Source organism: Camellia sinensis, chromosome 15 (genome assembly GCF_055761805.1).
Source record: "Camellia sinensis isolate YWXY chromosome 15, ASM5576180v1, whole genome shotgun sequence".
NCBI classification, from domain to species: domain Eukaryota; kingdom Viridiplantae; phylum Streptophyta; class Magnoliopsida; order Ericales; family Theaceae; genus Camellia; species Camellia sinensis.
The window spans coordinates 12,962,097-13,034,185 of record NC_138975.1 but is presented as its reverse complement, the minus strand read 5'-3'; the positions used below and the strand labels follow the sequence as shown (position 1 = coordinate 13,034,185).

The 72,089-nt window shown below is 36.7% G+C and overlaps 2 protein-coding genes and 1 pseudogene across 3 annotated transcripts in view; 2 read left to right on the top strand and 1 right to left on the bottom strand.

Annotated features, from left to right (window-relative positions):
* The first annotated feature begins 19,322 nt into the window (after positions 1-19,322).
* LOC114283689 (B-block binding subunit of TFIIIC) lies at positions 19,323-54,345 on the top strand. Its single transcript, XM_028226566.2, has 18 exons — positions 19,323-19,914; positions 21,287-21,686; positions 21,776-21,847; positions 21,939-22,001; positions 22,638-22,850; positions 23,134-23,491; positions 23,575-23,741; positions 23,838-24,590; positions 25,244-25,528; positions 31,002-31,157; positions 32,989-33,425; positions 47,130-47,604; positions 48,292-48,618; positions 49,189-49,978; positions 50,110-50,168; positions 50,804-51,190; positions 53,604-53,642; positions 53,851-54,345. Exons 1-18 carry the CDS (start codon positions 19,541-19,543, stop codon positions 54,034-54,036), a joined length of 5,541 nt encoding a protein of 1,846 aa, XP_028082367.2. The 5' UTR covers positions 19,323-19,540; the 3' UTR covers positions 54,037-54,345.
* A 16,227-nt stretch (positions 54,346-70,572) lies between these two features.
* Positions 70,573-71,953, top strand: LOC114283681 (uncharacterized). The gene is given in 4 exon segments (XM_028226559.2): positions 70,573-70,948; positions 70,951-70,994; positions 70,997-71,077; positions 71,446-71,953. Coding segments are annotated over 4 exon segments (591 nt in total). The 5' UTR covers positions 70,573-70,713; the 3' UTR covers positions 71,677-71,953.
* Positions 71,786-72,089, bottom strand: part of LOC145813942 (heat shock cognate 70 kDa protein 2 pseudogene) — a 1,361-nt pseudogene continuing 1,057 nt past the window's right edge. The window contains exon 1 of the transcript XR_014357404.1: positions 71,786-72,089. This exon is cut by the window's right edge and continues 1,057 nt beyond it. The product of XR_014357404.1 is annotated as a heat shock cognate 70 kDa protein 2 pseudogene (transcript).

Sequence of the window (72,089 nt, the reverse complement as noted above, 5' to 3'; positions counted from 1 at the left end):
TAACTTATTCCCTGCAGTGTGAGATAAAATTGACATGAGATCTGGGGAAAAGGTATAGATTTTCTTTTCTGCTATATATTTTTCTGGAAAAGTAGTATATGACCCCGATATGTGACATAGAACAAATAATTTTCCTAGCCGTTTAGTTGTGTTTCTGTTTTTAGTTTTTTTGAAAAACGAAGACAATGAAAATTTCTAAAAATGGCCATCACTTTAATATTTATGATTATATATATGAATACTCGAAAATAAGTACTTGTTTAGTTGTGTTTTCATTTTCTGTCATCTGTTTTTCATTTTTGGAAAAATACCCAGAAATGTGACATAAAACTGGATAATTTTCCTACATAGCCCTGTTTGGTTATGAAAAATACCCAGAAATATACAAATAAAAATATAGATAAATCTAATGTGTTCATCATACTACATCTATTTTGACATTTTCTACAAACAGAAAGTAGATGACAATAACACAAATGCACATCAACCACCCGCAAGTAACAACAATCTGCATAACCATGAATATATATCGAATAATGAGACATTCAACACAAGCATAACCATTAATCCAAAATTATCTCAAAACCATAGAGACATCAAACTTAATATTTCAAGGACATAAGAAAATAGTTGTAGTCCAAATCCTCTAAGACTTTCAATGTTATTTTGGATTGAAGTACCCCATATGACAAACCCAGAAAATCTGGGAAAGGAGAGCCATGAAAATCATACACATAAAAACAAATAAAACCCCAAATTCAATCAAACAGATTGACAATTATCTGAACCAAAGGATCATCTGAATAACTACATTGGCAGTGAGAAGACAATTATCTGAACCAAAGCATCACCTACTATTTTCAATGGAGGTTCAGATGATGCTTTTGATGATGATAAACAAAGATGATGATAAACAAAAATGATGACAAACAAAAACATCAATTTAAACCATTATAGACCTTAATTCCACTAACAAACAAACAGCGGTACAGTTCTCAATCGGAAACCCTACCTTGCGAGCAGTGAACACTGAGAAAGAAGGGGGGAGAAGAGAGGGAGAGAGAGATCGAACATAGAGAGAATCTGTGGTGGTGGTGAGTTGGTCGTGGAACAGAGGAGCCAATTCGGTGAGCCAATTCTCAATCGGAAACCCTACCTTGGGAGCAGTGAGCACTGAGAGAGAAGGGAGGAGAGGGGGGAGACAGAAATCGAGGCTGAGTTGGAGAGAGAGGGTAGGAAATAAGAACAGAGAGGGAGATAGAGATAAAAGGAGGAGACGTGCAACAGAAAAGGAGAGAGAGATAAATAGGGAATGGGGAATGAGACGTGGGTAGGTGGGAGAGGGAGACATCACAGGGTGTTTGGGCGGGAATAAATCATCATCTGAAACATTGATGTTTATCAAAATTGATTTGAGCCTTTGAAACTAAATGTATCTCTGATACATTTTATATATTTTCAAAAATCCTTCTCCCTTATTATATATATATATATATATTCAAGGGAACAACTCCTTTTTCCTAGATACATACACACGTATTTAAATAAGAACTTTTTCTTTTGATTTACATGTTGATTTTCAACCAACTTCGTAAAACAATCTGTATTTTCAAATCTCATATGCACAAAAGCATATATATATATATATATATATTATTACACAAATGAGACTTGCCTACATACATACACAAGTGCAACAAAGTCCCTGGTGAAGGTGGTTCAATGGTATGGATGCCAATTGACAAGGGGTGATAGTGGTATTTCAAATATTAAGGAGGTGGTGGTGATATTTCAAAAAAATTGGAGGCGATGTTACTGATTTTACCTACATTTTTATTTTATTTTTTTCAATTTTAATGACGTATGAAAAATATTGTAGTTAATATAGTTATATTAAGGGTAAAACACTAATAAATCTCAAAATGTGATCTTGTGAACTATTTAGTTCTCCATTTTTTCTTATGAACCCAAAGGTTCTATTAAAGTAGAAATTACATAAAATGGTAGTCACTTACATGTTTGGATTTAATTTTTTAGGGATAAAAGTGGATTTTTCAAAATGTAAAATTACACATTTGGGCAATTTGCAATATAAAAGTTTTGGATTTTTTCTCATTTTAGAACGAACAAAAACCTAACACTCTAATGTACACTCTAATAACGTAACACTTCAATGTAACACACTAAAAAACTCATTGGTGTATTTTTTTCAAATATAACGTTCCAATGTAACCAAAAAAAAAAAAAAAAAAATTCCTTAGTGCACTTTTTCCAAACGTAACACTCCAATCAGTGTAATCGCAAACGTAACACTCCAATATCACATACTTCAATGTAACACACAAAAACATTAAAAAAATTTCTTAGTATACTTTATCCAAATGTAATACTCACAGTTTGAAATTATATATTTGCCAAAAACTTACTAAGGAATATTTATATTCCTTTTGGAATGGTTTGAAGAATCTCACATTTTTTCTTTTTTAATGTTACATTGAAGTGTTACGTTTAGGAAAAATACACTAAGAAGTTTTTTTTTTTTCGGTTACATTGGAGCGTTACGTTTGCAAAAAGTACACCAAAGAGTTTTTTTTGTGTGTTACATTGAAGTGCTACACTAAGGAATTGTTTTAGAGTGTTATATTGAAGTGTTACGTCTGGAAAAAAGTATACTACGAAGTTTTTTTTGTGTGTTACATTAAAATGTTACACTAAGGAGTTTTTGTGTGTTACATTAGAGTGTTACACTAAAGAGTTTTTTTAGAGTATTATATTAGAGTGTTACATTTAGGAAAAGTACACGAAGAAGTTTTTTTTTTTTTTGTATTACATTCAAGTGTTACACTATGGAGTTTTTGCGTATGTTACATTAGAGTATTATACTAAGGAATTTTTTTGGAGTGTTATATTACAGTGTTACGTTTGGAAAAAATACATTAAGGAGTTTTTTTTTTTTTTTTGGTATTTCATTAAAGTGTTACAATAAAAAAAAAATGTGTTACATTAGAGTGTTACACTAAGGAGTTTTTTTAGAGTGTTATATTAAAGTGTTACGTTTTTTTGGAGTGGTATTGATAATGTAGATGCTTAGGATGTTTAATGGAAGCCTTCGGAAATGTGTTATGTTTCAGTGGGAGTTTGTTGTATTGGTGGTGAAAGATTTTGTTGACTTTTGTGTAATATTTGATTGCGATTGTCCACGTAAATGTTAGGACGTGTGACTTCCATGTTAGTAAAAATTAACCAATTTCAATGGAAGCAATGAATCCATTATGTCAGTGTGTGTAGGTATGTTGGAGTTTTTATCAAATGTTGATGACTTGCATGTTATTGGTGATGATTTGTTGGAGGTATACATGTTACTGAAGTGCATGGTAATGAATGTGCATTTGTCATAATCATGTATGCAGTAGGTCTTGTGTGGGTGGTAGTGTTAAATTAAACAATAAATAAATAAATAACAACCAACAACAATACTATGATTCCACATCAGTCCCTCCACATCAAATGGCTAAACATCACTAACCCACAAATCACTCCACACAATCCTGCACAAAAATTTCAAAAATTAACACCGTACCATAACCAACCCACCCAAACATGGAAAAAATCACAATCAAAATAACACTCAATGATAAACAAGTAAACTTCAGAATATACCATAAATAAAAGGACTAATTGGTTTGAAAGAAAACGTCCAGGACTAAATGGAGCAATATTTTTCCGAATGGGATTTTTGGGTAATTTTCCCTTATATTAATTTAATTATCTTTTTAATAAATAATTTATATAAATAATTGGGCACTTTTTTATAAGGAAAATGCTATAGACCCCAATTTTTCTATCAAATAAATGATCAAATGTCTCATATGGATATGAGGTACGCAATTTGGTATCCCTAGCATTACCCTTTCCATAAATCCTTTTTCATCTACTTATGTTCTATTTAATCCACATTATTTTCTTATATTCCAATAAGTCCTACGAATGATATAGTTACCAAAATACCCTTAATAATATTCACATTTACATTGCAAATGTTTGGTGATGTGAATGCTCACATCGTCAATAGGAATATTTGTATCGTCAATGTGAATGTTCACATCGTCAATGTGAATGTTAACATGTCAATATGAATATGCATATTGTCAATGTGAATGTTCACACTATCAATGTGAATATTCTGTAACAACCCTTGTCACTATTTACCGATTAACCACTGATTACTGCTGAACTGAGACTGATTATGATTGGTAACTGAATTGATTGAAGTACTGAACTGACTGACTAAAATCTGGAACTGAATTGATTAAGTATATCTGTTTAATTGTATGTCTATCTGTTGACTGTTTGATTATCTGTTCATGCCTTTGTGTTTAACTACAAATTGAAGGCCTTATCGATGGCCGAACCAGAAATTGATTAGTGTTTCATGATCAGTAGAATTTATGTGATTTAATGGTGTAATTATCTGAAAATCGATTCGGTATGATTAAATTAGGCTAAATGGTGTTAAATTGCATAGTTTGACTTAATTACATTAGTGCCACTTAGTGGCCACTACCTTATACATTTTGAGACTTGCCTTCATTTTATTTTGTACATTTCATCAGCCTTGTTGAGTGTATAACTGGCTAGAGAGTGAGGGAGAGTGAGAGAAGTGAGTTCAACTTGTTTTCATCTTGATTTTGCTTGGAGGCTTAGGGAAATTGAAAGCTTAAGTGCATAATTGAGCCTCTAGACTTGTAATTGAGGAACCTAGGTATGAATTTCATCCTCCTTATTGTGTATTTAAGTTCCTTCTAGCATGGATCATGGTAGTTTAAAGAGTTAAGTCAAGAATTGGTTCAATAGTGTTGAATTGAAGCTTAATTATTGCATGCATGGCATACTCTTGCATTTTAGAGCTTGTTCTTCATGAATTTGCCACATGCATGTCCATGTTTTGATCATAAACCATGTTTTCACCTTGTCTTTGAAAGAATTGGCTCATTAGAGCATGAAATTGAAGCTTTGAAATGGTTTAAATTCATGCATGTTATGTTTGAATTATATTCTTGAAAATTGGTTTGAAATTGAGTTGTTTGAAACACCCTTGGGCTTTGATTTTACAATTGAGCTTTGGAATCATGTTAAACTATGAGTTTTGGGATGTTTTCTAGAAAATTGGCCCAAGAGGATCGAAATTTATGTTTTAAAAGTTGAATTTGAGCTTGAGGTTCAAATCTAGGAATTCCAGATTTTGAACTCACACTCGAGCGGGGTGACTGGCGCTCGAGCGTGAAATTCGTGCTCCCAGTACTTCGCACTGTTTTGATGTCCGCTCGAGCGGGATAATTGACGCTCGAGCGGGACATTGTGTCTTATGCTCGAGCGGGTATCGAGCGCCCAATCGAGCGTGATTTTTACTTATCCAGCACTTTTGACTGTTTTGCTGAACGCTCGAGCGGGTAATTCTACGCTCGAGCGGAAACCTTTGTCTGCATGTCCGCTCGAGCGGAGTAACATACGCTCAAGCGTGAACCCTGTTTTCTAAAAATTCTAAAAATGCTTTTAAAGTGCATCTTTGCATCCTCATCCCATCCTAGGCATTCTTAGGCCTAGTTTAAGACATCTTAATGAGAATATAGATGTAGAACACATCGAGGCAATTTAGGAATTAAGCTATTATCTTTCCCAACTGTGTAGCTTAGTGTGTGTTCAATCTGTAAACTATGTAGGGTTGGCGACTGGGGACGCGCTCTAGCTTTACTGTAGCCCAGAACTCTATGAGTAACAACTGTGTAAAGATATGTTCAAAATGATTATCTTCTTAACAATTGAATTGTACTGCTTTCTGAACTGTTACTGTTAATTGAATGAATGTATGTCCTATATTCTGAACTGTATTGTGGCATCCTTAGCAACTACTGTTTACTGTTACTGTTACAGAGATCTCTGTCGGTTCCTTTGTTGGAACCACTACTGTTCACTGATTGATGGCCATCATTTACTGTTCGGTCTTTCAAGACCTACTGTTTACTGTACTATTATGTTAATGGATGTACCACATATGACTGTACTGACTGAACGACTGAAATACTGATTTAATGAACTATTTTCATTACTGTAAGGACATTCATTCTAAACCCCTTTACGTATTATGTTATTCACTAGGCTTTAGCTCACTGCTCATATATATATGTAGGTGTACAGGCACCAGACCGCAGCTAGAAGCGTCGGGGTAAACTCCAGTTTTGTTAAGCCAACCTATGTGCCTCACTGCGAGATTCCGAGCCTATCAAGCTAAGGCTATGAGGTGTTTTAGTTTTCCCCCTCCTGTTCTGTCTTGTGAACTGTAAACTGTTACCGTACTGTTTAACAGGGATTAGGTCCCTGAACTGAATGATTGTATATATGTACATACTGTTCTGTACTGTTCATGTATATGTATATGAAAAGTCTTTTTGGCATACAAACTGTCACAGCTCATTGGACATTGTTTATTTACTGTTTTGGCTTCCGCCATGCCCCTGTACTCTGTTTTACTGTATTACTGTTAAGCAGGCCTTCGGTAATCTTGGATTACTGGCCGGTTACGGTGCTAAACCCATAGGGGCGGGTTTGGGTCGTGACATATTCACATTGTAAAATATAAATGTTCACATCACCAAATTGCTAACAGTTCAAAAAATATTTATAATGGTAGAAATGTCTATAAAATACCTTAAATATAAAAATTAGAATTTGATAGATTAAATGTTCAAATAATATGATTTATTGAAAAATAAAAATATCATATAAACTAATTAAGATACAAACACTTAAAAAAAATATTTTGTAATAACTTTTCCATAAACAATAACTTTGATGATAAACACGTCAGATATTAGAAATGCCCCCAAGGTAAATTTACAAGTCTAATCTAAATTGAGAAAGGAATAAAAGAGAGAAAGAGATGCGGCAACTAGGGGTGAGTATGGTTCGGATTAGTTTGGATTGGGATAAAATTAGTACTAATTTGTTATCTACGATTCCTGAAAAATTGGAATCAATCTAATCCGTTTAAATCGTGGAACCAAACCAAACCAACCCATTTAAACACGAATTGGATAGGTTTAGGACCACAGATTCACATAATTAAATAACAAAAAAAATATATAACATTTTAATTTTATAAAAACATAAACATAGTATCAAACAAAAGCAATAAACAAAAGTAACAAACAAAAGCAATAAAATTGGATACACATTACACAAAGTAGAGTTTTTCTCGGTATTAAAATTAAACATAGTATCAAACAAAAGCAATAAGAAAACTGGTTTAGCTTTTATATGAAATCAGAAATGATATTATGTGAGAGGGTCTATAATATAAATATAGACTATTTGTATACGGTCCGGATCGGTTTCAATCTGGAACCGTGGAGTTCAATCCAAAACCAATCTGTGGTCTATGGATTTTTAAATTTTCAATCCAGAACCGAACAATGGATTCAAAAAAATTAATCCAAACTTATCAGATTGGACTGGACTGGATCGAATTATGAATTATACAAATTTTTTGCTCTGCCCTAGCGGAAAGGGTGGGACTAACCATATATTTGTAAATTATTATCATTATTTTTTTATACATACACATATATATATATAGAGAGAGAGAGTTTGGAGTGGCTGTTGTACGGCGATGCACAACAGCCATTATTGTACAGCAAAATGGGTTCATTTTGGGGCTCATTTTGATAATTCAAACCGTTCATATTTTAGAATATATCAAGTAGAACATACCTGCAAAAAAACAAGTTAATCGGATATCGTTTACGCTTTCCTCCACTCACATTTGTATCTACAAAAATAAATAACAATTATGATTTAAAGTATTAAAATGAATACAAATGTGAGTGAATGAAAGGGTAAACGATATTCGATTAACTTTATTTTTTACAGGTATGTTCTACTTAATGTATTATTGTTGGCTACATATTTTGTACAAGCCAGTTACAATTCGACGCGTGGCAAAGTAAGGGTAGTACGGGAAGACTATTCAAATCTTCGATCCTGATCGTACACGTGGCAGTTAGTATTGGTTGTTATGAGATCTGAGTAGCAGTGGATCAACAAAGAGATACAAGGTGATGTGGCATCAACGGTTACTCACATTTAAATTCAAATTTATGAAGGAAGCCTAACTGCAAGTAATGGCGTATAGAGCTAATCTTGAGGCAACATGATCAGCGATCATGGAGGAGCAGTTCGACGATTGGAAATACAGTTCGATGGTCATCCTTGAGCAGTATAAATAGCAGAGAAGGCCCCAGAAAAAAGCCTCAGACTCAGATCCAAAAAACTAGTCTTATTCTACTTTACTTAGTTTTACATTCCTGTTATTTACATTCCAGTACTTTAAATTCCTGCACTGCACTTCATTCATAGGAGTAGTTTCAAGTAGATTGTCGCTGTAAACCTCTACGAGGCTGAGTTTGAATCATTTTAAGTTTTTCATTCTAATGAAATGCTTCAGTTGTTCTTTATTTGATTGACATTTTGCTTAATTCTCCTAAATCAAGCCACCAGTAAAAGTCCTCTTCATTGAGGTTGAGAGAACTAAAACACAATCGTCTGATAATTGGTTGGCAATTAAATTTCTGTAAGGACTGATTGATCTTTGCTGGCACGCTCGTAATTACACTAATAACCTTCAAAAGCCAAAAAGTCAACATATATTTTTGGCACGCCCAGTGGGACCAATTGAAATGGCTAGACGTAGGAGATAAGGAGAAAATGAACGCTTGAAAGAAGGCGTGGAAGGAGAGGTAGAGATACCTAATCCAGAGGATGATGTGATAACATATCCTGTGAAAATCTCCATTTTATCAGAACCTATGGTCGAACAGACCAGTACTTCAGAATAAGTACCACATGTTCGTAATGTTGGACGAGACCAAGGAATTGGACCATCCACTGTCCCATCTACTCAGCCAATAAATCCATGGGGTGGCTTAATAGATGCAATGGGACAGCAATTAATGAACACAATGGAAAGGTGGGCAACGTCTTTTTTGGATCGGATGAATAACCACCAATTAACAAACATATGACACATAGAGGAAGTTTCAAATGTCCCTCAGCAAAGATTGGCTAGAGATAAACAGCCTATGCAAGTTAATGGACATTTTAATGGTCAAACTAGTAATCAGAACTGTGAAAGACCATCACCTCAATCTTGGTACGAGCCTATTCCGAGGCCTATAGCAGGTCAAAATGCCTCAGTACTTAACAGTGAAGCCATGCAATTTGGTGGATCTGGCCCAGTACAATAAAATGGCATAAGAATGGTTCAAAATTCCATGTTCGAAGCCATACCTGGCACAAGGGGTTTCACTAATCCCTTATTCGAATTTATACCCGGGGGGTTGGAAGGTTTTCCTACAAATAGAAGAGATACAACACCAGTTCCAGCACCTTTCGCAGGACAGGTTCAAAAGGGTTACCCACACCCCCAACAGCAACCTGCACCGCAGGGACAACTAGTCCCAAATATACCACCTTATGGACCAAGAGGACCACAGGCACAAGTTTACCCACCAAATCCTGTGTTTGCCCCTCCAGTAGTGGTTCAACAAGCACAAAATATAGTCCCTAGGGACCAAATTGCCGACATCGTTAAGAAGATGTGTGGACCGATGGCTCAGGGGGTCCAGACTCTTGTGTACAGAAAACCATACCCAGAATGGGTAGATAGGGTACATGAATACCCAAGAGGTTTCAGGATACCAGATTTAGCCCATTTTTTATGGGAATGAAAACCAATCAACAATAGAGCATATTGCTAGGTTTGTTACTCAATGCGGAGAATTCACTAATAATGACTATATGAAGCTGAGACTGTTCCCAAACTCTCTAACTGGAGGAGCATTTGTATGGTACATTAACCTTACACCTGGCTCAATCCAAACTTGGCAACAAATGGAAGAGGCATTTCATGCCCAATTCTTCTAATCGGAGCTAGAGGTTTCCATGGCAGACCTGGTAAGATTGAGTCAAAGGCCTGAAGAGAAGGCTACTCAGTTTATTGTCAGATTTAAAAGGGCTCGAAATAAATGTAGAGTCATCTTGCTAGAGCCAGAATTCGTAAGATTGGCTCAAAATGGCTTAGAGTTTAGGCTTCGAAAGACGTTTGACTCAACAGAGTTCAGGGACTTAGTGGAACTGACTTATAAGGTATCTAGGTATGAAGCATTACTAGAAGAGGAACAAGATCGAAATAATGTATCATACAAGACATACTACAAAGATCCTAACTATGAGATTGATGCAGCAGAGATTGTGGGGAAAGAACCTGTGATCTGTGAAGCATTAATTCATAAGGATACAACAATTGACCAACAGTTTGGAAAGAAAGACCTTCACAGGAAATACTCTTTCGATTTAACTAAGGCAGATGACATTTTTGATCATTTGTTTGCAGCCAACTTCCTTAAGTTACCAAAAGGGGTTAAAATTTCATCTATTGATGAACTTAAAGGAAAAGTACATTGTAAATGGCATAATTCTTGGTCTCACTTGACTAAAAACTGTATTGTTTTTCGAGACACGATCCAAGAACAAATTCGGAAAAGAATTTTGAAATTCCCAGCCCAAGCTAAAAAGGCCATGGGGATCGACAGTAATCCATTTCCAGAAATTGGAGAGGTGGCTACCAATGTCATTATGCTGGATTTTCAGAACCTATTTTTGAAAGAATTGGAAGAAGTCAATGTGCAGATGCATGTGGCCAACCAGACAACTATCAAGAAAGACACTGGAAATCTACCAACTATTGGACAAGGTTTCTCACACCAGTGGGAAAACTCTGAGGAAGAAGCACTGGATGACGATTCTTTAGAAGCAGCTGTAATGCAAAGGATGTGTCCTAGGTGCAGACTAAGCTACAAATGGTTGAAAGGACTTCCAATTGATGGGAAGCAATATTACAAGGATGCGCAGAGACGTCTTAAACCAACCAATGCTTACAATAAAAGGCCATATCCATCTGGTGTCAGGCAGCAGCCATTGAGGGTTGAACGAACAGTTGATAGGATGCATTCCAAAGGCAAGAGGCCTTTACATGAATCCAGGCCACCTAATTATTACAGAATGGAGAGCAGTCATTCTGAGAGGAGATTGGAGAGAGGTTCAGTTTATGGGATCAAAGCCAGAGATTGACCCCCTAGACCAGCCTCACGCAAGACAGAAAGTGGACACCTTTATCGAAGGCCTGAGTTAGGCTCAAAGCATGAAGTCAGGACCAAACAGTGGCCTTCGCAGCTAGCTTCGAAGATGACTTCGAAAGAGGAAAGAAGCAGTTCAACGACAGGGTCAGTAGGTTCGTGGGTACCTGGGGTCCCAAATTGGTTTGTGATTCAGAATAAACCTAGGGAAGTGTTTATCCAAAGAGATGTAATTGGAAACCAAGGCAGGATGGTTAAGCCTCCTTTGGTGGCTCCAAACAATTGGGTGTTGCTTAAGCACCCAAAAACAAAGGAACCAGATATGGTCCCTGTAATTTTTAGATCATAAAGGAGAAAAATTCAGCGTAGGTACACTCAGTACCAGCGAGACCTGAAAGAGAATGGAGAGAGTTCTTCATTGGTACAGACAGAAGGAAAGAAGAATCCAAAGTCCGACCATACTCCAAAACCAACTCTACAAGGCAAAATGGGTTGCAGCAGAGAATAGTTGGCCAAAGTTCACTTTGAACTAAAAGCCAGAGAGAAGTCCAGTTTAGCGGGATTGGAGAAGGCATCGATGGAGAGTGACAGCGAGGCAGAGACGGAAGTTGGCTTAGGCCAAAAGAAAGAAATGGTTAAGGAAGAAATGTTCGAAGCCTTCATGGCTGAACAAACATTTCTGGTTGAAAAACCAGTCGTGACAGACCATTCGAAGGATGAAGTGCCAAAGAGCAGCATGGAGGATGCTTTTGGAGTAACTGAACAAGGTGGCCAAAAGGAGAAAGAGACACAGCCAGCCATCCAATTTGGCTCAGTGTCAGTGAACATGGTACACATACTACCGCATGAATTCCAAGATGGAGATGAGAATCAAGAGGGGCAAGAAATTGACCCAATTTCAATCTCTAGTGAAGACTCACAAGTGAGTATGGTGCAAGATAATTCCGGAATGGTTACCCCAATGGAAACTAAATATGAGAGTGAAGAAGTGGTGAGTATTAACCTCTCATATCCTTTTGAGTATCCCTCGAATTCTATGACACAGCATGTCAAGCCTTTGTATATTAAGGCCTTCTTCGATGGGATACAATTGAACCGAGTCTTAGTGGATAATGGGGCAGCGGTGAACTTACTACCGAAATCTTCCTTGAAGAAATTAGGAAAGAGGAATCCCAAGTTAATCCCAACCAGTACAACCATTGCTGGTTTCATTGGAGACAAACAGATGGCTCAGGGAATTCTACCCATCAACCTGAGTGTGGGAACTAGGGACTGCATGACAGCATTCTTCGTGATCGACAGTAATGCTAAGTACAATGCTTTACTTGGTAGAGATTGCATCCACACTAACAAATGTGTGCCTTCCTCTTTACATCAGAAAATGATGATGGCCTTGGGCAATGGAGAGACAGAGGAAATTGATACAGATCCTCAACCTTTCATAGCCTGCGCAAACTTCGCAGAGGCCAAGTTGTATATCGAGGGAGTGACACCACTCAATATACTGAGGAAATCTGATGGCTCAACCGAAGTGACGGCTGATGAGGAAGTGACACACCTGAAGCACTTAGTCCAGGAGAGTGCTGATGAAGAGGTTGTTGTTAAAGATGACGATGATGCCTGGTTGTAGGCAAAGAGATGAAGCACCAGAAGCCAAGTCTTTGGCTCTAATTAAGTTTTCAGTATTGGATGTAAAGTCAATAGTCCAGAAAGTGCAGGAGCAAGAGAAAGAAGCCATGATAATTAGCTACAAGCAGGAGCAGCAACAAACCAGAGTTTTGGCCCTTGATAAATACTGTGCATTGGACATTGAAACAAAAGTCCAGGAAATACAGGAAGAAGAAGCCTTGTGGACAGACTTTGTCTATGAGGAGGAAGGTAAAGAGGTTGAATCAAAGAACCTGGGAACAGAACACAACAAGGAGATTGCTTCGAAGCCAGAAGGAATCAAAGAAAGAGCTCCAGTAAGTTCTCAGATACAAGACCCCTTAGAAGAAATAAATTTAGGGGAAGGTTCTGTACAACAACCCATTTATATAAGTGCTTGGTTGAATGCTCTTGACAGGAACTAGTTGTTGGTTATTCTGAGGAGATATAAAGATTGTTTCGCATGGTCTTATAATGAACTACCAGGATTGGATAGGTCATTAGTGGAACATAGGCTCCCTATGAAACCTAACTTCAAGCCATACAAGCAAAAATCAAGAAGAATGGGTCCAGAAGTGGTTTAGAAAGTTAAGGAGGAAATTCTTAGACTACTCACGGCAGGCTTTATTAGGACAGCCAGATATGTTGAATGACTATCTAATATTGTGCCTGTAGTTAAGAAGAATGGTAAAATGAGTGTATGCATTGATTTTAGAAACTTAAATCTAGCAACTCCAAAAGATGAGTATCCTATGCCTATAGTAGATTTGCTGGTAGACAGTTCAGCAGGGCATCAAATTTTATCAATGATGGATGGGCACTCTGGTTATAACCAAATCTGCATTGTAGAGGAGGATGTTCACAAAACAGCATTCAGATGTTCTGGAAATATTGGCACATTCGAATGGGTTAAAATGCCATTTGGTCTGAAGAATGCTGGGGCTACATATCAGAGGGCTATGAACAATATCTTTCACGACCTCATTGGAGGGTATTTAGAGTGTTATATTGATGATATTGTAGTTAAATCCCAATCCATGGAGGAGCATCTGTTTCACTTAGAAACAGCTTTCGAAAGAATGAAAAAGTTCAAGTTGAAACTTAATCCTCTTAAGTGTGCTTTTGGCGTATCATCTGGAAATTTCTTGGGCTATGTAGTACACAAGAAAGGAATACAAATTGACCAGAATAAAGCCAAAGCCATCATTGAAGCCAGACCCCCATCAAGTAAGAAGGAGTTACAAAAGTTCCTTGGACAAGTTAATTTTCTTCGAAGATTCATTTCTAACACTGCAGGGAAAACTAAAGTATTTTCTTCCTTGCAAAGGTTAAGAGATGAAGAGGAATTTGTATGTACAGCAGAGCATCAAATTGCTTTCGAAGAAATCAAAGCCTGCTTGGCCAACCCTCCAGTGCTGATGCCACCAAAGGGCGATAAGCCTTTGAAGTTGTACATAACTGCAACAGAAGATTCATTGGGAGCTTTCTTAGCCCAAGACAATGAAGAAGACAAGGAGCAAGCTGTTTATTACCTTAGTAGGTTTTTAAATTCTTGTGAATGTAAATATTCAGCTATAGAAAAGCTGTGCCTTACATTGTATTTTGCTGCAATGAAATTAAGATATTATCTTTTGCCTACAACTGTCTTAGTAATTGCAACCACATATTTGGTTAAGTATATGTTATCTAGACCTATGTTGAGGGGAAGAATTGGCAAATGGGTATTAGCCTTATCAGAATTTCATTTAGAATATGTTTCTCAAAAGGCAGTGAAAGGACAAGTTTTAGCCAATTTTTTGGCAGACCATCCATCTCAAACAGAAAGCCAAGAGATAATGGAACTTGGTATGGCTAGTGTTGAGCCATGGCAAATGTGGTTCGATGGATCGAAAGCCAATGGCCTAACTGGAAATTGGTATAGTGATTAAGTCACCACAAGGAATAAAAACCACACATGGTTTCAGAGTGGATGAAATTACTTGTTCTAATAATCAAGCTGAATATGAAGCCTTGATAGTGGGATTGGAAATTCTTATTGGATTACAAGTTCATGAAGTTGACATATTTGGAGATTCTCAATTGGTGGTTAACCAAGTGAAAGGGATTTTCAAATGTCAAAGTATAAGCATGTTGCCATACTATGTTGTTGCATTACATCTGCTTTCTCAATTTCATATAGCAAATGTAACTCATGTCCCAAGATTCTTGAATAATAGAGCTAATGATGTGGCTTAGAAAGCTTCGAATTGAATCCCACCATCTCCTCCCCCTCACTGCTGCTTATCGCCATCAACAAATTACCGCCACCCACACCATCGGCAGTCCTCTTCTGCAACCACTAGCTCTCAAGTCCACCTCTCCCGCCACTACTTCTCTCAAATCCACCATGGTTCACCATTACATATCACCGTTTCACTCAAATCCATTGACCTCCGCCCTCAGATCTGTCATTGTCTTTACCACATCGTTTGGAATCGTTACTCACCCATCTCTATTTCCTCAGATATGCCATCCCCCTTTGTATCTCTCTCAGATTCATTACCCTCTTTATCGTCTCAGAAGGTGAGGAGAGAGAGATGATGGTCGAAAGGGTTAGAAGATCCATGGGGGTGAGTGGTGGAGCGGGAGAAAATGGCTTGAAAAAAGAGTGGGAGATAAATATGAGGCCATGGCTGGCTTACGTGTAGATAGAGAAAGTGTAAGTGGTTGAATCTACTGCTAGAGATTGGTATGGTGTTTGGTTTAGTGTTTGTACCCAGTTGAGAGAGAGAGAGAGAGAAACAGAGAGTCTGGTTTGGTGTTTGGAGAGAGACACACGAAGTCTTGGTGTCTGGTATGGTAGACCAATAGATCGGAGGAAGATGAGATTAGGGCCATTCACTAAGGGTAGGAAATTAATGCTGTTGGTGATCATGAATTGCCAGAATTCAAAGAGAGAGAGAGACAGTTGATCCCATGTGTTTAACGTACTGTACCTTTCATGATGGGTGGTCTTGATTTATTTGATGGTTGATAAATCTTGGTACTAATATGGTGTCGGCAAAATCAAAGTTGAGATCAAAATAAAATTAAAAGAACCAGTAAAGTAATGCCATGTGTTCTATTAAATCTTGTTCTGTTAAAAAAGTTAACAGAACTGTACAGAAGATAGGAATTGAAAAATTTTAGGATTTAACTTGATACAATTAAAATTATGGAATTTAATTTGAAAGACACACAAAACCTTGGAATATTTTTTTTTTTAATTTGCCCTAATTTTAAATATCCCATTAGAATGCTCTAAGCTAGGTAATGGTATGGTCCAGTGGAATAGCTTTAAAAGTTTATTTAACCTGTTGATTTGTCTGAAGAGATAGAAAGTGCACCCAAAACACCCACTTTAGAATAATATCTAGAGTTTATAGTTATAATGACTCCTTGACATTTCATGCCATTCAATTTATTATAATGCTGATTAGTACTTGTGAGTTGAGTTAGTGGAACCCCATCAACTATCAAACTTTAAATTTGGCAGGTTAATTTATTTAAAATATTAAAAAGTCATTTAAATTTTTTTTAAAAATTATGAGTCATATAAAAAGGTTATTTTTTTTATTTTCTTTATTTTTTTTGTAAAAAGTAAAAAATATATTATAACGTATTTTAATTTTTTTCACCTCATATTTTAACAAAAAAATAAAATAATAATTACTCCCCAAACAAATTTGAGATTGACTTTGAACAAGCTAAACTCATTTTAAATCAAGCCATGGAAACTCTGGAAGCTTTTCAGGCCATTTTGAACCCAAATTATAGAGGTCCTAAACTAATGATGTGGTCTTGTCCCATTGCAAGTAAGCTTAAATTGAAGACTAATGGTAGGTCTAAAGGAGACCCTAGGCAAACAAGATATGCAGGATTACTCAGAGATGAAGCAGGCACTTGGGTGTGGGGATTCTATGGCTACCTGGGCAATTGCATAGGTCTGGAGGTTTAGCTCTAAGGCATCTATAGAGGCTTAACTATTATCGTGTAGAAAGGAATGGCTAACATTTAAATTGAGATTGACTCCCAGAAGGCTATGGAGCTCATTCGAGATGGAGCTAAAACAAACTCACTAGACAAAACACTTATCGAATATGCAAACTTCCTCCTAAGAAGATGCCAATGCTCAATTAAAGTCATACCCGAGGAACCTAATCAAAGTGCAGATGCTATGGCCAACTTAGGAGTTAATCAACAGGAACATCTCATATTCTTAGACGATCCACCTAGATCCATATCTGCTTTATTAATTGCTGACATGATGAATGTTGGCTCTAGAAGGGATTAAATTATCCCCGGTTTATGTTTTGTTAAACTCTAGCTCTGTTACCTCTTTCTTATGAATATTAATTTAAGATTTAAATATTTTAGTAATGTTTTGTTTTTTTATTATAAAAAGATATGCATAAAATAGAGATAGTGATATGATAACTTATAATAATTTTTTGACTTTTTAACTAAAATTAAAAGTTGCCAAAAGAAGCAAATACACTTGCACCGTTGTAATAGTAAATTTATTTAAAGTTTTTTCATTTAAATATAATTTGTTTACCAACTAAAGCCAACAATTAATTATTAAATTAATACCTAAGAAGAGTTAAACTCTTGTCCTCTCCCTATAACCACTTAGACGTTGCTCTTCTGCTCCACTCTTAAAAGTGGAATCCAAATCCTCCATTTAAAAGAGACTCTGTTACAGTTAGGGGTGGGCAACGGATATACCGATCCACCAAAATCGACCGAACCAAACCGATCCGCCGCATTTTGGACGGATGCGTGATGACGAGCGGACGGTTGCGGATTGATTTTCTCCAATCCGCCAATCTGGCGGACGGATGGCGGATTTGAGATTCCTTTGGCTGCAACCGAACCGCCAAACCGCGAGCACCCCTAGTAATTTATAAGACTTTGTATTTTCAGTTTGTTTAAATATTTTGTTTGTGTTTTCAATTAAAAAAGAGTTTAAATATTCTGTTGAAAAAAAATTTTCAACTTGAATATCTTTTTTGAATTAAAAAAATAAACGTATTATTTATCTATATTTTTTGGTTTTTAAATCTATCTCTAAAAATAATAAATAGAAAATATGATATATGTTGGTTGGTTTTTGTTTTCAAAAACAGATATAGATGCAACAATACAGAGACATACAATCTCTACTACTGTTTTGTTCATGGTTTTGGTGGTTTGAATTATTTTTATATTTTAAGAACCACATATTGTAATACTTTATGTGGATGAGGCATGCAGCGATTGTGATATTCTAAAGTTTCAAACTTTCTCGCTTTGAATGAGGCATGCAGTGATTGTAATATTTTTTTAAGTCATTGACTATAATACTTTTTTCTTCTTTTTTTGAGGAAGTGCATAAGTTGAATTATGTTGAAAATTTATAAAATTTTAAACCACCAAACCGATTCGCATCCATCCGCCAAACCGCCGAACCGCTCAATCCACATCCGTCGGATTGGCGGACGGATGCGGATTGATTTTCTCCAATCCACCAATCTGGCGGACGGATGGTGGATTGAAAGTTTCGTGGCCGCAACCGACCCGCGCCCACCCCTAGTTACAGCCCCTTAGTTTTGTTTAAATATAAACTCACATCGATTTAACTAATAAATATTTATGCAACTTCTCATTCAAACCTTCACATTGTAAAATAATAATTTAAATAAAAAAAATTGATTATCTATACTACTATATATATGAGTATCTAGATTTTATGCGAAGTGTTCAGTTATCTATAAAAAGACGGAGAAGAATAAGTTAGATAACAAGATATATATGTGAGCACCTAGATTAGTGTTTTGAAACTTTTTTTTCTTTATGCCAAATGTCCAGTTATTTATAATAAAAAAAAGAAAAGAAGCAGAAGTCAGAACAAGGCTTGAACTTAAAATCACAAAGTTAACAAAAAAGACTACTACCAAATGAGGTTACAACCAATATATATTAAATATTATATTTTATTTTTATTTACTTAACATTACACATCTTATTTGGTTTCAATTTTTTAAATTTATTTTTTTAGAAAATTATTATTTTTTATTTCTTGTATATATATATATATTTTTTGTTTTCAGTGATTTTTTTTAATATTTTAAGAATTTTTAAAAATTTTTAGCTACACTTAATATAAATACATTTTAAAAGTATAATATTTGTGATTGTTTTTTAAAAATTCACTAAATATTAAAAAAAATACGAAAATAAAAAAATTTAATTTAAAAAAAATTAAAACTATGTTTAATTTTTACTTTTTTGATTAACAACTTAGGTCAAGTTTGGCTATCTTAAATAAGTATACACTTTTTATCTTTTTTTATCACATTATCTCTCTATTTTTTTGTATATTTTTTTATAAAAAGATAAAAAATATATTTATTTAGATTATCCCAAACAACCGATGTGATGGAAATTTACCGGGAAAAGAATAATAATCTCGGCTTTTGACCAAACGCAACGCAGAATTTTCACAAATTGCTTGATTAATAATCACTCTTTTTTCTCTGCAGTACGATTCGAACCCTAAACCTAAAACTCTCTGCAAAAACCTCCAATCCACATCTCTGCTTCACTACTCTCGATCAAACCAAACCCTCTCTCTTGCGCGCCAAAACCCAACCCAATCTCCAACCACCATAACCGTTTCATGCTCTTCTCTTCCTCCTTCACCAATGGACTCAATCGTCCACTCAGCTCTCGAAGAAATCTGCTCTCATGGCGTCAATGGCCTCTCACTCTCAACCCTCTGGCCCAATCTCCTCCATTCTCTCTCCTCCCATGGCCTTCCTCTCTGCCACAACGTGAAAAAAGCAATCTGGACCAACCTCCTCAACCTCCCGGGGCTTCAATTCGAAGCTCAAGGTGTTTTGTATGATTCTCAGGATCCGGAGATTCGGAAGTTGGAGGATTGTGAGAGGTTGGAGTTGAAGATTGTTGCGGCTGAGCATCTTCGCAATAGTTTTGTTGGGATTTATGATATTAAGGCTTCTGATGCTGGTGTTTCGCAGCCCCAGCGTCGCGCGCTTGAGCGTCTCGCCATTGCCAGGTTTGTCTCAGTGATTTATGCTAATGAGTGACTTCGTGTATCGTTTAAATTGGAAATTGTGTAGAAGGGTGCTAATGAGTGACTTGTGCATTGTTTAATATTAGAATTTGTGTAGAAGTGTTTTGAAAAGGGTGAAAATCAATGAATTTGGACATTTTCTTACATGGACAAGAGAGCAGTTATATGGAACTTTGAGAACTGTTTATTGGGTTGGTAAAGAATTCACGGTATGTCAAAGGTAGTTCCTTGTGGGTGAGAGATTGGCTGATTGCCACGTGCAATTGATTGGAATTAGAGGGTGTTTGGGTTTTTTATTTTATTTTTATTTTTATGCTTTTAGAGCTATAAAAGAATGTGTTTGAGAAGTTGTTAAAATTTTTATTTATTTATTTATTTATTTTAATGAAAAAGTTTCTATTTTGGCAGCTAGGGAAAAAGCAGCTTATTGGTTTATTTGGATCAAAAATCCACTTCCCAAAATAGGTAGCTTAGTGGCCTTTAGGCTTTTTTAAAGCCAAAAATTGACCTTTTTAGGTTGTCCCCAAACACCCTTATTTTTTTGTTTGATACATCAGAATAAAAAAAACACCCTTATTGGATAAATACTTTGGTTAGATACTGCTTTAACACAAAGAGGAAGCAGTAGCCCAATTGGTTAGATTTGGTGGTTTCAATTGGGTCTGTTCATTAGACTATTATTAGGTAGTGTTGGTTCATTGGAATGGAATGAAGTGGAATAGAATTGAATTGACTATTCCATCAAAATATCCATTCTCATGTTTGATTGACTAAAAAGTTAATAAATAATACATTGTAAATGGAATCATCATTTAACATTGTAAGGGAATGATCATTCCATTTCATTCCAGTCAACCAAATAGAGCATTCGGGAATGCAGTGAACCTTGAGAATCAGGTCAATATTGGGTTATTGCCTTTCCTCTAATGTTTGTTTTGCAATTTTTGGATATTATATTTTTTACTCAGTTGGTACTAAGGAATGGAGGAAATGAAATTGATGTTTTGATTTTAAGATACTTCATTATAACTGAACTGAGACTAATGTAACCATTCATTCTGCTTTGTTATTCACATTTTCTGGTTCATCTCTTGACTCTTGAGAGAAAAAAAAAGCTCTTGAAAATCAGATGCATGGACATATATACATGTACATATACTTCTTATCAGTAGCGTACACAGGGTTACATAAATTTATGAATCCCTTGCTATGAAGTATGAACTATGTTATTTTTGAATTCACTTGTTAATCTAAACTATCTATAAGATAAGTGAATGTACTCTTTGCCAAGAAACCTATAGAGAAAGTCTAAATATTGTTTTGCATTGTTTGTTGACATATTGGGTTTTTGCAGAACAAATGGTATTACCCAAAGTGAACTTGCTAAGGAATTTGGCATGAAAGGAAACAACATTTTCTATATATTGCGGAATCTAGAGTGCCGAGGGCTGATTGTGAGGCAGTCAACAATTGTGAGGACCAAAGAAAGTAGCAGTGAAGGGGTTCCAAAAAATAGTTCAATTGTGAATACCAATATGCTTCATTTATACCGTTATGCAAAGCATTTGGGTTGTCAACAAAGACTTGAAATTACTAAAGAGGATAAAACCTTGGTGGCTAATGAGAACGCGGATGTAAATGCTGTGAGTGGTGATGGTGCTGCTGAAGAATGCGCTAAAGAGGATGTGTATGTAAAAGATTATCTGCCTGCACTGAAAGCCATCTGCGATAAACTTGACCAAGCTGATGGCAAGGTGACTTGTACTTACATTCTGCAGGCCCATAAGGCTATTTGTGTATCATTATGCTAAACTTGGTTTATGATATGTTTTTTCCTTTGAAGATTCTTGTTGTGGCAGATATTAAGCGGGACCTTGGTTACAGAGGAACTCCTGGACATAGGGCTTGGAGAAATGTAAGTTTATATTCAATTTTTATTCATTTAACTATGGATTGTTTATCCTTTCAATTGTTTTACTGATTTTTCGCAGCAATGTGTTTTTTAGATCATTAACAGGCTGAAAGATGCTCGTGTAGTTGAGGAATTTTGTGCAAAAGTGAACGAGAAAGTAAGTCAAAAGCATTGTTTCTGAATGATGACTCTGTGTTACTTCAAACTCCTAGTTTCTTTTCTCCTTTTATTTCATTTCCATTATTTAAATATAATTAAACTATTGCTTTCATTTTCACTCCCTTACTTTTCTCCCATCTTGTTAAACTAAGGCAGGTATTTTATTTATCCAAAAAAAAAAAAAAAAAAAAACACTAAGACAGGTATTTGCACAATTTTCTTTGATTCGTCATATTATGGTACAAATAGGAGTAGTCAGTTAATACAAACTTTTTTTGTTGATTCATTTGGAGTACCATTGGTTCATTTTTCATCCTCCGCAAGAGTGCATTCGTCCTTGAAATTAGTTTGATGAGATTGAGTCATTTGCTGGGTTGTTCAACCTAATGCTTTTTAAGCTTACGTATTTATAGGATTAAATGTGAAGGTGATTTATAGGTTGACTTGAAAGCAGATTAAATGTGGATGATTTGGTCTTGTTCATCCACACATTATGCACTACACATGCACATTTTTACCTATTGAAATATTATGCATGAATATCTTGTTGTTTCCAACTGAACGAATTTCTGACAGTTTGTGGACAAGAACTCTTCATTTCGTTCACTGCTTGATATCATTGTTCTTTTAACAGGCGGTCAACTGTTTGCGTTTGCTGAAAAGCTTTTCCCCAAAGAATTTTGAGCCTAAAACTACTGGACTTGGAGATGATGATCCTGACACGGAACAACCGGTGAAACTGGGAAAGAGAGGTCAAATCACTGACCAGCTAGTGGAGCTTCCCATCGAACATCAAATCTATGATATGGTTGATGCTGCAGGAGCAAAAGGGATAACTATTACTGAGGTGAGCTCCACTTTGGTGATGGGCTTTTAGATTTTTTTTTTTTTTTGGGTGTGTGTACTTTCTGAGCACGCTCCACCCTTCAGGTGCTTTTTGCTAATAAAATTTACTTACTAAAAGAAGTTTGATTTTGGTGGACTATGGTTCTAGATTATGTTCATGGTATGTATATTTTCTTTTAAGGTGTGTTTTTATGGTTTGGTTTCGTACAATGCCTTCTTGAAAATGCCTTTATATTGCAATGCAGATCACTAATTTTCATGCATGTTTATAACATTATGAACAGGTCTGCAAGAGGCTTGGGATAAACAACAAACGGCATTATACTCGGCTTCTTAATATGTTCTCTAGGTTTGGAATGCATCTGCAGGCAGAAAGCCATAATAGAGGTGTGGCTTATCGAGTTTGGACATATGGGAACTTCAATCCTGAAACATCTAATATTGTTGCGAGTAAGCCAGAAAATGTCTTGAATGAAAATGGTGCTTCTAATCCTTCTGCTGGGGATCTTGTTTGGCAAGAGAAGTCAGCTGAAACCATTCCAGCGTTAGATCTTTGGACTTCTAAAGTTGATGGTAGAGACATCAGGAAATCTCAAGAGAAGGTGATTGAAGCAGAACTTTCTCATGGTTCTCCAGCAGATGGTGAGTGCAACATTATGATGCTTTTGTAGAAGCAATCTACAGAATTTTGGCCAATGAGCTAACTGGTATAGTTTCTCATGCAGAACTTTGTGTGGTGAGTACAGAAGCTGCATCAAATGTTGGTCCACAGGAAACATCACCCCTTCTTGTGTCAACACCTCCTAGACAACGATCATATCAGAGGTATCCATGTCTCACTTTAACTGCAGATAGTGCCCGAAGGGAGCAGTGGATACTTCAAAGGTTGCAGGTTTTTCTCATCATCCAGTAACTCTTGTTTCTTTAATTTACTAGGGCACACATCTACTTATTTAAACCCCTGTATGATTCATTTCTCTTTGAGCAGAAGGAGAAATTCATTATTAGAGCTGAGCTACATAGAGGGCTTGAGAGTCTTGAGAAGGACAAGCATACAATGATGGACAGAAGGACCTTAGATCGTATTCTGAATAAACTTCAAGAAGAAGGACACTGTAAATGCATTCGAGTTAGTGTTCCTGCTGTCTCAAACTGTGGTCGCAGTCGTATAATAGATGTGGTTCTGCAACCATCTGTTCATGTATCCCCTGAAACATTGGGTCAAATTCATGAGAGATTGAGGTCTTTTGATATGGAAATTCGTGCCCAAGGCTCTTCTCGATTAAAGAAGGGTCAATCAGTCCCTATATTGGATGGTGTCCAGAGAATTTTAAAACCTGCAAAATTAGATTTCCAAGCTGAGAGGTCAGAAGCCATGCGCGCTAATGGATTTGTATTGGCAAAGATGGTTCGCACAAAGCTACTGCACATCCATCTATGGGGCTACCTCAGTAGTTCACCTGGTTGGGATGATGCTCTATCATCTGGTAAACATGGGTATGACCTGAAGAATCCTCATAGCACTTGCAAATTGTTTGCACTGGATGCGGCTATTAAGGCCATGCCACTTGAGCTGTTCTTGCAAGTAGTGGGGTCCACTCAAAAGTTTGAAGATATGATTGATAAATGTAGGAGTGGTTTGCAGCTTTCTGATCTTACTGAACAGGAATACAAACTCCTGATGGATACTCAAGCAACTGGACGGCTGTCATGGCTTATTGACATTTTGCGACGTTTGAAGGTCTAACGCTTGATGACATCTATAGAAAAATATTGTTGTAATCAATGTTCTCAGCATTTCTGCTGCTCTATAGTTATTTGATTTTTGCGTTTCCATATGCATTACCTGAAGGATACGGAGTTGCATCTGTTTAGCAATTGGGTTAGGGGCCTTGCACTGTTTCAAAGTAGCATGATCAGCAAACTGATATATGAGGGAGCTAAAATTACAGAAGGCCACATCCTGTTTCTTTCATACAAATGACTTGTTATGATTTATGGTTCCGTGCTGAAAGTTTAGTAAAATATTTATTAATGATTTTATGTTTTACATTCTTTAGACAGTATAAACATGTTGCAGACTGATTGTAGAGAAATTTGCATTGAATACATTTTAATAATAGTTTTGATTTTTTTTTTTTAACTCTTATTAATCATTTTTTGCAGATGGTTTGTTTTATCAAGGACACGTTATCCCATCTCTCTTTCTCTCACACACACACACCCATTAATGGTTTGGTGTTAGAACACAAGTTTCTGTTTTCCCCATCTTTCTCATATATATATATGTCCTCTTTGTAGAGTAGGTCTGTCACTTTTCTGAAGAGTGATTTTGTATCTAGTTGCTTCTCTGCTATTATTTTAATTCCTGACTAGTTGCAGATTCTATGACAGTTGATTCGGCTGGTAAGGGATGGACATTCAGAAGATGCAGCCAATGTCCCACATGCCACTCTTACATACGCATTGGAACTGAAGCCTTACATTGAAGAACCTGTCTCAATAATTATGCCATCTTCTGGTGTCATTTCTTTCGATCTCCGCCCTCAAATCAGACATGATTTTATTCTTTCAAGCAGAAAAGCTGTTGAGGAGTACTGGAACACTTTAGAGTATAGTTATTCTACTGCTGATTCAAAAGCTGCTTTACATGCATTCCCTGGTTCTGTTGTTCATGAGGTATGGACAATGTTTTGTGTTTGTCTCTAATAGTTGATTAAATATGCCTATGATACTAGACAAGTTGCCTGCGAACTGTAGTATACATTCTGCTTTGAAGTTTTTTGTACCAAAAAAAAAAAAAAAATTCAGAATTAAGCATGTTTGTGATTTTTTAGATTGACTGTTTTTTCAAATAACCTATTTGAGAGTGGTAAAAACTGTTGGCTTATGTAGAACATGTATTGCTGGATGCACCCTTTGGATGTATATGTGATGCCCTTTTTCTTTTGTATATGGATGGCACCCCCTTGGTGCCTTTCTGTTTGTTCATATTTACTTATCAAAAAGAAAAGAAAAAAGAAAAGATACAAAAAGTATATACTGTAGGTTTAGAGAAAAGAAAGAGTTAGGGAATGAAGTAGACTTCATTCCCTTTTATATTGATAATACTGAGTAATTATAAGAGTGCCATAAGGCATAATGTAAGGAAACACAATCGCACAATCATGTATTTCCTATTCTAACATTCCCCCTCAAGCTGGTGCAAAAATATCTCTCATTCCTAGCTTGTTGAGAATGCCATGAAATGGTTTGCTCCCTAGCCCCTTGGTGAGAACATCGACTAGTTGGTCTCCAGTTTTCACAAATGAAATACATATGATACTGCTAGTGAGTTTTTCTTTGATGAAGTGCCTATCAATTTTCACATGCTTAGTTCTATCATGTTGAACTGGATTATGAGCTATGTTGATTGCGGCCTTGTTGTCACAGTATAGTCGCATGGAGTCATTCTGATGGATTTCCAAGTCTTCCAACAACAGTTCAATCCATGGTAACTCACATACACCCTGAGCCATAACCCTGAATTCTGCCTCAGTATTAGATCTAGCAACCACATTCTGTTTCTTACTTCGCCATGTGACTAGGTTGCTACCAACAAATGTGCAATACCCCGAAGTTGATCGTCTGTCAGTGACGGATCCAGCCCAATCTGCATCAGTAAATGCCTCCACACTGAGATGGTTATGTTTTGAGAAATAGAGACCCTTTCTCGGAGAAGCTTTCAGGTATCTCAGGATTCTCATAACTGTGAGAAGTTCTTGGAGCAAGCATAAACTGACTCACCATACTCACGGCTATGGCAATGTCTGGACGTGAGTGAGATAAATATATGAACTTTCCCATTAGTCTCTGGTATCTCTCCCTGTCCACTGGATCTCCCTTTTGATCCTTACTCAGTTTCTGGCCAGTTCTAGAGGTGTATAACATGGTCTACCTTCATGTTCCCAATCCGAGTCCTTTTTTTCTGGTTCTCCGCTATCTCCTTAGAGGGAGAGCGGTATTGATGAGATCGCGGATGAGACGGCATCATATTAGCATGAGTTGTCTTTTTTCCTTTCTCATTAGTGGACTGTTATTTGTGGTGAGGGAGAGCCTAGTAGTTCTGTTGATGAGGAGTCGGATATCGGTGGTCGTTTCGATAAAGCTGATCTTAAGACTTATTCACGGCGTCAGAAAGAGCAAGCTTCTCTTGTGCCACCAAGTCAATCATCATCTCCTATGCCAGTTCCACACCCAGTTTCCATTGATTCTACAGGTAATGATCCTCAACCCATTTCTTCACCTGTTGTTGATGGTCCTGTTACTGATGATTTGAGTCTTCCTATTGCTCTCAAAAAAGGGGTTCGAGCCTGTACTCAACACCCTATTTCTAAATTCGTGTCATATGATTCGTTGTCTTCTCCATATCGTGCTTTTGTTTCGTTTCTTTCTTTTGTGTGTATTCTGCAGGATTGGAAAGAAGCCATCAATGATCTTAAGTGGAAGGTAGCCATGGTAAAAGAGATGCAAGCTTTGAGTAAAAATAACACATGGGAGTTAGTGTCTCTTCCTAATGGGAAAAAACCAGTTGGATGTAAGTGAGTGTTCACCATTAAGCACAATGCAGATGGGACGATTGAACGGTACAAAGAAAGACTAGTGGCCAAGGGATTTACCCAGACATATGGAATAGATTATCAAGAAACTTTTGCCCCAGTAACAAAGATGAATTCCATTCGAGCTATTTTGTTGTGTGTTGCTAATTTGGGATGGCCTTTACAGTAACTAGATATGAAGAATGCTTTCTTCATGGGGACTTGGAGGAGGAGGTATATTTGGATGTACCTCTAGGATTCTCATCTCAGTCTATAGTTGGAAAGGTTTGTAGATTGCAGAAGGTTTTGTACGGTTTGAAACAATCTCCTAGAGCCTGGTTTGGTAGATTCCTAAAGGCAATGCTGGGATTTGGGTATTAGCAAAGCAATGTGGATCACACCTTGTTTGTTAAACGCAATGTACATAAGGTAACAGTGCTTATTGTATATGTGGATGACATAGTTGTGACAGGTAATGATGAGGAGGAGGTGACCCATCTCAAGATGCAGTTAGCCAAGGAGTTTGAGATAAAAGATCTTGGTCCATTGAGATACTTTCTTGAGATTGAAGTTGCCAGATTTGATAAAGGCATCTTCATTTCTCAAAGAAAGTACATTCTAGATCTTCTTGAGGAAACGGGCATGTTGGGCTGCAGACCAGCTGATTTACTGATTGAGACTAATCATCGTCTTTGTAGTGGGGTTGGTGAGCCTGTGGAGAAGGAAAGGTACCATAGACTTGTGGGAAGACTGATATCTCTCTCTCATACACGTCCAGATATTGCCTATGTAGTTGGGATAGTGAGTCAGTTTATGTACGATTCTCGTGTAACTCATTTAGATGCAGTCTATCGCATTTTGAGGTACCTTAAATCTGCCCCTGGAAAAGGAATTTTGTTATCTAATCATGGTCACTTGAGGTTGAAAGCGTTCACAGATGCAGATTGGGCAGGCTCTATAGATGACTGACTCTCTACCTCCGGTTATTGTGCTTTTGTAGGAGGAAATCTAGTCACATGGCGTAGTAAGAAGCCCGCGGTAGTTTCCAGATCTAGTGCTGAAGTTGAATACAGGGCTATGGCACATAGAACATGTGAACTAATGTGGCTTCAATCTTTATTGAGTGATATAGGGCTTGATTGGAGTGATCCCATTACTTTGTATTGTGACAATAGGGCTGCTTTTAGTATTGCACACAATCCTGTTCAACATGACCGGACTAAGCATATTGAGATTAACAGACATTTCATTAAGGAGAAGTTGAATAAGGGCGTGGTATGTATGCCTTTTGTTAAGTCTGAAGATCAACTGGCGGATGTTTTTACTGAGAGTCTTAGTAGTAAAGTCTTTCACCCTATTTGTTACAAGTTGGGCATAAGAAACATCTTTGCATCAACTTGAGGGGGAGTGTTAAGTATTAAGGGTAGTTTGGTCTTTATGTCTTATTCTTATTAGTATAAATAGTTCTATGTAAGGGGGAAACCCTATGTTTTTGAATTAAAGAATACAACAACTCTCTCTCTTGTCGTTCTTCTTCTCATCATCTATTCAATAATCCATGGTACAGTCACATGAGAGAGCAATGCATATGGGAAGGAAGCCAAGTTACCTGAATTGGCAAAAGAAGAATAGGGTGCACCTGTAGTAGAAATGGAGGCTCGACGGTCTAGCAAGTAGCGAAGAACAATCTCAAAATACGAGGCAGATAACCCCGAAACATTAGCAACGGAGGAGACAATTGGAGATGAAGATGGTGGCTCAACAGTGTCTGAAAGATGTGCTCGTGCATTGGCCCCTCGGCCTCTAGACTGACCAGACCTACCCCCGTGAGTACCAGGACGGTCTCCTTGGCCACCAGAGGGGGTTCCATGCAGCTTCCAACAAGTCTCTCGTGTGCGGCGAGGTCAACGACGGTGGTCACAGTAAAGATTATCCTTCTCAGAGGAAGGACAAGAACCACGAGTCACACCGTCACCATCACGAGAGGGTGCAGAAACCAAGGCCGAGCGATCAGTAGTAGTAGACGGAAGCATTGCAGAGCAGCGACTCTCCTTATTTTGCACGAAAGCAAAGGCTTCCTGGAGAGAATGAAGCACATCCATACCAAGTACTCTTCTCCGAACTGGATTATACTCCACATTTAAGGCTTCCAAGAACTTGAAGACCCGTTCTTGTACCACAAACTTCTAGAAACCAACAGAATCAGGGGGACTGACAGGCTTGTAGTCCTGAAGGTGATCAAGTCGCTTCCACCCATTATTAAGGAAGGTAAAATATTGAAAAATAGTCATCTCACCTTGGACAGACCTTTCAATGGAGCGACGTAACTCAAAAGCCTAGGAGAAGTTCTCCTTCCTGGAGTAAGTAGTAGTGACAACCTCCCAAATATCTTGGGCAGTGTCCATAGGCACGTAGCCTCGCCTATCTCCGGAACCGTAGAATGGATCAACTAACCCATAATCACAGAATTGGTGATCTCCCACTGGTCATAACGAGGGTATGTAATACTAGGTGCCTGGATCCTCCCATCAACATATCCCATCTTCCTTCGGCTCTTCAAGAAAATAGTCAGACTTTGTGACCACGCTAGGTAATTCTGACCGTTGAATAGAGAGGTGGTGATTTTAAGGCCAGGGTTGAGGTTATCAGTCATAGTGGAAGGGATAATAGAACTCTCGCTCTGAGATGGCTAAGAGGTATGAGATTCACTGGTCAAATCTGTCATGGAGACTCCACTAACAATACCTCAAACACGATGCCAATCACAAACCCGAAAAACGAGTGGAAGGAAAGACACAACTCCTATGAAAGCATAAAGAAGAAAAAGAACTTTTTTTTTTGGTTTTTTTTTTTTATTGCCTTTTTTTTTTTTACTGCATTTATTTTTTTTTAATTTAAAAAAATGTAAACAGACTAAACAGGAAAAAAAACAGAAACTACCAAATACGACCAAGGTCAGACCAGGGCCATTCGTGAGGCTAGCCGACCACCCAGAGAGGACCCAAGGCCCTAGGCGACCAGTGGGAAGGCCTCGACGGCCCTAGTCGAACCCCCATGAGCAAGCGACAGTCACCCAAAAGCCTAGTTGACCAACCAGGAGACCACGATGGCCCTAGTCGAACACCCAGGAGCAAGCGACAACCACCAAAGGGCCTAGGCGACCTACCAAGAAATCACTATGGCTCTCGACAAACAAGAGAGGGTTGACGACTGTCCCAGGCAAGGGTTTGGGTGGCATGGGTAGTCCTACGGTGGAAGAGAAGGAGGTTATGATTGACTTTAGGTACCTCCTGATGAGGCTCTGATACCATGTAGGTTTAGAGAAAAGAAAGAGTTAGGGAATGAGGTAGACTTCATTCCCTTTTATATTGATAATACTGAGTAATTACAAGAATGTCATAAGGCATAATATAAGGAAACACAATCACAAAATCACGTATTTCCTATTCTAACTTAATTCCTATTCTAACATATATATGTTCAAAATAATGATTTGCACCAAGTATCTCTCTTCCCTTAATTTTCTTTTGTTTCTTTTGCTTAAGTGTGAAGAATCATAACAATATTTTATTCAGGTATTTTTTTTCCGATCATGGGCCTCGGTTCGAGTAATGACAGCAGATCAACGTGCCGAGCTTCTCAAGCGTGTTGTGAATGATGACCCAAATAAAAAACTTTCATTTAAAGAGTGTGAGAAGATTGCAAATGATCTTAATTTGACATTAGAGCAGGTGAGTTTCTGTTTCAGTTTGCTTAACATGTTTCTGTTTTTTGTTTGGTGAAACTATAATAGTCATTCAACAGGTTGCAATCACCTTGCAATAATTATGTTGACATGATCTATTAGTGCAGTCAGTTAATTGGCTTTGGGGGTTTACCCTAATATATCAATGTATTGATTAATTGGATAGCTTTGACTTTTAATATCTGAAATTGCCTTTGGACATTTAGGGATAATTATATGTATGCCCTCTCCCCCCTTTGCCACAAAAAAACGAAAGAAAACCCCCCAGCTCTATTACCTATAGTCTGATAATAATAGGATACTAGGAAATTAGCAAATTGTAGAATCTGAAGTGTCATCATAAATGAGGCTGTTTGATCAATTCCGCTTTGCATATATTGAGCTCAGAATGTGAGAATTACACTCTTAAATTATGTTGGTGAAGCAGCTTCGAAAAAATGACGACCCTTCGTTATTGTCATTTTAGATGTTTCTTCACCGCAATAAACTTGAACCCCCCTTAACAGTTGCTCTTCATGGTTGCAATTGGAGAGCATGCCAGCTTATGTGTGTGGGTGTGGGTGTGGGTGTGGGTGTGGGTGTGGGTGAAAGATCACTGGCATTATTGGAGAAAAAGGCTGCAGTCTGAATTTGAGAATGGCGCTTAATCTTTTTCTATTCTTTAATACAACCTTTTCCATTGATTATTATTGTAGAAACATGTCATGCAAGTATTATTACTATTGCTTGTTGGAGAGTTTGATATGCATTGTTGGGCCCCTTTCCTAACAGCTTAAATTTTGGGACTAGTAGTGATCTAACATCGTATCAGAGGTTAGGCCAAAAGAAAAGTCTCTCCATTTATATTTATTTTCCTTTTGTATTCTGTTTCTCTACATGTTTGTATGTTTGCATCTCCATGTGCAAGATGAGGTTGCGTTTGAGGGAGGGTGTTGGAGAGCTTGATATGTATTGTTGATCCCCTTTGCTGATAACTTAAGCTTTTGGGACTAGTGGTGATTTAACATTGCCCGCCATCAAAATCACAGAATAACTAAAATATATTGTATTTATTGAGGAACAGGCTTTGACATTCCAAATGAACTTCAAATATGGATTTGCTAAGAGATCAACACAACCAACAAAGTATATAACTTAATCAAATGTACTCAGAGCCAATTAAGAACAACTAGCCAAGTTCTATATATGAACTATTCCTTCTTCAAAATTGCAATAGCAAGTAATCAAGAAAACTCACATGAGACCAGCAATTTTAACATGGAAAACTTCAATTGAGAAAAAAAAAAACCACATGCACAATGTTGGAGAATTAAATAATATAAACAATGAGTGATTACAAGAGTTGCTTACAATCCTTTAGATGAATCAACATCCCACGGATCTAAGTCCCTCTTGCTGAATTCACGGTCAGCACTCCCTGTGCTAGATCTCCTTTGCCTTGAGCCACTCAATTTTAATCTCGCATCACTTTTATTAATCTTGCATGCACTCGATGTTAACCTTAAAGTTTGGGTTTCCCCTTTGTGTCTTTTGATGAAGCCCCCTTTTACGTGGCACCCTAATTTTCTTTGATTAAAGCATTGTGAGTTTAATTAAGTTGTTATTATCGTTATTACAGTGTTTAGCTCGTTTGAACTGCATTGTAAAATACCTCTATGCTTATTAATTGTTTACACACCCTTTTCTCTTCAAGGTGTTTTAAGATATTTACCTTTTTATTTATTTATTATTTTGTTAAGAAAAATGATTTGGGCTTAAAATGATTAGTGTTGGCTCAGTTAGTTTTTCTAAGCCACATGGGAAAATGTCACTTGCAGGTGCTTCGTGTCTATTATGATAAGCGGCAACACCGTCTTACAAGATATCAAAGAGATTTAAATGTAGAAGGGGAGGACTTTCAGCCGCTTAAGAAAAGACGTGTTTCATCTTCACGGAATAGAAAAAAAACCTCAGAAGGAAGGTCATCAAGGCATAGAAAAGCTCACACTGCAGATAGGCACTCAAGTGGGCAGAGGTGTGTTAGATTATCTGATGCTGATAATCAGTTCACAGAAGAACAAAATTTATTCTCAGCTTCTTTGGGAGAGCATAACAGTAATTTAGAATCATGTCAAGATGAAGATCACATGGAGGCAATAGAAGAGGCAGAGTCAAATGAAGAAGCGGAGCATCGTTCTTTTATTCACGAGTGTGCCCTTTCAAGGATGAAACCAACACGTCAAAGAAAGTTTTCATGGACAGAAAAGGCCGAAAGGTACCAGAATTTTTTTTTTTTTTTTTTCTTCAATAGATAACGATCTATTAATCTTGAGGTTGTGGGTTTGAACCTGAAGGCAGCTACTTTGTGCAAATTATGGCAAAGGTTAGGTCATGTTTGCTAAATACTCAAATTATCTAAACTTTGTGCTATAAAATGTAGGTCAAACTAAACAAGATCTTTGTCAATTTTGAGGAGAAAAAAGGTTAAAGGTATGAGTGGTATCTCATCCCCATTTATATTAAATCATCACCATAATTACAGGAGTGCCCTAAGGCATAAAATAAGGATACTGAATGTACATAAGAATAAAATAGGAAATATTCTAATACATTCTAACACTCCCCCTCAAGCTGGTGCAAAGATATCTCCCATGCCCAGCTTATTAAGAATGTCACGGAATGGTTTATTCCCTAATCCTTTGGTGAGAACATCTGCCCGTTGGTCCCCAGACCTCACGAATGGTGTACATATAATGCCACTAGTGAGCTTTTCCTGGATAAAATGCCTATCAATCTCCACATGTTTGGTCCTGTCATGCTGAACTGAATTGTGAGCTATATTGATGGTTGTTGTATTGTCACAGTATAGCCTCATAGAATCTGTCAGATGAATCCCCAAATTCCTCAAAAATAGTCTAATCCATAATAGCTCACACATACCCTGAGCTATAGCTCTAAATTCAACCTCTACATTGGACCTTGCCACTACATTCTGTTTCTTGTTTCTCCAAGTAACTAGATTTCCTCCTACAAAGGTACAATAACCAGAGGTTGACCTTCTATCAGTGACTGATCCAGCCTAATCAACATCCGTATATGCCTCCACACTAAGATGACCATGTTTTGAGAAATAGAGACCCTTTTTCGGAGAAGACTTCAAGTACCTCAGAATCCACATAACTGCCTCTAAGTGAATTGCACGTGGAGCATGCATAAACTGGTTAAGCATACTCACTGCAATAGCAATGTCAGGACACAAATGGGATAAGGAGATAAGCTTACCGACTATCCTCTAGTACCTTCCTTGTTTACAAGCTCGCCTCCTTGATCCTCACTAAGCTTCAGTCTAGGCTCTAGTGGTGTATCACAGGCTTTACTTCCAAGCATCTCAATTTCTTTTAGCAAGACAATCACATACTTTCTTTGATATATGAAGATGCCATCTTTGGATTGAGCAACCCCTATACCTAGAAAGTACTTCAAGCTGTTTAAATCTTTGATTTCAAAATCAGTGGCCAAATTCTCCTTTAACTAAGGAACCTCCTCAACATCATCCCCTGTGAGTACAATATCATCCACATAAACAATAAGAGTTGTCGTCTTACCATGTGATGAGTGTTTCATGAACAAAGTATGATCAGTTTGACTCTGTTTGAAACCATATCGCAGCATGGCCTGAGTAAACCTCTCAAATCAAGTCCTAGGATACTGATTGAGTCCATAAAGTGTCTTGCGTAGTCGGCACACTTTTCCTTTGGTTTTAACATCCTCAAAGCCTGGGAAAATGTCCATGTACACTTCTTCTTCTTCCAAATCTCCATGAAGAAAAACATTCTTCACATCAAATTGATGGAGAGGCCAGTCAAGATTAGAGGCAAGGGAGAGGACCCTGATAGAGTTCATCTTAGCAACAGGAGCAAATGTCTCCTGGTAGTCTACTCCATAAATCTGTGTAAAGCCTTTGGCCACCAATCTTGCCTTGTAACGTTCAATTGAACCATCGGCTTTGTGCTTCACGGTGTACACCCACTTACATCCAACATGTCATTTGCCCTTAGGTAACTCAGCTAATTTCCAAGTGCTATTTTTAGCAAGGGCTCTCATCTCCTCCATCTTGGCATGCTTCCACTCAGGAGTAGAAAGAACATCCTGAAAATTAGAAGGAAGACTCACCGAAGATATTTTAGACAGGAAAGCTTTATAGGAAGAAGACAGATTAGTGTAGGAGACAAAATGAGAAATAAGATGTTGAGTACAAGACTTAACCCCCTTCCTTTTAGCAATGGGAACATCGAGATCAGACAGAATAGAGTTATCTGGAGTTTCATCAGAAGAAGAGGATTCTGGACACTCATTAGAAGGAGAAAATAGCAGTGGAGAATCCGAATCGGTCTCTTGTACCCAAGTAACTTTTTTTCTATTCTTGTCCCTGTCATAAACTTTGCCGTTTTTCACTGTGGATTTAGACTTAACATTTTTCACTGCAGAGTCAGACTCAACATTTTTCACTGCGGAGTCAGACTCAACATTCTCAATAGCTAGGTCACCATTAACATTGTCAACCTGCTTAATCACTGATGGTAGTGATACAGTGTAAATTTAGAGAAGAGAAAAGTTTAGTTAGAGGTATGTGTGATATCTCACCGTCTTGTATATTAACTCATTGGCATAATTACAGGAGCATTCTAAGGCATAAATAAAGATACTAAATATACAAAAGAATGAAATAGAAAATATTTCTATATTCTAACATTCTATATTCTAACACTCCACCTCAAGCTGGTGCGAAGATATCTCTCATGCCTAGCTTGTTGTGAATGTCACAAAATGATTTATTTCCTAAGCCTTTGGTGAGAACATCAGCCAGTTGGTCCCTAGACCTCACGAATGGAGTACATATAATGCCACTAGTGAGCTTTTCCTTGATAAAATGCCTATCAATCTTCACATGCTTGGTTCTGCCCTGCTGAACCGGATTGTGAGCTATATTGATGGCTGTCTTGTTGTCACAGTATAGCCTCATTGAATCTGTCTGATGAATCCCCAAATCCCTAAAAAATAATCGAATCCATAAGAGCTCACACACAGCCTGAGCCTATAGCTCTGAATTCAGCCTCTGCACTGGACCATGTAACTACATTTTGTTTCTTGCTTCTCCAAGTTACTAGATTTCCTCCAACAAAAGTACAATAGCCAGAGGTTGACCGTTTATCAGTGACTGAGCCAGCCCAATCAACATCTGTATATGCCTCCACACTCAGATGACCATGTTTGGAGAAATAGAGACCTTTTCCTGGAGAAGACTTCAAGTACTGCAGAATCCGCATAACTGCCTCTAAGTAACTTGCACGTGGAGCATACATAAACTGACTAACCATACTCACCGCAATAGCAATGTTAGGACGCGAATGAGATAAGTAAATAAGCTTATCCACTGGCCTCTGGTGCCTTCCCCTAGCTACAAGCTCGCCTCCTTGATCTTCACTAAGCTTCAGCCCAGGCTCTTGTGGTGTATCACAAGCTTTATTGCCAAGCATTCCACTTTCTCTTAGCAAATCAAGCACATACTTTCTTTAACATATGAAGATACAATCTTTGGACCGAGCAACCTCAATACCTAGAAAGTACTTCAAGCTGCCTAAGTCTTTGATTTCAAACTCATTATCCAAATATTCCTTTAACCAAGGAACCTCCTCAACATCATCTCTGGTGAGTACAATATCATCGACATAGACAATAAGAGCCGTCATCTTACCATGGGAGGAAACAAAGTATGGTCAGCTTGACTCTGTTTGAAATCATATCGCAGCATGGCCTGAGTAAATCTCTCAAACCAAACCCTAGGAGACTATTTAAGTCCATAAAGTGACTTGCGTAGTCGGCACACTTTTCCTTTGGTTTTAACATCTTCAAAGCCGGGGGGAAGGTCCATGTACACTTCTTCCAAATCATCATGGAGGAAAACATTCTTTACATCAAATTGATGAAGAGGCCAGTCGAGATTAGAGGCAAGGGAGAGAAGGACTCTGACAGAGTTCATCTTAGCAACAGGTGCAAATGTCTCCTGATAGTCTACTCCATAAGTCTGCGTAAAGCCCTTGGCCACCAATCTTGCCTTGTAACATTCAATTGAATCATCGACTTTGTGCTTCACAGTGTACACCCACTTACATCCAATAGGTTGTTTGCCCTTAGGTAACTCAACCAATTCCCGAGTGCCATTTTTAGCAAGAGCTCTCATCTCTTCCATCATGGCATGCTTCCACTCAGAAGTAGAAAGAGCATCCTGAAAATTAAAAGGAAGACTCACAGAAAAAACTTTAGACAGGAAAACTTTATAAGAAGAAGACAGATTCGTATAAGAGACAAAATGAGAAATAGGATGTTGAGTACACGACTTAACCCTCTTTCTATTAGTAATGGGAACATCTAAACCAGAAAGAATAGAGTTGCCTGGAGTTTCATCAGCAAAAGTTTAGACACTTATCAGAAGGAGAAGATAGTAGTGGAGACTCCGAATTGGTCTTTTGTACCCAAATAACTTGTTTTCTATCTTTGTCCCTAACATAAACTTTGCCATCTTTCACTGTTGTTTCAGATTCAGGCTCAACAGTCTCAATAGTTGAGTCACCCTTGACATCCTGCTTAATCACTGATGGGAGTGATACAGGAATCGCTTCACACCAAGGCTCCCCCTAAAGGGATGACTGGGGCACCGGTGAGGACAGGAAGTAGGACTGAGACTCAAAGAAAGACACATCCATAGAGACAAACTATTTCCGAGAGGGTGGATGATAACACTTGTAGCCCTTTTGAGTGGCAGAGTAACCTAGGAAGAGACAGCGAAGAGACCTAGGATCTAACTTACCACGGGTAGGAGAATGGTTATGAACAGAGCACACACACCCAAAGGTTTTGGGAGGAATAGAGAAACTAGAAGAGGGGGGGACCTTAACAAAACCTGAAGAGGAGTGTGTTTGTGAAGAACTTGGGTAGGCAGACGATTGATGAGGAAGGTTGTCGTAAGAACAACTTCCCTCAATAGGAGCGAGGAACAGGCATTTCAATGGTTAGACAACGCGTAAAATCAAGAAGATGGCGGTTTTTATGCTTTGCAACTCCATTCTGTTGAGGGGTATTGGTACAAGAAGTTTGGTGAATAATACCATGAGTGTCAAAATAGCTGGCAAGGCCGGAGTCGATATATTCCCCCCCCCCCCATTATCAGGACGCAAAATTTTGACAACGGCCCCAAACTATGAAAATTTTGAAGCACAGAAAAAAACGTCACATTTATCCTTCATAAGACATACCCAGGTGGTCCTAGAACAATCATCAATAAAGGTGACAAACCATCTTTGACCCTTTAAAGATACAAAACGAGAGGGATCCCATACATCAGAATGGATCAATGAAAAAGGAACTAAACTTTTATTAATAGAAGGAGCAAAAGAAGCTCTGTGTTATTTGCCAAGTTGACACAACTCACAATGGAACTCAGAAACATTATGTTTCAAAAAAACTGAAGGAAAAAGATGCTTAAGTAAAAAAAAAGATGGATGCCCAAGACGACGGTGCCACAGCTATAAGTCTTCCTTGGTAGATGGTAATTGAATGGAGGAATGAGCCAGCTTACCTGCTTGATCCAGGATATAGAGACCATTCTCGTTTCTACCACTGCCAATCATCTTCCTCGTGATAAGGTCCTGAAACAAACAACAATCAGGAAAAAAGGTCATACTACAATTTAAGTCCCGAGTAATACGACTCAAAGATAAAAGATTAACACTAAAATTGGGAACATATAGTACATAAGACAAAGGAAGGGGGAAGTAGTGGCATGAATTAAACCTTTCCCAGACACAGAAGAAATGGTACCATCAGCAATACGAACTTTATCCTGGCCTGAAGAAGGGGTATATGCTGAGAACAAATCAGAAGACCCAGACATATGGTTTGAAGCACCAGAATCGATAATCCAAGGTAATGCTTGATAAGATAGGAAAGCACTTGGAGAAAACGCTAAATTACCTGAATGGGCAAAGTTACTTAAAGAAGAACTAGATGCCCGACGGTCTAGCAAGTGGCGAAGAGCAACCTTCAACTCAAAAGTACCAAAGATATTAGCAGAAGAAACATCCAGAGCTGGGGCTGTGGCTCAACTGTATCAGAATGATGGGTTCAAGCATTGGGCCCTTGCCTTCTAGACTGACCGGAGCGACCCGTACGAGGACCAGAACGATCTCCACGACCCCCAGATGGCGGCCCATGGAACTTCCAACAAGTCTCACAGGTATAGCGAGGGCGACGACAGTAGTCACAAAAGAGCGTATCCTTCTCAGAAGGAGGACGGGAGCCACGATCCCCATCTCTAGAGGGTGCAGAAACCAGGGCAGATTGGTTAGAAGAGGTAGCCGGACGCATAGTAGAACGACAACTCTCCTCATTTTGCATAAAAGCAAAGGCTTCTTGAAGAGAAGGAAGCACATCCATGCCAAGTACTCTGCTCGGAACCGGATCATATTCCAAATTTAGACCTTCCAAGAACTTGAAGACTCGCTCACTTCCGGTAAGCAACAGAATTAGTGGGACAGACAGGTTTGTAATCTTGAAGGTGATCAAGTCGCTTCCACCTATTGTTAAGGAAGGTAAAATGCTAAAGGATAGTCATCTCACCTTGTACCGACCTTTCAATGGAGCGATGCAACTCAAAAGTCTGGGAGAAGTTCCCCTTCCGGGAGTAAGTGGTAGTCACTGCCTCCCAAATATCCTGTGCAGTGTCTATAGAGAGATAGCCCTCTCCGATTTTTGGGACCATAGAATGTATCAACCAACCCATAATGAGGGAGTTGGTGATCTCCCATTGATCATAACTTGGGTCCGTAGTGGTGGGTGCCTGTATCCTGCCATTGACATAGCCCATCTTCCCTCTGCTCTTCAAGAAAAAAGTTCGATTCTGTGACCACGCTAGATAGTTCTAACCATTGACTACAGAAGTGGTGATTTTAAGGCTAGGGTTAAGATTATCAGTCATAGTAGAAGGTATAACGGAATTCTTGCTCTTAAGCAGTTGAGAAGTTGTTGACTCTCACTAGTGCAATCTGCCATGAATATTCTACTAAGCAACCCTCAAACTCAAGACCAATTACAAACTCGGAAGATGGTGGAGGAACAAGCACAATAGAAACTAGAAAATCATAAAATTAAGATTTTGGTTTTTTATTTTGGTGTGTATGTGTGTGTTGTTGTTCTTTGTAGAAATTTAATGTATAAAGAGAAAAAGAGAATTGTATTATTGATTGATGTTTGTAATTGTTGAATTATTAAATGCTACAATGATTCCTATATATAGAAGAGTAGGTGGTAGTAGGTGGTAGGTGGAGTAGGTGAAGTGGAGGTGGTAGTGGTGTAGTGGGTTTAGTGGAGTAGGTGAGGTGGTAGTGGTGTAGTGGGTTAGGTTTAGTGGGTGAAGTAGGTGATAGGTTTTAACAGCCCCCCGCAAACTCAAGGGGGATAGGAACTAACCAACTTGAGTTTGGAGAGAGTAACAAAACAAGAAAATACATAAAAAATAAAAGAGGATAGGAGACACTGTATGGTCGTGTCAGACCGTTGTAGAAGACCGATGTAGAAGACACTGGCTCGTGTCGGACCGATGTAGAAGACAGTTTATGGGGTCATGTCGGACCGTTGTAGAAGACAGTTTACGGAGTCTTGCTGGACCCTTGTAGAAACTAACCGGAATCAATGTCGGGACAGTTTACAGAGTCTTGTCGGACCCATAAAGGAGCTAACCGGAATCAATGTAGGGACAGTTTACAGAGTCTTGTCGGACCCATGAAGGAGCTAACCGGAATCAATGTCGGGACAGTTTACAGAGTCTTGTCGGACCCTTAAAAAGTCGCACCCTCAAAAGGTGTGCCTAATTTTTCAAAAAGGCGTGCCATCAAAAGGCGTGCCCAATCCATAAAAAAACGTGCCATCAAAATGCGTGCCCAATCCATAAAAAGGCGTGCCATCAAAAGTTGCGCCCTCAAAAGGCGCGCCCACTTCATCAAAAGTCGTGCCCGACAGAAAGCGTCGAGCCATCAAAAGGTGAGCCCGAGACGCGGCGAGGCACGTGAGCGACAGAGCGGCGTGTCGGCCGCGTCGTCAGTGTCAATATAAACCAATGCGGAGGCGGAGGAAACCAAACCAGACTGAAACCTCTGAACTTGTCATTCTGAAACAATCTGTAAATACTCTGTATCCAACCCTTCTCGGAAACACTCAGCAACCCAAAAAACATGGCCTCTTCTTCCCGTTCAGCTACCCAGAACATGGCCTCATCTTCCCGTGGTCTGCTCACTCTCTTTCCCGACCTCAACGAGTCAACAGGAGAGATAACAGGTGCGGTGGCCCGTGAACCTCAACCAAACACCTCTGGTTTTGCTCCGTTGAACTTTCCGATGCGGTCGGTGGAGCAAAAAATGGCAGTGCAATCGGATGTGGAAGCCAATCAGTATACATTGAAGTCATGTGTGGAAACCATGACTGCGGTCACAAACTTGTCGCACCGGCTGCAGAGTAGGACAAATGAGGTGCAGCAGTTAAACGCCCAACTGGCTATGCTCCAGCGCATGTATAAGGATGCGCGAGCAGAGATAAGTGTGCTAAAGGCGGAAAATAAGGAGCTGAAGCGGAAGGCCACCGTGATGTTCCGATTTGGAGGTCCGCCATATGCTGCAGTGGAGGAGTATGGGGGAGTGAACGTGCTGGGCGGCGTGGAAAACACGGAGGCAGCACCGGCAAGGGCCGCTCAGGACGGAGGCAAGAAGAAGAGACCGGCGGCAGAGTAGAGAAGAAAAATCCCGCCTGTGGATGTGGTTATTTGGGTTTGTTGTTTTTTTTTTTTTTTTTTTTTTTTTTTTTGGTGTAAAATTGTGATCAGGGCGAAATCCCGATAGAAATAAAATGAGTGTATTGTGCAAATCCGAATGGCTTGAAGGTACAAGACTGAGCAGAAAAATTAGATGGAATGAATTTTTTTTTTATTTTTTTTATTTTTAATAATAAAAAATTGAGGTTCAAGGAAAAGTTGGGCTGTGGAAAGAAGAAAAAGAAAAAGTAGCACCCACGTGAGTTCCATCCAATTTTTTATATATATAAGATAAAAAAAAAGGTTTGGACGGTGGAAAAATATTTTAAAATAGAAAAAATTATATAATATAGTTATCTCTTTGAAACTATATGCTGGTGTTGATCAAAAAAGTGGGCCAAATTACCAATACCGCCAATCTTGTAGACATCCTGAAGTGGGAGACGAAGAGGCTTGTCTGATGGCCTCTTGGGCTCTGTAATCATGTCGAGGGCATCAAGAAGGGTTGGGCCCTTGTACCATGTTACCGGTGTAGAAGACACTGTATGAGTGTGTATATAGACTGCCCAAAAGATATACATGGATATAGATATCGAGCCCTCAAAAGTCGTGCCCTATTTTGTGGCTTGGAATAGCAGGGGATTGAAACCAGACGCAAGGAAGGCCGGTGTCGCGACGGAGCTTTGGCAAAGGGACATCGACGTGCAAGCGGTGGTGGTCTCCGGTGACTGAACAGTAGTGCACTCAGAAAGGAAATTTCAAGGTATGTGTAGAAAAATTTTAGCAGATTAGGTTGAGGTCCGGCGGACGGCCAAGGCGAGGTTGCCGCCCGCCGGTGAAGCGAAAAATACTAAGTGCTTAACCTTGCTCTGATACCATGTAGAAATTTAATGTATAAAGAGAAAAAGAGAATTGTATTATTGATTGATGTTTGTAATTGTTGAATTATTAAATGCTACAATGATTCCTATATATAGAAGAGTAGGTGGTAGTAGGTGGTAGGTGGAGTAGGTGAAGTGGAGGTGGTAGTGGTGTAGTGGGTTTAGTGGAGTAGGTGAGGTGGTAGTGGTGTAGTGGGTTAGGTTTAGTGGGTGAAGTAGGTGATAGGTTTTAACATTCTTTTTGAAGAAAACAAGGACAAACAGAGAATAAAGAGAGAAGAAAGAAAGAAGACAAAACCCGACGACCAACCAGAGGGCCAGAAAAGCACCAGTCGATCAACCAGCACTAAGCGACCAACCAGGTGACCATGATGACACTAGGCGACGAACCAAGTGCTGTCGACAGGCCTAGAGAAGCAAGCTAAGGCTGTCGACAGAGGCTGCGACTGCCATAGGAGAGTCGCCTGACTTTCGGCTGCGTTGGGTGGGGTGCGACGAACTCAGACAAGGTGGTAGGTTCCTCTTATTGTGGCTCTGATACCATGTAAATTTAGAGAAGAGAAAAGTTAGAGGTATGAGTGATATCTTACCCTCTTTTATGTTAACTCATTGGCATAATTACAGGAGTATTCTATGGCATAAATAAAGATACTAAATATACAAAAGAATGAAATAGGAAATGTTTCTATATTATAACATTCTATATTTTAACAGGAATCGCTTGACACCAAGGCTTCCCCTGAAGGGATGACTGGGACACTAGGGTGGATAGAAAGTAGGGCTGAGACTCAAAGAAAGACACATCCATAGAGAAACTATTTCTGAGAAGGGGGATGATAACACTTGTAGCCCTTTTGGGCAACAGAGTAACCTAGGAAGGCACATCGAATAGACCTAGGAGCCATCTTACCACAGGTAGGAGAATGGTTATGAACAAAGCACACACCCAAAGGTTTTGGGAGGAATGGAGAAACCAGAAAAGTGGGACCCTAACAAAACTTGAAAAGGAGTGTGTTTGTTGAGAACTTAGGTAGGCAGACGATTGATGAGGAAGGCTACAGTGAGAATAGCTTCCCCTCCAATATGATCTAGGAACACGCATTTCAAAGGACAGACAACGCGCAATATCAAAAGGATGGCGGTTTTTACGCTCTGCAACACCATTCTGTTGAGAGGTATTGGTATAAAAAATTTGATGAATTATACCATGAGTGGCAAAATAGCTGGCAAGGCCAGAGTCAATGTATTCTCCCCTATTATCAGAATGTAGAATTTTGACAACCGCCCTAAATTGAGTGCAAATCATTTTATGAAAATTTTGAAATACAAAAAAAATCTCACATTTGTCCTTCATAAGATACACCCAGGTGGTCTTAGAACAATTATCAATAAATGTGACAAACAATCGTTGACCCTTTAAAGACACAAAACGAGAGGGACTCCATACATCAGAATGAATCAATGAAAAATGAATTAAACTTTTACTAATAGAAGGAGTAAAAGACGCTCTGTGGCGTTTTCCAAGTTGACACGACTCTCAGTGAAACTTAGAAACATTATTTTTCAAAAAAACTGAAGGAAAAAAATGCGTAAGTAACAAAAAAGATGGATGCCCATGACGACGGTGCCACAGCCATAGGTCTGCTTCGGTAGATGGTAACTGAATGGATGAATGAGCTAGCCTATCTGCTTGATCGAGGATATAGAGACCATTCTTGTGTCTACCAATGCCAATCATCGCCCTCGTGGTAAGGTCCTGAAACAAACAATGATCAGGAAAAATGTCACACTACAATTTAAGTCCCGAGTAATACGACTCAAAGATAAAAGATTAACACTAAAATTGGGAACATGTAATACAGAAGACAAAGAAAGGGAATAGTGGCACAAATTAAACATTTCCCAGACACAGAAGAAATGGTACCATCAGTAATTCGAACTTTATCCTGTCCTGAAGAAAGGGTATATACGGAGAACAAATCAGAAGACCCAGACATATGGTCAGAAGCACCAGAATCGATAATCCAAGGCAATGTTTGATGAGATAGGAAAGCACTGGTAGAAGAAGCTAAGTCACTTGAATGGGCAAAGTTACCTGAAGATGAATTAGATGCCAGACGGTCTAGCAAGTGGCGAAGAGCAATCTTCAACTCAGAAGTAGAAAACCCAGAGATATCGGCAGAGGAAATAATTGGAGCGGGGGATTGTGGCTCAACTGTATCAGAATGATGGGTTCGGGCATTGGGCTCTCGGCCTCTAAACGGACCAAAACGACCCCCTCAAGAACCAGAACGATCGCCACGACCCCCAGATGGCGGCCCATGCAACTTCCAACAAGTCTCAAGGGTGTGGCGAGGGTGACGACAATAATTACAGAAGAGGGTATCCTTCTCAGAAGGAGAACGAGAACCACGATCCCCATCTCGAGAGGGTGCAGAAACTAAGGCAGATCGATCAGAAGAGACAAACGGAAGTATAGCAAAGCGATGACTCTCCTTATTCTGCACATAAGCAAACACTTCTTGGAGAGAAGGAAATACATCCATACTAAGCACACGACTCCTAACATGATCAAACTCCACATTTAGACCTTCCAAACACTTGAAGACCTGCACTTGCTCAACAAATTTTCAATACCCAGCAGAATCAGTGGGACAGATAGGCTTGTAGTCCTGAAGATGATCAAGTCTCTTCCACCCATTGCTAAGGAAAGTAAAATACTGGAGGATAGTCATCTCACCCTGGACGGACTGGTCAATGGAGTGTCACAACTCAAAAGTCTGTGAAAAATTGCCTTTGCGGGAATACGTAGTGGCCACAGCCTCCCAAATATCTTGTACTGTGTCCATAGACAAGTATCCCTCACCAATCTCTGGAACCATAGAATGAATCAACTAGCCCATGATAAGAGAATTGGTAATCTTCCACTGATCATAACCCAAATTTGTGGTATTGGGGGCCTGAATGCGCCCATTAACATATCCCAGCTTCCTTTTGCTCTTCAAAAAAATAGTCAAACTCTGCGACCACGTTAAATAATTCTGACTATTAAAGAGAGAGGTGGTGATTTTTTGGCCAGTATTGAGGGAATCAGTCATAGTAGTAGATTTACTAGTCAATTCCGCCATGAATACTCTACTAAGAAACCCTCACAACAAACACCAGTCTAATCACAAACCCAGAAGATGGGAGAACATACCAAACAGAACAAAAAGAATTTTAGAGAACATTTTTTTTTACCTCTTTTTTTTTTTTTTTTTTTTTTTTGGAAGAAGAAGAAGAAGACAGAAAACAGAATAAGTAGAGAATTACATGAATAAACAGACTAAGCACCAAGGACACAAATTAATGACGTTAATGCAACCAGACCAAGAGAGAGACGACTGAACCAGAGAGAAGACAGACAACGAGGTGATCGCCGATTGAACCAGAGCTCCTGAGAGACTATCGACAGTCTGCGGAGGGAGAAAAACACCCCCGATCCCACCTCAAAGCCTACCGACAAGCCTGGGCACCGAAAAAAGGAAGCTCTGACGAGCCTATAGGGTGCTGTCGAAGCCCTAGGAGGCTGAGGTGAGGACTGTTGGAGCCCTACAAGGTTGTGACTGGTGCTGGCGGAACCCTAGGGGGTCGGCGGCTGGTGTGGTGGTGTGATGGTGGTTGGTGGGTTCTGGTTTCTAGGGTTTTAGAATGGCTCTGATACCATGTCAATTTTGAGGAGAAAAAAGGTTAGAGGTATGAGTGGTATCTCATCCCCTTTTATATTAAATCATCACCATAATTACAGGAGTGTCCTAAGGCATAAAATAAGGATACTGAATATACATAAGAATAAAATAGGAAATATTCTAACACATTCTAACAATCTTATCCGTGCGGACTCCATACTTTATTCTCTAAAATTTCATGTGTTAATTCCAACTTCCATAAGAACATTAAAATTCAAATATTCACACATGCACATTTTTGTTGAAGGATGCACACCAATGTAAGAAGATTTTTGAACCAAGTGAAACAGCACATGTTCAAATTTTACTCAAAAATTCCTATATTTATTAGCAGGATAATACATGAAAAGTATAACGATCCGTAGACATAATGAGACATGTAAATCTGGGGTGTTACATTTGGAATGTCTGTGGTCTACTTGACAATACGTTCAGTTCTTTTTACAGTCTGAATTCTTTGTATGAAGTATGTTTTTAGCCCTATGTTTCACATAAATGATTTCATCTCTCAGGCAATTGGTGATGGAGTACGTAAGATATCGTGCTGCTCTTGGGGCAAAATTTCACCGCACAGATTGGTCTTCACTTCTGGATCTTCCAGCGCCTCCTGATGCCTGCAGAAGAAGAATGGCATTACTGAACAGTGATTCAAAGTTTAGAAGTTCTGTGATGAGACTTTGTAACATGCTTAGCGAACGATATGCCAAACATCTTGAAAGATTGCAAAACAAATCGTTAAACCATGGTGATTACAGCGTGATAGTTCGGGATTCCTTGTTTGGGAAAGATTGTCACAAGAATTTCTCTAGTAGTGTTGAATGTAATGAAGAGTTGGGTTTTGAGGAAAGGTGGGACGATTTTAATGATGAAAATATTAAGAAAGCCCTTGATGAGGTTATCCGTTGCAAATGGATGGCTAAACTGGATGCATCTAAAAGAGGTGGTTCTGGAGCAGAGGAATGGTCATATTTAGATGCTGAAGGACATGTAAGTCACAAATTCCTTTTACAGTTGAACTATGGGTCAATTATCATTTATTGTCCTTTCTTTTTGAGGGAATCCCACTTTTTTTGTGTGAAATCAAAGTGATTGCAGGGCAATATGTGACAGCTTGAGGCTTTGCTTACTTTTTTTTTTTTTTCCTTTTTGGAGAACTTATTGTCCCCCGCCTTTCTTGTAATCCTTTTCTTTATTAATAATTTTCTCTTTCTATTGTTGCCGATAAAAATAAATAAATAAAATCATGCATGGTGATTTGTTTCTGTCATGACTTAAGTGAGGCTTGAGTAAGTCAATCAGCAAGCTCGGTGTTTGGGGAGCTACAGTTCAAGTATTTACTGGTTTGATTTTGTTCATTTTATTTAGATGGGAGATGACTTGGGAGATTTTATACATTTCATTGGTGAAAGATAATCTCTATTGTCTCTCATGGTTTCATAGTTCATTTATAGGAGTCGTCTCTTTTAATTCAGATGTCATCAATTGTGGTTGGACATACATCTGAGGTTGTTGTTATGTTCATTTTTTCATTATATTCTGTAGTATCGCAGTATCTCTCTGTAATGTGGCTCTAGGTATCTGCTGATGCATCATCATCAGAATTTAGTTTCATGCATTTGAGGATTTGATGATGTTGGTTTAATATTTTTAAATTGTTAATCTTTCCATATGCAGAATCCCTCGGGAACTGAACTAGTTCCATCTCTCATTCCTAATGAGGAAATTCACAACCATGGTGGTGGGAATAAATTTTATCCTCAGATATCAAGGCGTCATCGCCTTCCTCGAAAGTATAGTAAGCTTTTGAATGAAGGGATTGGTGTTAGTAGAAGGGCACATGAATCATTAGCAGTTTCCAATGCGGCAGAGCTATTTAAGCTTGTCTTCCTGAGCACCTCAACAGCTCCAGAGGTGCCAAAGTTGCTTGCGGAAACATTACGGCGCTATTCTGAGCATGATCTTTTTGCTGCCTTTAACTATCTTAGAGAGAAGAAAATTATGGTAAAATTCTGTTCATCCAATTCTTTGATATACTGCTGGGTTTGTGATGGGGTTTGCATTTGGGTATCAGTCTTAAGCATTGGACATTCTCCAAATTTGAATAAAGAAATGAATATACAGCAAAAAGATTTTTAATTTCCATTTTACTTTTTTAGTTTTCCTATTTCTAAGTTCTTGTAAACATGAGGTAATTTGATTGGTTTATTCATGACCTATATGGTTCATATATCTTATGTATTTGCCTCCACCAAAACAAAGATCAGTAAATTAAAATAATGTGTGGAATTTTTTTCATTCTAGTTAAGGTTTGAATGAGATATCATGGTTGAAAGGGTTATTTGTTGAATGGTGACTCAAGCTCACTTTTAGGGTTAAATCTTGAGCATCACTCATCTCTCTCTCTCTCTCTCTCTCTCTCTCTCTCTCTCTCCCTCTCCCTCTCATAGTTTCAGTTAATTACTTCATTCATGATTCACCTGTAGATATTTTCTTGGCAATTCTATCAACCTAATATAAATGCTTTCTACATGTGTTTTGCTCTCTTACGTTTGTACTTTCTATCTTGGGCAGGTTGGAGGTATTGGAGATAATCCCTTTGTACTTTCTCCACAGTTCCTGCAAAGTATTTCTTCATCTCCCTTTCCAATTAATACTGGAAAACGGGCTGATAAGTTTGATAGCTGGCTCCATGAAAAAGAAAAAGATCTGATGGAAGAGGGGACTGATCTCACTGCGGATTTGCAGTGTGGGGACATTTTCCATTTGTTTGCCCTAGTTTTTTCTGGAGAGTTGTTAATTTCACCATACTTACCAGATGAAGGTGTTGGAGAGGCTGAAGATTCGAGAACTTTGAAACGTAAATCTGATAGTAATGAAGTTCGCATTGGTGACAAAGGGAAACAACTGAAGTCTTCGTTGGCCGGAGATGGTGAGATTATTTCTCGTCGTGAAAAAGGTTTTCCCGGTATTAGGTTATCTGTAAGTCGTGCCATAATTTCACGAATTGATGCCATAGAATTTTTCAAAGATGGTGATATCCTTGATGCTACACTAGTTTGTGGTGAAAATGATCAAGTCAATACATCTTCAAGCATAAATATTGGTGGCACTGCATTTCCTTCTGACCATGTCAAGGAAATCCTTGATGAGGGGAGCAACATTCCTATGGCAGTTGCTGCCAGTGAGTCAGAGTGGGAAACGATGACAAGCTATGTTGAACATCTGATGTCTTTATCAACTAATCAACAAGCAGCAAGTCCTTTTAATCCTGAGCTCTTTAGGGATGCTTACTCTGCCATTCAAAAGGCAGGTGACCAAGGTTTGAGCATGGAAGAACTCTCCCAGGTCGTGAATATGCAAGGTGTGCAGTGTATTTTCTTCGTGGGCATGTTTGTGTCTGTATCATGTGTGTCTTTGCTTTCAACTTTAGGAAAGATCTTATTTTTATCTTGAGTTCCTTCATATTGATTGTATCTTGGTGTTTGTTTTCAGGGAAAAATATGCCAGAACTTATTGTTGGAGTACTTGAAGCATTTGGGCGTGCTTTAAAGGTTAGTTATACTACTTAGTTTTATTTTATTATAGTAATTTGTAATTATTTTGTTTTCATAAGCTTCTGGATTTGCAAGTGCTAGTGTAATGTGTTTCCTGTACTGTGGTGCATAGCACACACATTAGCGGGTAACCTCCCATCTGATGTCCCTTTGGATGGCAGCTCTCAAGCTGAATATGTTCTTTTTGTTTTCTTATCATCCTGATGGCAAGTTAGTTCACCAGAACCATGTTTAGCCATAGCTGCCAACTCTTATACGCACAAGCTGTCCACACGTTTTGTTGATGAGACCATGACTTTTCTTTTTTTTTTTGTTGATAAATATTGATGAGCTCATGACTTGACCAGTATTGGAAATGATTTCAGCAAGGTTATTTTGAGTTCTTCTCAGAAGGTGGTGATTTGGTTGTTTAGGTAAATAGGAGGAGAAGAGGTTTGGAAGTCCTCATGGGATTTGTGTTTCAAATTGATTTGGATTGTCATCTGTTATGCAGTCTAAGTAGCTAGCCTAACCCACATTTTGTCCTTGAGAAGTCTAAACCTATGTTTCTATACCATCAACGACTTTTATGAGTTAACATTTGTGTGTAAACATTTGAGCTTGATTCTAATCTATTTGTTCTCATAATACAGGTCAATGCTTATGATTCTGTCCATGTTGTTGATTCATTATACCGGTCCAAGTATTTTTTGACCTCAAAGGCCACCCTTAATGAAGATGTTGAGGTGGCTTTACCAATCTCCAAAATTGATGATGGGCATTTGAACCAAAGGTCAGAAAATCCTGATGATGATGGTGCTAATACACCAAAGGATTCAAGCACGAACGCTGATGAGGTGCACAAGGTCACTATTCTAAATCTTCCTGAAGAGGTTTTCCATACCTCTAGTGAAACGGACTTGTTAGTCAGGCCAATATTACCTTGGGTAAATGGAGATGGTACGATCAACAAGATTGTTTACAAGGGACTTGTACGCCGTGTTCTTGGCATTGTGATGCAAAATCCGGGGATATTAGAGGTAAAATTCTTCTCATATAAGCTTTTGGTGTGTCCAAGTACAATTTTTTTGTTTGGGCTTCAGTAATAGGTAACAACGTACCAAAAGAGAAAATGAGAGTAATGTAAATGAGAAACTTAGAGATTTTATCATAACTTGCAATTGTTTATTAGTCATAAAATTATAGGAACTTCTAGTATTGAATCTATTGACAGTCATTTTGCAAATGTTCAAATTACTTTGAATTTAAGAAGCATTCTGCTTTTTGGTGATGCTGCTGCTAGTAACTAGAGGCTGCAATAAGAATTTTTCCAGTAGCTTAAATTTAAGGGGAAATATCATGTCGGTGGGAAATGGGGAAAAGATTTACACATGGGTGGGAATCTTTTTTGGTTCAAGTTTTTAGTGTGCCATCCCCACCTATTTGTAAACAGTTTTGGTCTTCTATGCTGCAATGTTATTTCCCCTAAATTTAATTTGTTTTGTTTTTCTAATGCTTGAAAATACAAAGTTGTTTTTCAAAGTTGTGTTTTTATGGTGTAGCTGTGACTTTCCTTGGTCTTCTTGATTGATAAATGTTGACAGATTGTTGAAGGTTAAAATTTTATGATCAGGCTTTCTCTGCTTCATCATCATCTCCTTCTTCTTCTTCTTCTTCTTCTTCTTCTTCTTCTTCTTCTTCTGCTTCTGCTTTTAAAATGTACCTGTTAGTTAGCATTACAAAATCATGTAGGAGTGGGTTCAATATTGTTGTGCTAACTATAAGTTTACTGTCTTTCCATGGTGGATAGGTGTGACCAGTGGTAATATCCAGTGTTTACTTTTATTCTTAGCCTTAATTAGTGTACTTTGAGACCAATAAATCATACAAAATTAGAAATTGGTTATAAAAATAAAAGAGGGCTGCTATTAGCACCTACCAAAATTCCTTGGACCTCCCATTTTTTTGGACCCCAACCCTAAACCATAATATTTTCACAATGAAATGCACACCCACCTAATTTTTCATCCCTCTCCTTCCCTGACTCACTCAATCTTCAGAGTTTGGAGCTTTGGTCTAGTATAGTTCCTCCGACCTCCCCATTGCGTAAGGATGGTAATTCACTCTCATACCCTTCTTCACTACTGTCCCATCCGGCAACACGTCGTTCTTTAAAGCTTACTTTCCGTCAATGGGGATGGATGGGTAGAGTCTCATGGTCTCGCTCAGCGACGCGTGTGTGTAAACCATGTCTTTCACTTCTTCGTAGATCGGGGCTTCGGATTTCTCATTGATTTCTTTGAGAATCTCAATTTTTACATCTGGGTTTTTGAAGACAAGCCAGAAGAATCAGATTAAAGCTTTCATCTAAATGCCCTGAATTCAAGAATCTCAATAGGAGATCAGCAGATTCGAGTGATGATTTTGAATTTGTTCACCACTGTGTAGCCGAAAAAATGTATTTTGTTCAGAACTGTTTTGTCGAACAATAATGATCCTGTCAGCACTGTATGTCCGAACAAAATTTGTTCATCACTGTGTAACTTGAATCCATTCCAATTCACAACTTAAAATAACATGAATTAAATCCATTCAAAATACATAACTTAAATCCATTCCAATTCACTCTTTTCCATTCTAAGTTAGTTTAACAAAGAAAATTACATAACTGACTATCTGCATTAATGTTCGGAACCTATGTATTAAACGAAAGGATTATGTTCAGTACTGTATTACCGAACATAATTCTAACAGTCAGCAAACCAGTACCGAACAGCTCGAACGAAACAAGAACAACCGAGAACGACCGAGAATATTAATACAAGACACATAAACTTATTAATGGAACGCCGGTCTCACTAGAATTGTTGTCCTCATCCTCCATTGCTCTACACAGCAAAATAAGTGATGAAGTATACGTTATACTTGAAGCAAAACTTTCAAGTTCAATAGCGTTAATGATGGTGATGAAAATGACAGATTCAGGATTTAAGATGATTAAGAAAAATAATAGATTTAGGGCTTATATTAGTTGGTTATGAAAAGTAATAGGTTTAGGGTTTACAAACATGGAATACGTATAGTTGGAGTTGGAGGTAGGGGTGGGGGTGGGGGTGGGGGTGGGGGTGGGGATGGGGGTGGGTGTCCAATATTATAGAGTATTAGTTCTTATTGATAGGTGGGTGTTCCATTTAATAATGTCTTTTAATGTAATTTTACTTTAGAGTATAATTGTAATAAAAAAAAATTATAAAATGGGGGGTCCAAAAAATTTTGGTAGGCGCTAATAGCAGCACTCAAATAAAAATCAGTGAAGTTAGGATCTGAACATTTAGATTTTCCAACCTTCTGTCTTCCCTTTTAGAAATATTGCAAAGGAATTAGATCTGTTCTAAATTTCTAAACATTCCAATGTTGGTTTAAAATTTTTAATAAATCTTTTCCTTATTGCAGGATGATATTCTTATACGAATGAATGTATTGAATCCTCAGGTATGTTTTTTTACCTTGTATTTACACTACTATTATTATTTTTTTCCGTAGACTTAGATGGGTGATTGGTTGTACGTTTCTATATTAACGACAATGAAGGGATCATAAATTATTTCTTATTTCACACTAAAATAGTTGCTGCTTTCTATTGTTATCCATCATTTTCACATGCTAAGATGCCTAATAATTGAATTTAAATCTCTTCCAGAGCAGCAAGAACCTCTTAAAATTGATGATTATGGATAATTACATCATTGCGCGGAAGATGTATCAGACTACATCCAGTGATCCCCCTGCCATACTGAGTGGTCTTCTCGGGAAAAGCTTCAAAAAACAAACGTTGATTTGCCAAGAGCATTTCTTTGCAAATCCAATATGTACTACCTTATTGTAGAATACACAGCCTCTATCCTCTCTGCATATTTATTGTTGTCGGGTTTCTTTGGAGCTGTTTCGCCATGCTTTTGAGAACAACACTAATGGTTGTTATGTCAGTTAGAGGTGGTTGAAGTGCTGAAGACACGTTCTATAGGATTCAGCTAATTTATATTAATGATTGTAACTATATCTTGTGTTTATGTATTGTAAAACTAGGTAGGCAGTCTGTTTATTACTATATCTTGTGTTCTGGAATATAACTCACTTGAATAGGTGCTGCTCTTGTATTTCTTAAAGATGTAAAAATTATGACCAATTGAACTGATGACCTGCTTGAAAAGTGGCTTTTTTTTTTTAGTGATTTTTTGGTTAAAATATTAGGTGAAAAAAAATAGGTTTACAAATAGACTTTGACTTTCACAATAAAAAAAAAAATGCAAAAAAGTAAAATAAGGAGGAAGAAATTTTTGATTTTTTTTTGAATAATTACTTATCAAAAGGGCTTAACTCTACTTAATTGGGTCAATCAATCTATCAACTGTACTTTGATTATTTTTGCCTACCATTCCATTATATGGTAAAGTAGACAGTGTGTATCAGTGTATATAATTGTAAAAATTGTAGCAAAGAGTAAATAATTGTAGTCTTTTTGTATTTATTATCTCTTTGTATTTACTTTTAGGAAGATTTTTCAAAATGCTTATGACTAGGCTTGCCTAAAGAGTTAGAAAAATTGGCAACTTTTAGACGTAAAGTCTTACAAAGTTAGATATGTTAGATATGAAGTTAGATATGTAATAAGTTATATTTTGTTTGTATTCCCCTCTTGTAAGTTTATATATTGGCCTTTATGCCAACATAATGAGATATGTAAATTCTCTCTATATTTTCTCCATCTTTGAGCTTCCTTCTTTGTCTCTAATTTCTCTACGTTAATTCCATAATTCCACCATAATTCCTTTATAAAAATAGTAAAAAGCTCGTTTCCTTTTTAGTTTTGTAATTGGTATCAGAGCTTGGTGAAGAGCTTTTCAAAGCAGGATTAAGCTATGTAAGTATTTCTATCTATGCATAAATTTTAGATACATATATAAGTTTGTATGGTGTATTTTATGTTATAAAAAAAAAAAAAAAAAATCGTCTAAGTTTTTTTTGTGTATCTTTTGTATTTTATATCTTCATAATTATTTGTTTCATTTATAGTTGTTGTAAAACCTATATGCTTAGTTTATGTCAAAGCCCATATACTCGTTAAGATCTTTTGACTATTGGTCATAATTAAGTCTTTAAGATCATAAAGAGAGGTTTTAGGCACCAGATAATACACTAAGAGGGTCTTAGGTACCAACACCAATCTAAAATGGCAATTAATTCTGATGATATAATATGCTTTGGAAATACAAAAAATAATGTTAATAATAAATATGATCATAGTTTGCATATTACTAAAGAATTTGCAAATATACATAGTGTGTGTTCTAATTTAAATAATATTACTGATATTATGTGTTCTTGGTTTTCTAAATTAGATAAAAATCAAAAAATAAATCAAAATTATCTAGAGACTAAAGTTGAGTCTATAGAGTCTAAAATAGACAATTTGGGTTCTATAATAAATATTGATTTAAATAAAGAAGCAAAAAACTAAATAAACAATTTGGTGACAAAATTAGAAACTATATCCTTCATAAATAATGATGGAATGAATAGTCCAGGAGATAGTGACATCCCTAGACTATTTTATGGTACAGAAGATATTATGGTACTTCAAACCAATACCTATAATAAAACTGAATATGAAAATATTGTTGAAATATTGGATTATTGGAGAAAATTATATAAAGATGCAGACTTAGGTATTGATGAAAGAAATAAGCTACTAGATTAGATAAAAGAAACTTATCTAGAAAATGAAACCCTTTTACAACACTTTAATTATGATATTAATATATCAACTAATGATGATGACAGCCAATCATCCTCATCTGAAGAATCAATAGATCAAGATATTTCATCAGAAATAAATAAAGGGAAAAGAAAGGCAGAAGAGCTAATTGATCCCGAATTATTTGGCACATGGGGAAAGGGAGAAAATTTTGACTTTATTCAAACAAATGAAGTTAAAAATGATACTAACATTGGAAGTACCTCCAATCCTACACCTGAGCCAGTGATATCTAGAAAAGATAATAATCATAAGTATCCAATAGCTCAAAATGGTACTTATTTAGACTTGTCTTATGTTCCATTTAAGGATCAACCACAAGCAATAGATGATTGGGCACAATCCTTATCCATCATTATTACCAACTATAAAAATAGCTGGTCAAAGGAAAAATTCCTTGATTATATTGCAGCAACTCTCCAGAGAGATGTGTTGCAATGGTTAAGACAGTGGGAAAAATCTGAAATTGGAAAAAGTCAAAAAACGACTTTGTTAACAAATTTTCTCACACTTGACACAATTTTAGCTGAATTTGCAAAAATCATAAAAGAAAATTTATGTGGTTTTGCAAGAGATACTAATTTGCAAGCAGATGCAAATTAGATTTTGACTAAATTAGAATTATGTAATATTTGTCTTTTTGAAGATTATGTTCAAACTTTTAAAAAATATTATTATCTTATTGATCCACTAGCAAATCAACCCTAGCTAGATCAATTTTTTCATAAACTCCATAATCCATGGGATGAGTTATGTATTAAAACATATCCTGATTTTCTCAAAAAAATGGGGAATGAAGAATATGATAATCTTGGTTTGCGCATTAATTATGTTCTAAGACTGATAGCAAATCGGTGTCTAGAAGCAAAGGCGAAAAAACAAATAAAAAATCAAATTTCTAACTCACCATATGGTCAAAAATGTTGTGATAAAATTTTAAAAGAAAATTGAAAAATTGGTTGTAGTACATTTCCTAAGAGAAAAGGATTTTTCCAAAAAACGTAGAAAATATAAATGGAAACCTTAGAAAAAGAACAAAACCTTTTCAAAAAAGAAAAAGTATATTCGAAAAAAGAAACCAACAAGTGTTTCAAAAAAGAAAACTTGTAAATGTTACATTTGTAACGAAGAAGGTCACTATGCACCCGAATGTCCAAAAAGGGAAAAAAGTGCAAAGAAAATGATCAAAGTCCTTGAAGAACAAGATTTTGAAATAATATATGGAGAAAATTTTTTTGATGAAGAACTAATCTTCATGATGACTAATAATAGTCAAGAAATATCTCAAGAAGTAGATAATATATCCCAAGAAGAATTACAGGCAATTCGATTTGGAGATGTAATCGGAGAAGAAAAAACTTTTACCGATGAAGAATTAGCAAAATTTGAAACAATGCAAGAAGTTGCTGTTCCAGAAATTTACAAACTTTCCAAATTTAACTTCTTTTCAGCAAGAGTGTTTGAACAATACAGTGGTAACACTCAAGCAAAATGGTCAGAAGAAGGAAATATTGATATTCCTTTTTTTGATAAGAAAAAGGTTGCAAGATGGAAAAAGAAATATCCTGAAATTCAATATATTCATATTGGATTAATTCAAGTAACCATAGCAGCCTTATTTTGCCAAGGGATAGATACTCCTATTTTGGCAGTAATTTTTGACAAAAAATTTTCCGACCCAATGAAAACAATCATTAGAGGAATTCAGTCTAATTTGGCTAATGGAGTAGTTTGGTTTAATGTTAGACCAAATTTATTTATTTCCATAAATGATCCTAATCTTGAAGATACAGTCAGAATAAGAATTAAAACACAAGGATTAGGAATGAAATCAAATTCTCATGATTTAGCGATTCGTTGGAAAACAATTCACGAATTAACCAAATTTCCTGAAACAAAAACAAGATCAAACGATAATAAAATCGTTGAGATCTTTGAACCAAGACCATTTGACACGGTAATACAACATCGTCTAATGAATTGGAGCGATTTAGAAGTCCCTCGACAATGGTTAATCCAAGACCTAGTGGGACAAGGAGAATCTTCTAAAACAAAAAAACCTGCACAGTTACAAATGCAGGAATCAGGAAAAAAATTATATATTGAAAATACAGTTCTAAAAATTAAAAGATCAACTTCTGTATTTGAAAAAGATTTTCCTAACAAATCATTTTCAAAGGTAAGCATTAGAGAATCAAGTAATAATTCTAATCAAGAATCTATTACTTCAAACAATGTTCAGATTCCTATTTTTCCAGGAACAAGAAAACTTGAACATATTAAGTCCGCATACATGTATCATTTTCAAACAAAAAATGACGATATTATTTTTTCTCCTAGCCAAGGAAAAAGAAGATATACATATGTATTGGGAACATTTAATTTTGCAGGTTACAAACCCTATAGCCTCAGTGTTCTCATAGACACTGGAGCTACAGTTAGCTCATGTAAATGGAATGCCATACCAAAGGAAAAATAGACATTAATGAAACATCCAATTTTGGTTACTGGAATAGATGGCAACCATACTTCCATACAATTCAAGGCTAAAAATATAGCTATTTGGTTAAATAATAGCAAATTCATTATACCAAAAATTTTATGTTTTCCGTATATGCATGGAGATTTCCTTCTTGGCAATAATTTTATATATAAATACCTTCCAATGCAAATACAGGAAAAAGCTATTTCATTAAGCATAAACAATGTCTTAATTCATATTCCCTTGTTAGAATAACATAAATACATTTGTGATAAAGAGTTAACGCCCGTGCTGCGTGGTGATTTAACTCCCATCATCAAAACTATTGATGAATCACACTAGATTTATAAAATTTTAGAAGAAAATTTTAGTGAACATCCATTAAAACTATGGCAATGTAATCCACGTTATTGTAGTTTAAAATTAAAAGACCCTAATGTTATTATTAGAGTAAGACCAATGATCTATACCTGACAAGATATAGATGAATTTGATATTCAACTCCAAGAACTTTTAGACAAGAAGTTAATTGAAGAAACTAAAAGCCCTCACTCTAGCCCAGCTTTTATGGTAAGAAACCATGCTGAAATTAAAAGAGGAAAAGACCGAATGGTAGTAAACTATAAACGGCTAAATGAAAATTTAGAATTTGATGGATATTTTATTCCACGAAAAGATGTTTTGATTAACTTAACCAAAGGATAAAAAATCTTTAGCAAATTTGATTGTAAAAGTGGATTTTGGCAAATTCAATTGACTGAAGAGTCAAAAAAATTGACAGCCTTCAGTACACCTAGAGGACATTACCACTGGAATGTTATACCCTTTGGATTAAATATAGCACCACATGCATTTCAACGATGGATGGTTACAATTTTTAAAGACCTTAAAGATTGTTGTGTAGTTTATATTGATGATATACTTATCTTCTCTAAAACCAATGAGGAGCATAAGAAACATTTAAAACTACTTTGTGAAAAATTTCAAAAACATGGAATTATTTTGTCTCCAAAAAAAGATTGAACTAGAAAAAGAATCAATTGAATTTTTGGGAATAATTTTAGACCAGAAAGGTTTAAAATTACAAGAACATATTTTGTCCAAAGTACGAGATTTTTCTAATACTCTTGAAAATATAACACAATTACAGAGTTTATTAGGCATTTTAAATTATGGACGAAATTTTATCAAAAATCTTTCAAAAATAGAAATTCCTTGGTTAACCAAATTAAGGAAAAATGTTATTTCTGAATGGACAGTAGAAGATCTTACTTTAATTAAACAAATTAAAGAAAATGTTAAAACTTTACCAGATGTTTATCTTCCTAAAACAGGTGATAAATTAATTTTAGAAACAGATGCCTCAGAAGCATGCTGAGGATGTGTTCTTAAAGCAATACCAAGTAATTTATGGTATGATAAAGAGATACCTTTATCAGAAAATGAGATTAGACCAAGAAAAAATTCAATACCCATAAAATTACAAAAAGAAGAGTTAATTTGTGGATATAATTCTGGAACATTTAAACCAAATGAACAGAAATATATTATTTTCGAAAAAGAATTACTTGCAATAAAATTGGCAATAAAAAGTTTTCATATTTATTTAGCTCTAGAAAATTTTATTGTACGCACTGATAATAAGGCAGTAAGAGATTTCTTGATTAATAAAAAAACTATTGAACAAGGAAGAAGATTAGCCTGGTATAATAAAATTTCTGAATATACTTTTAAAGTAGAACATCTTAAAGGTACTAACAATTTTCTTGCAGATTTTCTTAGCAGAAATTGTTTTAGAAAATTAAATTGCTAAACAAGTAAATTTAATTTTTGCAGAAGACCTCTAGACCAAGAGGAAACAATGGATAAGGGTAAACAACCCGCTCAAGGAGATTGGGTGACAATTGCTAAAAAAGCAATTCCCAGAGAAGAAAAAGTTTATGTTGTGTTTGCAGGAAGACAACCTAGAATTTACACAGAATGGAATGATTGCAAAACACAAGTTTGTGGATATTCAGGAGCGAGCTATAAAGCATATGATAGCATGACTAAAGCTAAAAAAGCTTTTTACAGTGCACCCGCTATGCCAGTTTATCAAAAGAATTTTTGTCAAATGAGAACTAACCCAGTTCCAACTAATATTCAGACATCTAGACCAGATGAATCTGAAATAAAAGATTTTTTCAATCTTGGTATATCCAAAGAAATTTATACGGAACTCAATGGAGTTTGGAAAACTCACATTGTAGACAACAAAGTGAAATTTCGAAAACACATAGGAGTTCTGGCAAACAAATAAGCTGAGCAAACAGCTAAATTAAAAGATTTGCAAAATCTTTGTTTCAATATTCTTAAACAAATGAATTGGAATGAAGATTTTAATTTTGAAAAAATAAACAATTTTCTTTAGCTATCAGACCTCATATCAGATGAGTTTTTTGATCCAGTTTTTGAACAAACAAAAAGAATGTCTTTTTGAAAAAGCAAGAACTTTGCTTCCGAAAGAAAATTCTATGTTAATTAAAAATCGAGTTGAAGATCATCATGATAAGATTAGACAAATCTTAGAACGATCTTATGATAAATTAAATTTGAAAGATGGAATTTCCAAAATAACCATCATGGCAAACCATGACATGTGATTTTTTGAGGATATAGATTGGGGAATAACTAATCAAGTTATTTTCCAAATTTTAGATCCAATTCAATGGATAGATTATCCAATGATCATCAAAACAATGCTCTCATGGATAGTAAAAGGCTTTCAATGGAGCAAATATTTTACTTTTTGGATCTCCAGCACTGTTGGTTGGCGAGAACGAGAACATTTTTTCCAACCATACCAGATTTGGTATCTTAAAGAAACTGAAGATTTTGAATTTGAAGATGATTATTTAGATGAAGATCACCGGAGAGAGCGACTGGAAAATATCCAAAAACTTTCTTTAACAGAATATTGGATAGACAGTCTAATATCTGTTTCACAAGTAGTGTCCAACATCCATGGCTCAGCAAAATTGCCATTCATGGTTACAGATGGAAGAATATTATTTGTAACCTATTTTCCCATAACATATCAAAGGTCTCCAACGCAAATTAATGAAGCTCTTGACATGTTAATAAATCTCAAAAAGAGAAATAATTTGGATCTTCCGTTGGAACTAGCCATGACCGCGGATGATGTAAAACAATTCCGGAATGAGCAATACAGCCAAGATCCGGATTCCCCTCCATCAGAGACTAATGAAGAATATCACAATCTCATCAACATGATGGAAACATAGTGGACCCCACTATCAAATGCAGCTGTCTCCTGATCGACTCCAACCTTATCCAGGACACGTGGAGCCACCTGCATTATTTGGCGGAAAGTGATCAGCCACATCATTTCAGCCAAAGCTACACGACAAATCAGCTCAGCCAAAGCTTATCTACAACTGTCTATCTCTTTGAAAACTGGGAAGGGTAGACAGTGTGTATCAGTGTATATAATTACAAAAATTGTAGCAAAGAGCAAATAATTGTAGTCCTTTTGTATTTATTTTTGTCTCTTTGTATTTACTTTTAGGTAGATTTTAAAAAGCCTATGACTAGGCTTGCCTAAAGAGTTAGAAAGATTGGCAACTTTTAGACGTAAAGTCTTACAAAGTTAGATATGTTAGATATGAAGTTAGATATGCAATAAGTTATATTTTGTTTGTATTCCCCTCTTGTAAGTCTATATATTGGCCTTTATGCCAACATAATGAGATATGTAAATTCTCTCTATATTCTCTCCATCTTTAAGCTTCCTTCTTGAAATTAGAGACAAAAAAGGAAGCTCAAAGATGGAGAGAATATAGAGAGAATTTATATATCTCATTATGTTGGCATAAAGGCCAATACATAGACTTACAAGAGGGGAATACAAACAAAATATAACTTATTGCATATCTAACTTCATATCTAGCATATCTAACTTTGTAAGACTTTACGTCTAAAAGTTGCCAATTTTTCTAACTCTTTAGGCAAGCCTAGTCATAGGCTTTTTGAAAAATCTACCTAAAAGTAAATACAAAGAGACAAAAATAAATATAAAAGGACTACAATTATTTGCTCTTTGCTACAGTTTTTACAATTATATACACTGATACACACCGTCTACCCTCCCCAGTTTTCAAAGAGATAGACTGTTGTAGATAAGCTTTGGCTGAGCTGATTTGTCGTGTAGCGTCGGCTGAAAGGATGTGGCTGATCACTTTCCGCCAAATAATGCAGGTGGCTCTACGTGTCCTGGATAAGGTTGGAGTCGATCAGGAGAGAGCTGCATTTGATAGTGTGGTCCACTATGCTTCCATCATGTTGATGAGATTGTGATATTCTTCATCAGTCTTCATCAGTCTCTGATAGAGGGAAATTCGGATCTTGGCTGTATTGCTCATTCCGAAATTGTTCTACATCATCCGCGGTCATGGCTAGTTCCAACGGAAGATCCAAATTATTTCTCTTTTTGAGATTTATTAACATGTCAAGAGCTTTATTAATTTGCGTTGGGAAAATATGTTACAAATAATATTCTTCCATCTGTAACCATGAATGGCAATTTTGCTGAGCCATGGATTTTGGACGCTACTTGTGAAACAGATATCAGACTGTCTATCCAATATTCTGTTAAAGAAAGTTTTTAGATATTTCCCAATCTCTCTCTCCGGTGATCTTCATCTAAATAATCATCTTCAAATTCAAAATCTTCAATTTCTTTAAGATACCAAATCTGGTATGGTTGGAAAAAATGTTCTCGTTCTCGCCAACTAACAGTACTGGAGATCCAAAAAGTAAAATATTTGCTCCATCGAAAGCCTTTTACTGTCCATGAGAGCATTGTTTTGATGATCATTGGATAATCTATCCATTGAATTGGATCTAAAATTTGGAAAATAACTTGATTAGTTATTTCCCAATCTATATCCTCAAAAAAGCACATGTCATGGTTTGCCATGATGGTTATTTTGGGAATTCCATCTTTCAAATTTAATTTATTATAAGATCGTTCTAAGATTTGTCTAATCTTATCATGATGATCTTCAACTCGATTTTTAATTAGCATAAAATTTTCTTTCGGAAGCAAAGTTCTTGCTTTTTCAAAAAGACAAAATCTTTTTATTTGTTCAAAAACTGGATCAGAAAACTCATCTGATATGAGGTCTGATAGCTGAAAAAAATTGTTTATTTTTTCAAAATTAAAATCTTCATTCCAATTCATTTGTTTAAGAATATTGAAACAAAGATTTTGCAAATCTTTTAATTTAGCTGTTTGCTCAGCTAATTTGTTTGCCAGAACTCCTGTGTTTTCGAAATTTCACTTTGTTGTCTACAATGTGAGTTTTCCAAACTCCATTGAGTTCCGTATAAATTTCTTTGGATATACCAGGATTGAAAAAATCTTTTATTTCAGATTCATCTGGTCTAGATGTCTGAATATTAGTTGGAACTGGGTTAGTTCTCATTTGATAAAAATTCTTTTGATAAACTGGCATAGCGGGTGCACTGTAAAAAGCTTTTTTAGCTTTAGTCATGCTATTATATGTTTTATAGCTCGCTCTTGAATATCCACAAACTTGTGTTTTGAAATCATTCCATTCTGTGTAAATTCCAGGTTGTCTTCCTGCAAACACAACATAAACTTTTTCTTCTCTGGGGATTACTTTTTTAGCAATTGTCACCAAATCTCCTTGAGCGGGTTGTTTACCGTTATCCATTGTTTCCTCTTGGTCTAGAGGTCTTCTACAAAAATTAAATTTACTTGTTTAGCAATTTAATTTTCTAAAACAATTTCTGCTAAGAAAATCTGCAAGAAAATTGTTAGTACCTTTAAGATGTTCTACTTTAAAAGTATATTCAGAAATTTTATTATACCAGGCTAATCTTCTTCCTTGTTCAATAGTTTTTTTATTAATAAAGAAATCTCTTACTGCCTTATTATCAGTGCGTACAATAAAATTTTCTGGAGCTAAATAAATATGAGAACTTTTTATTGCCAATTTTATTGCAAGTAATTCTTTTTCGAAAATAATATATTTCTGTTCATTTGGTTTAAATGTTCTAGAATTATATCCACAAATTAACTCTTTTTTTTGTAATTTTATAGGTATTGAATTTTTTTCTTGGTCTAATCCCATTTTCTGATAAAGGTATCTCTTTATCATACCATAAATTACTTGGTATTGCTTTAAGAACACATCCTCAGCATGCGTCTGAGGCATCTGTTTCTAAAATTAATTTATCACCTGTTTTAGGAAGATAAACATCTGGTAAAGTTTTAACATTTTCTTTAATTTGTTTAATTAAAGTAACATCTTCTATTGTCCATTCAGAAGTAACATTTTTCCTTAATTTGGTTAACCAATGAGTAAATAAAGATATACCAATAAAGTGAATTTCAATAAAGTAAATGAAGATATATAAATGGAGTTCTTTGTTATTGTCAAGAAAGGGTAAATATAAATCCTATTTTGTAAAGAGTAATATTACATACCTCAAATTTGAACTTGTCTCGAATGGTTCGAATTTTATTTTGCTGGTTATTCGGCCGATTGTTCGGTAAAAAGATTGACAGTTGCGGTCGACAAGGTGACAACCGCAATAGACAAGTGTTTCACCTAGTCAATCGGTGAACACAAATTTGAGCCATTTGAGGCACTAAGGATTTTTGTTTTGTAGAAGTAGTGGCCAAATAAGCCTCGGTTGCATATTGGAGAAATGTCAATAAAGTTAATGTGATGCTGTTTTCGTCTTATATATAAATAGATGGACAAACATTAAGTTTTGAAATAAAATAATTGTTAGTTTTTTTTTTTTTTAACATGATGTAAATAGAGCAAGATTCACAAGAAATCAACACCCAAGCAATTGTTGATTGGAGGAAACTCCCAAGAACCTTATAAACAAACACACAACCCAAACTTCCCGATGTGGGAAGCCTGCCTATCGTCACCAGGCCCAAGAGCCTCATCAACCTTGAGGACAGGGCCAAGGACGTTGTAAACGATCGGCCCGATTAACACACCAGTCCATCAGGTTCTAGAGCCTTCCAGCATACTCTAGCTCGTTCTCATACCTTCCTAAACCTTCCAACGCCTTCGGCACACCTTAAACGCTACTCTTTGTTTGGTGTTCTCTTAAGTTTTTTTGAACATGATGTAAATAGAGTGGAACTCACAAAAACCAACACCCAGGCAATTGCTGATTGGGGGAGGTTTCCATGAATCCTATAAACACACACATAACCCAAACTTCCCGATATGAGAAGCCAATCATTAATTAGTTAAGTTCATAAAAATATGCATGTGTATATCGTTGTTTAATGATGAGAATACAAACACGATTTAATTTGTAAGTTAAATGATTAAAGTCAATATGCTAAAAGTTTGATTGGAGCTTTTTTAGATAAAAAGAGAGAAATTCAGGTAAGGGTCGGTATTGAGCTAAGTTGCACTACTGTAAAAAATAATATCTAAATTTGTCTATCGACTTGTAGCTTTTTTAACAACCTAAAACGAGTATGATCAAAATTTTAAGTCTTATCTAATGGTCTTGGTTAATATATTCAACCAATATAAGTAAAATAAACAAACTTAATTTCTTATTTATTATTTGTTAATAGAGTTCCAACAAAAACTATCTAATTAAAGAGATTGTTAGAATTTTATATTTCTAGATCCATAAATTAAGATTTCGTTATTATAGAATATGAGACTCTATGAGAGCAATGAATAGATATGAGTTGAGCAAAAAAGAGGGAAAAAAAAGAATAAAAATAAAGAAGGCCATGTTTGTTTTCCCGCTTCAGCAGTTGGATACGCTTAGGTTGGTTGTGGGTCCACTCACAACATGTTTGGTGGTGATAGGAGATGTTGGATTGATACTCCATTTGGTTTAGTAATCCCTCTTAGTGGGTGGATTAACTTGGCTTGGTAGAAGGTGAGATTGAAAAAATAATCTGAGGATTAGAGTTGTGGGGACATATTTTTAGGTAGTCCACGTGGCCAAGGTTGTTAGCCGAGGTGCCGCGTGGGCGGACCATGGTGTCAAGATATGGTGCGATAATATCGGACTTCGAGATATTTGGATAGAGGACTAGAGTCCTAGATGACATCAAGCTACTTATTTGGATAGAGATAGGACTCTTGAGGGAGTTCATCTTAATCTAAATAGCGTGAGTTGTGATAAATGTTATTATTGTAAAGGATAGAGTCCCATGAAGTAAGACTTCTAGGGAAAGTTGGACACTAATCATTATAAAAGTAAAGCACCATCGTGGGTCTAAGGTATGCTTTATTTGAGATGCTTTTGTGCCTTCATTGTTGAAGTTTAAGTACTTGTATTGATATTTGTGAGAGATAAGATTACTGACTTGATTATCGGAGTGCTCCCGGATGGATGAACCACCGCGGTATTCTCATATTCTTGTTGGCAGGTGTTCAGGCTTAATCTATTCTGTCGGTACTCTCCAGCTAAGTTTTCCGTTTGGTTGTGTGGTCGGAAATCAACACCCACAAGAGTGTATCCGGTCATTCGACCGGTTGATCAGAGCAGTATTTTTTTTTTGGGGTTGTTAGTGTGTCCTGTTATTTCTAAATTTTTTTATATTTGTTTTTACATTCTTTTTTTACATAAAAATATATATATTTTTATTTTATATAAAATAATTTAACAATTCTATCAAAACAAACATACTTTTACTTAATCTACTCACTAACATTCTCACACAAACAATCTCTTCACTAACCATCCCCCCACTAACAATCCCATCCAACCTAATCCACCAAACAAACGTAGCCCAAAGGGAAAAATTTTGTAGCTTGGGTAGGATTGAATGACAATTGTTTGTTATTAGGGTACTCAATTTGTAGCACTGTTAGGTTGCATTTGGATTTGTGGATTTGAAATAAATGGATAATTTGAGTAGTATAACCTTATTTGAAATCCTTCCGTAAAATATTCTAAGAAAAATGATTGAAAAATAAAAAACCAACCTTATTACAAAATAAAGGTTGAGTTTTAATTTTATTAATTTAAATTAATTTGTGTTTAATTTAAATTGTTAGCCTATTTTTATTAAGTAAATTGACAGAAAATATGTATTTTAGCCGACATATAAAATGATTAAAATATTATTTTTTCATTAATTTTATTTAATAAATATAAATAAATGATTTAAATTGAAAACAAATTAAAATATTAGTGATTAAATTAAAAAAATTAAAATTTTAAGTCTATTTTATTAAAAGAGTCAAACCATTATTTATATATATTTTTGTAATTTTTCCAATATTTTATTTGCACAAGGATCTTAACAAAATGCATCATGCATATCTCTATTCAATCTTTCAATTGAGAATAATCAATCTACTTTCGATAGCTAAGCTTGTTGTAATTTTATAAAATTCTAACCTTAAATCCAGTCATTTGAAATCCACTAATCCAAATGGAGGATTGGACATTGTTTTTGTGAGTGTTTCTCTTTGACAAGTGTAATGTTGGGTGCAGCCAGGACACAAAACAGGGTTTGTACAAGGATCCCAGTTCCATCCGGGTAGTTCGCCGGGACAACCTCTGCAAGGGATGCAAGGAATGGGAATGGTACCTCTCAACTTGAGCTCACAAATTAGAGCAAATGGGTCACTTGTATATGCCCCACAACAAAGGATAAACCAGGTGCAAATGAGACCGCAATTATTCCAACAAACTCCCCTATCCTCAAGTCAGGTATTAGCTTAATTTATACTGTGTTAAATTTTTGTCAAACTCTTGTCTAGTGGACATTACTTTATTATTTTAATTTTATTTATAAATATGGTTGTGCAGGTAAATATGGTTGTTATTTGCATTGGAAATAAATAATATTCACTATGACTTCTCATAACAAACAACAAAATGCTTGCAAAAAGTGTTGTAGGATATAATAGATATTGGTATTGTATTAGAGCATCTCTAACTTTGAATAAAAAATTTCATCAAATTTGAGTAAAAAATTGATGAAAAGTTTGATTTGATACCGTTCACTCCAATATTAAAACTAGAATTTTCATCAGATTTTTTCATATATCCGGGAGGACGTTCGGATGGATGTCCTAGAGATTTTCCAGATTTGAACAAAAAAAACTGTCAAAGTGCCTTAGGTGGACATTAGGGTAGACATCCAAGTGGTCATCTGGGTGGACATTTGGGCGGACATCCGGTCCAACAGTAACAATTTAAATTTGATGAAGGATCAAACCTCCCTCCATTTGATGAAATATCTTCTTCGCCCTCTATTTAATATCACTTTGATGAAAACATTGAACCTCACTTTTTAAGACTTTTTCATCAAATTTGAATTTGATGACAAATTTGGGTAAAGGTTTGAGATGGTCTTAGTGATTGAAGTAATAGTATTGTCGGAAGTATTTGATGGATATCTTAATATCACATTTCTTGCACATCGTCATAGGTGATTGTGCTAGGGCTTGGGCTCTTGTAGGCCATTGCCACCTCAATCCTTGTCTAAGCAATTTTGAAAATATGAACTTGAATTCTTATGACCTTGAAACATTCCCACTTACAAGTATTTTAGTAGTACTCTTAATTTTTTTATTATAGTTTTATCTCTCTCATGGGATAGTTTGTGTCCTATCTCTCTCATGGAATAGTTTGTGAAGAATTGTCTTACATGCCTTCACTAGGTAGCACTTACATGGACACATGACACAACACGGACATGTGTACTTGCAAATTTTCAAAAAAAAAGGGCACAACATGTGCAAAATATATCATTTTATAGATTTGTTATGTTGTCATATATTTGAATATTATATATTTATTCTATGCCACATATTTATTCTCATCAAATACATCAATCTTCTTGGGTATGCTACTCCTGTGAAAAGAAAAAAAAAAATTTTGCCTGACGCGTCCCTAGCATGCCCGATTGATAAAAATAAAAATAAAAATGGGACATTTTCTCTAGCTCATCTAACATGTGTCCATGCTAGACACCAGTACATGACTTCTAGAGAGGTTCGTGCTTCATAATGCCCTTTTGTCTTGTATAATTTGCAACTCTTAAGTAGCTGAAAGCTTTTTGTAGACCTATTCCCGTACTTGTGCGCATCGTTTGTTACTCTCTCCTACCCTCTACTTTTGCAAAAAAGCCTAATTGGATAAGTCTATGAGGTTGGTCTGCAAGATTGATTTGGTACTTGGAGCTTAGAGATGGAAGAGTTGCATAACCTTTTAAGAAGTAAGATTTGTAGAGCTTCTTGTGAAATTTTAATTAGACTCGCAAGTGCACAAATTGTATAGAGGTATAGTTTAATGAGTTTGAGGTCGAACACAAAGGAACTTGTGATTTATGGGAAAACAAATTAATTTGAATTTAAATGAAACCTAATCTAGCTAACATATTTCTAGTTGTTCGAAATTAAATTCTAAATGCGCAATAAATGAATAATGAAATCTAAATGAAAATTGGCAAAGAAAGTGAAAGTAATGAGTTTAATGTGGCTAAGGTTTTGGAATCCACACTTGTAAATAGTAATTATAATAGAATCTGATTTATTTCCGTAATTCTCTTCCTTGTAATATTGGAATTCAATCTCAATTACTATGATTTTTTTTAATTTATTTTTAAATAACTATTTGATGTACGCTTGTCCTTGCCTAAATGTTCAAAATCAAATAATCTAATGTATCCATTTATAACAAAGTACAATAGATATATAATATTTGAATTTAACAAAATAATAATGAAGGCAAACTAACTAATGGGTGCATCTGAAATTATGTAAGAAACTTGATTAAATTCATATTCAAAATTTATTGAGCTAATTCAAATGAGGCAAGAACAATCAATCAATTAAATCACAAATTTGGGATACAAAATCAAGCCATACATTTAATTACTACAAAACATGAGGTTTCATCCTCAACCTCAATACAGAATTCAGGCGCAAAGCCATATATTTAAAATCAAGCCATATATTTTATTTGTGCATGTTTTCCTTTTCTAGAAACTACAGGCACAAAGCCAACTGAGAACATCATTTATGAACCCCCAGTTATCTGGGTTGACTCAGAATTGACAGCAGGGTTTGATGCAGGGCTCTTTGTCACAGCAACAATGGTTGAAGCAAATGTCTGCAATGTCTAGTCCAAATTCTCCTTCATATTGGCTTTGACCTCAGACGCAGCAGCAAGTACTTTTGCATAATCAGTTGCCTTTTTCTCCTCAATTGCAGCAAACTTCTATGGCATTGAACCCACAGCAGTTCTCCCAACTTGTACAGCAGCATCAACCAATTTTGCACCCGCAGCTCCATCAGCAGCAACAACAGCCACAGCCACAGCCACAGCCACAGCCACAACCACTGCCACGGCCACGGCCACGGCCACACCAGCAACAGCACCACCACGTCCAACAGCAACAGGTTTTGAATCAGCAGCAGTCTCCCAGGATGGCAGTGCCTGCTGGCCAAACGTCTCTAAGACCAGAACGCAGCCAGATGCTACAGCATCTGGGACAACTACTCTAGGGGGGGGAGTTCAAGCCTAGGAACAGAAGCAAGCAATCGACTTGTTGGGAAGAGAAAAATACAGGATTTGGTTTCACAGGTCATCATCCTATATTTCAATTGCTACTTCTCTTTACAATTCTAGGCAAACCAATGAACCATGGTTCCAGATGTGAGATTTGAAACTTTTTGGGTCTGGGAATGATTTAAAATGTGGTATTTCTTCATGGAAAATCAAGAGTAATTGTAAAGATGATTAATTTCAAATTGGGGAGGCTTAATGCATTCTAAGACCAGCAAAATGGTCCTCTAGAATTGGTCGTAGTAATTTGTCTATCTCACAAGTAATGTGTGACGTGGTCCTCAGCTATATGTCAACGATCCAAATTTTTGGAGCAATTTTTAATTATTGTTTTGTATATGAAATAATTCTACATTAGTCATTATGATCGTCTTTTGGTTCTTCAGGTGGATCCACGAAGAATGCTGGATCCAGAAGTTGAAGATCTTCTTTTGGAGATTGCTGATGACTTCATTGATTCAGTGAGGCTTGCTGACACTAACTGCTTCAAATTTGCATGCACATTGTCTTTTTATGCCTCAGAACATGCATGTTTTTGCTTTGCTTCAGCAAGGGCACATGTTTGTAGGCATGGTGCTTATTTTTTTCTTTCTTACTCACTCTTCTTCCATTTTTAGATTGGTCCAAGACTTATGCTTTTCAATTTCTTCAATTCTTAGTACTGTCCTTACTTTCAATATATGATACAGTCAATATTGTTAAAATCCACCTACTCTCCACTACCTACTTCACCCACTTAAACCTACTCCACTAAACCTAACCCACTACACCACTACCACCTCACCTACTCCACTAAACCTAACCCACTACACCACTACCACCTCCACTTCACCTACTCCTTACCTACTACACACTCACCCTCTTCTATATATAGGAATCATGAATCATTGTAATTTATATCAATATAAATCAATCAATAATAACATCAATATATACATAATTGATTCTCTCCCCTTCTCTATACAGTTATTCTAACATGGTATCAGAGCGGGTTTAGAACCTAATATTCTTGCTTCACCGGCGGGCGGCA

What these genes read in the sequence shown, in the direction of transcription:
- LOC114283689 (XM_028226566.2), top strand. Translation starts at nt 19,541, where the DNA reads ATGGACTCAATCGTCCACTCAGCTCTCGAAGAAATCTGCTCTCATGGC. An exon ending in GAGCGTCTCGCCATTGCCAG is followed by an intron (nt 19,915 to 21,286) that starts GTTTGTCTCAGT and finishes GGGTTTTTGCAG; the next exon opens with AACAAATGGTATTACCCAAA. An exon ending in ACATTTTGCGACGTTTGAAG is followed by an intron (nt 24,591 to 25,243) that starts GTCTAACGCTTG and finishes ATTCTATGACAG; the next exon opens with TTGATTCGGCTGGTAAGGGA.